The sequence below is a fragment of the Cyphomyrmex costatus genome, unplaced genomic scaffold (assembly GCF_001594065.2).
Source record: "Cyphomyrmex costatus isolate MS0001 unplaced genomic scaffold, Ccosl1.0 scaffold158, whole genome shotgun sequence".
NCBI classification, from domain to species: Eukaryota; Metazoa; Arthropoda; class Insecta; order Hymenoptera; family Formicidae; genus Cyphomyrmex; species Cyphomyrmex costatus.
Window position 1 is genome coordinate 205,941 of NW_017275587.1, and position 72,089 is coordinate 278,029.

Consider the following 72,089-nt stretch of genomic DNA (forward strand, 5'->3'; position numbering starts at 1 on the left):
TAAAATTATTTCTTCAAAGTAATAAAATATTCAAAAAATATGATTCGCTCTTTTATCTTAGAAATAATCTTTTATTATTTTTATGTATAAATACAATAATAGTTACTTAATTTGTGATCAAGATTTATATGTATAATTTTATAATTTACATTTGTTTAATATACTTTTATATCATATTTTTATATTTTTTATTTTACTGAGAAAAATTTCTTTAATTAAATAAAAAATCGAATCAAATACATTTTGTATTGTTCTCGTAAAAATTGGATTGAGACAGCACGTTTCTAAGTATTGATGATGCTTCGAAACATATTTGAAACTAGTTTAGTACTTCCAGTTAATCTACTCAGCAAAAAGAGAGACCGGTTTTCTGGCCTGACCTGTATTTTCACGGTTTCACTATAGTCTCCTTAAAAACGGCAATTTAATACAGGAATTGTCGAATAGTTCAGCAATATATCTACAAATTTTCTAATGTTGATAAACGTAGACTTTCAATTCTTCAATAAAACAAAGTATTATTTTATTAAAATAATTTATTAAAATATATTATTATAATACATTTATTAAGAGAAGAAGAAATTTTTTAATGTTCAATTACTAGCTATTTAATCTTTGAATAAAATACACAACTAGAAGTTTTATGATGATACATGATTTATAATATCATATTCTTTATATTTAACTTCTTAAAAACCTAATTAAGTTATTAAAAAATTTATCTATAAAATTTATTTATTTACAAACAAGGAAGGAATTAAACGTCTATAACGGTCAAAGCTGGATCAAAGTGCTAATAATATAGTATGTGTGAATTTTTATATACCACATATGTAGCCCCCCCATAATTTATTTATTTATTTATTTATAAAAGAATTAGAAAAAATACATCAAATTTCATAAAATTTTGTAAAATAAAAAATCTCTAAAGTAAAAAATAATAACGTCCAATAGCAGTGACGTTATGCTCAACTTTTTCAAATCTCTCACAGGAGATGAGGCTGAGGTCACTAAAGCGATCAATACTCCACGTATACCAACTGCACGTAGATTCTACCACAAACTATAACGTTTCAAAAGAGAGAAGTATCTATTTAAAGTTAAAATAATAAAACTATCGTTGAATAAGATCACCAAAAGTAAAAAAAATCATCCTTGAAACCATCTACAATCGCCAGAAAAAATTGTTTTAAATCTCCCTGCATTTTCTATTCCACAAGATGTCGCCGAACACGTTTTTGTCGAGAGGATGGCCGACCTGACGAAGGTTACCCGTTACAGCAGTCGGCGATGGACTATCGCAGCGAATGCTCGAAATAAGTGCCATGTACTCGCTCACAAATATATTTTTGGACATTATTCGATAATACAAAACAACACACAAGCATAAGCCGCGTTATAACGCAACCTCACGATGTGCGCGCCACACGCTGTTCGTCCGAGGGTCCGATTACGTAAAATCGTCGATAAGATACTTGTCGAATCAGTAAAAAGAAAACGGTAATTCAACGTTCTAAGCGAGCGGACACGCATAGCTGATTTCAGTTTTAATGTAGTAGCGAGTATGTATACATACGTACGTTACTCACGTGGCAAGACATTACGCGTGTACTGTTGGAGTAGCTGTGAACCACGTGTGCGGATAAAACAAAATTAACTGTTGTTTGAACAGCTATTGTATGAGTTTCAAATATCACTGGTTTGTCAATAAATGATTTATCAACAAAAATTTTCGACAAAAGAAAACAGCAGTTGGAATTCAGGTGAAAAAGAATAGTGCAGCATTTCGAATCAATAACGCATTTAATTTTATTTAAAAAAATTCAACCCCTCATATATAAAGTAATTTGGAGCTGATATAAAAATATAAATATTTTATTGTATATTTGAAACAAAATTATCCAGTGCTAATGTTCTAATTAATCGAAAAAAGCTGAATTTATTTTTATCTAAATTATTCGTGTTAGATTAACTAAATATGCAAATATAAATTTTTTACATAACTCGAAAAAAGCAATAACGTTAATATCTTTGCGTTAATTTTTCATTTATCATTCTAAACAATATTAGAGAGAGAGGGAGTTAGTAATATATATTTAATATTAAATTGACTATTACTATTAAATATAAATTCCAATTTCATTTAATGTGTTTTAAAAAATGAAAGATAAGAAATAAATAAGAGACTGCTCAAGTTTATTATCAAATCGATAATATCGGTATTTTTTATTTTATTTGCTTGAAACAATTAAAAAAGTTTTAAAAATTACAAAGTTATCTTGTACTTTTATATACATATACATTATTACTCGATCAATAATTAAAAACGCAATTTCGGGTAACGTTTATATGTGTGAATTTGCAAAAGCGATTAAATAATGTTTAATTTACCATTTTCAGACAGTTTCAGTACATGATAAATAATTTTGAATTATATTATCGAATAAACCGGAGCGAGAGATCATATCACTCTTTCAATATCTCTCGGTAAAAGATCCTGTAATACAACACATGAAATGTTTAACATTCAAGTTGCAACATCCAATTCTCGTAAGTGTGATAGCAATATCTTGCTGCATTTTTCTTACTCATTATATCTACTTAATGTGATTAACTCTCGTTTGACGCGCACGCGCGTGTATACATACCAACAAATCAAACTGTTCAAATATAGAAACAAAAAAGAGAAAGAGAAATAATTAGATAATAACTAGATAATAAACTCGTAAAGATAATAAATTTTAACATAATAACATAAAAAGAACCAATATAATATGATATAGGAAACAATTCGTAACGTTCAAGCTGGATCTTAGGTTCTATAATTGCGTGTAAATTTATATACTACGTATACAGATTTTTAGCTGCGCGCCGAATTTTTTTTGCAGACTTGATATACGTAAGCAAAAATAGCCTCGATGGTCTAAAGGCTTAGGACACTTGCACAGAATACAAAAAATCTGGATTTGATTCCCGGCCGAGGTAATATTTTTCGCAATAATTAATTATTTATAGATTTTAATATGTCATTCAATATTATTAAGATCGGATCTAAGATGCGCAGAAAGCATAAAAAAATTGTTAAATTGTTAGTCAATTTAACTCGTAATATTACTGCGGTAGAGCTTGCTTTTCAAGTTTGGAAAAGTATTCAGCGCGCAGCTAAAAATCTGCGTACCAAATATATAAACAAATAATTGAAGAAATAAAGGACTCTTTTTAAAAACAATAATTAATACGTTGAGAATGGCGAATAAGAGTCAATCTAAATCTGATAATATATTCTAATATTCTATATTGCGAAGAATATCACGTAATGTTTGGCGTTTCGTCCCGGCTTCCACTACTGGACTCATCAGTAAGGTATTGTAGTGGAAGCCTACCTTAGACGCCGGTGTAAGTTATTAAATCGAGATTCTATATAAATTTCTCAATTCTCAACGTATTAATTATTGTTTATAAAAAGAGTCCTTTATTTCTTCAATTATTTGTTTTCAAAAACCGCAGGTTGTAATAACGCGGATAATACATTGCAATTCTGTTTATTAAGTAAAAATTTACAGTTTCTAGATTAATTGCGTTTCAAGACCGAAAATCCATCGGCGCGCAAATATTTAGGAGGGGGGATATTTCAGATTATTAGAGTTGCGTTGCAAGACCGAAAAATCTTTCGGCGCGCAACAATTAAGAAGAGGGGACATTTAAAAATCAGATTATTTGGGGGGACTATATATAATTAGAACGTTATTTCTCACTTTGGATAAATATTGCGAAGAATATTACTACGTCGACCCGCCATCAGAGGTCTATCGATATTCGCAAATTCTCGCAAGTGCTGAGACACGCGTGTGTCTCTTTATATAGAATCTCGATTTAATAACTTACACCGGCGTCTAAGGTAGGCTTCCACTACAATACCTTACTGATGAGTCCAGTAGTGGAAGCCGGGACGAAACGCCAAACATTACGTGATATTCTTCGCAATATAGAATATTAGAATATATTATCAGATTTAGATTGACTCTTATTCGCCATTCTCAAATATATAAATTCACACGCAATTATAGAAGCACCTAAGATCCACCTCGACCGTTACGGATTGTTTCTCATATCATTGATTTTAATTCTCACGGCCCTATAATATTTAAATATCGTAAAAAATCTAAACAAAAAAAAAGAGCTGTCGCATATATTTTCCATAACAGTAACTATAAGACGTACCGTAAGAAAATTAGCCAATCACAGTAAAAATTATAAAAAATGTTTAACTAATTTTTTCTCTGATTGGCTAATTCTTACGATACGTCTTACGGTTGTGTTACAAAAAGTGTTTCTTAAATCTAAAGCACATATTAAAGTATATTTATTTAATGTGATTTACTCTCGTTAAATAATAAACACGTAAGCAAATTGACTATCATATAGTAGAGAACGTAAGGTTATTGCCTTACGTTTTCTACTGTAATCAGCTGATTTGCTTACTATTTACGTCTTATTGCTTCATGTTTTCCTATGTGTTACTGGTTTTAATTTCACAGTTTACTATTTCTTAACTTATCAGTAGGATTCGGACGTTCGGGCTCGGCGCTGAGAACCGCTGCGCACGAGTGAGACGCTTACTGAAATAAACTCTCCCCGCTTTGTTTACATTGAGTCCACCGTGCCGCGCGCCAGCGGTTCTCCGCGCGAAGTCCGTAATCGAGCCCGAACGTCCGCACCCTACTTATCACATATTGTCCGGAATATTTGTATTAAAACAAAAATTATTTTTTGACTGAAGCAAATTTGTAATACTGCAAACTTCTAATAATAAAATCTAAAAGGGTATATTTAGTTTAATTAGCAATTTTTTACTACGCGAAACAGAACGAAAGAATGTATGTTCATTATAACATAAAATTATTATCCAATCGCAAAAAGATATGAAATTTTTAAATGTTTTTTAGTATCCTAACATTTTATAACCCATAATGGATATAATTAAATTGACCTAATACTAGCATACACAAATAAAATATCCTATTAGAACAAGTTAAGAACTCAGCTCAGCCAGCTTCGAAAACCTGTGCATATTTACAGTAAAGTAGCGGATCCAAGAACGATGAATACGTAAGATAATTCAGACGTAAGAAGTTCATTTACATTGAAGTTCTTTAATAAAAAAAAAGAAGGGCAAAGCTATAGCGACTAACAACGATATCCAAACTCAGGTAATTATTTAGTATAACATTATAATTAAAATTATAAAAATATTGTTTGATCCAATTCTGCTTTTTCTCTAAAAATATTTCTATGATAAAGAAAAAAAAATTTAATTCCTTTCTATCTTTATTTTAGTAAAAAAAAAAAAATTTTTTTTATGTCTATTTGTATAATTTGTTGAAAATTTTCAACTTATTTCATCTATAATAATATATTAAATCTATCCCTTACCTTTAAGGGGTAGTTTTCACTGTTTAGAGTGGACCATTGCCAATAAAAAAAACTGTCAAATATTTTTCAAAGTTCTACAAATATGCTAAGTTTCATTAAAATCGGTGAATGACACCTCCGTAGGTTTACTTCTAAGATTTAAACAATAATGGTTCACGTTAATGAATATCTCGAATATACTGTATCTATTTCTACGTCACGAATTTAAAATTAAGAGCACTATTTGTATTTCTTCCTTAGATACGACATTGGTAACAATTCGAAAGATCAAAATTATGTAGATAACGCAAGAGATATTGAAACAGTGATTACATTATAACATTACAAGACTACATTATACAAGACTGTTACACAAGATACTTTGTGATATAGGCTGCATGATGTGTGATATTGAATGCGCTTCAATGTCTGTGAAAAAGAAGAATATGTTTATAAATGACTAATTGAATTTGCCGTGCTATCACAATTATAATTATGTATAATTTTCTTGTTTTTATTAACGTAAATTTTAAAAATCATATTTTTAAATGTATTCGCTACATTAATCCATTAGTACCCAACCATTCTCATTTATGAACGTTTTAGTATGAATCCCGAAGCGACTTATTAATGTAAACAGTCCTCTTCTTCCATTGTAATCTTCTTCTAAGAAGTGATACATATTTTTTATTAATTATTTCTATTAAAACAAAGTTCCTCGAACTATGTACCTATATGTTTCAATGTTCATTTTGCAATTTCTAGGCGACCCAACAGATGGAACTTTCCCATAAAAACAGGATGTATGAAAAATATTTCGGATGGATAAGACATGTATCAGTAGAGCCAACTATGTGGCTGTACATGATGGCGTTTATGTTCACATCGGTCATAGAGCAAGATTTGTTTAGATATAAAGCATGTCGAGTGAATCACAATTATTCTGAAGAAATTTGTAGAAATCTAAGTGATGAAATCAAAACCAAAGTACAGGTAAAACATTATGTACTATATTTATAGTGAAAAAGAGGAGACATAAAAAGAAAAAAAGCACACTTACATTAAATTATTAGAGCATAATTTAATAGCTTGAGATTATTTGAAATAAGTGCTTGCTTATCAAGTGCAAATATTCAACTGACAATATAATACCTATTTGTACGAATCTTATTTGCAACTATAAATTTATTGACGTGTAGATAATCAGTGAAAATGTAATTAAGATGTTATCAAAGCAAACATAGTTGCCAAGCTGAATATTAGCATGAAATACCCACGCAACGAAAATGTGTATCACATGTAGCACGCAAGAGAATATATTCGAACATATATTTACAGTTAGTTTTTATTTGATAAAAACTAATATTAAAAACGGAAGATCAAATAAAATGTTTAAGTACTTAGACAGTTTTTACGAACACATGATATTTCAGCCATCTTTTTATCGCAATTCAAAATAGCACTTCGCTGGGACAATTGAATTTCCACATTCTTTAATTACGTTTCTATTAAGAAAAGACCATCTTGCAGATGACTGTCTCAGAATTCCATCAATGGAACGATATTGCCGGACACGTGGTGCCTATTATCTTAGCAATGTTCTATGGCAACTGGAGTGATCGACGTGGACGTAAATTGCCGCTCATTCTTGGTCTAACGGGCAAATTTATTTACTCCTTTATGATCGTGATCAATTCCATGATAGACACTTGGAATTTAAACATGGTGGTGTACACGGCGACTCTGCCGATGAGCATACTGGGTAGTGATGTCGCAATCTTCGGTAGCAGTTTCGCGTACATATCTGACATAAGCTCCGTACAACAGAGAACTATGAGAATCACGATCCTGGATATCGTTTATCTCAGTACCATGCCTTCGGGTAGGGACAAATACTCTCAAAATAATTTTTCAAGGATATAAATTATTTGAACAATTATTAAAAATAACTTTAACTTAAATAAAGATTATAAATTTTTAAGACGTCCTCTGGACTTTTGTATCACTGAGATAAATATGTTGTCAACATTATCATTGATAATCCATTAATTTTAATGACTCAAAAGTCATTTACAGAAAAAAGAATTTTTATAATAAACATTGAGTATTTGTTGTAAAATTTAATTATCATAAAACGAAATTATATAGTAAATAAATTTTATTTAAAAAAAATATTATAATATAAATTTTCAATATGTTATAAAACTTTATTTTTTTCTATAAACGATTTGTTAACCATTAAAATTAATGGATCGTCGATGATAACATTGATAAGATTGGTTTTTACTACTTTCATTTTACGAATATATCTGTGGTTATATAAAAGTTTTTGCAATCCTGTAACGTTTAAATAATTCTTTTCGTTTGCAGGAGTTGCATTTGGATCGTACGTATTTACACATCTAGTTAACATGTCCTACACGATTATGTTTGCTGTAAACACGACTTTGCTCTTAATAGCGATTATATATTCGCTTGTGTGGCTTAAATGGCAAACGTCACCACGACAGCAACCACTTTCGGGCAATAATTGGCTGCTAGACTTCTTCGACATGAGACATGTCGCTATGACAATGCGAACATTGTTGAAGTCGAGGCTCAATCATGGCAAATTACACCTGTGGTTGCTCCTGCTGGCGATGTGTCTTTATACATTCCAGAGAGATGAAAAGGCTAAGAGTCAGATGTATACCTCACTAATCTTTAACTGGAATGTGATGGATTTTAGCAATTTTAAGACGTTCCAATCGACTCTTTTTGTATTAGGTCAGTTTAACGTAGACTTGATTCAAATTAGTATAGTATATATTTACAAATCTTGACAATATCAATCCGTAATGTGTTTTTAGCGACGCGAGTGAAAGGAGAACTTTCTTCTCGAAATTGCGAAAACTTTCACTTTCATCTAATTGATTTTGATTACTAACGATAATAGAGAAATTATAATTCTATTGTGAAATTGAAATCGATCTTGTAAAAAGGGCAATTTTTTGTTTAATAGAATTCATAAGATAAATTATTATTACGTCGTAATTGGATTTGAAATTTTTTTTAAGTTATTTTTATATATATAAATATTCAAATTTTTTTTAATTAGCGCATTTTTATAATTATAAATATTTCAAATAAATTAATAAATTTAGATCCCAATACTGTCATATAGATTATAAGAATAAAATATAAATATAATAATATCCTTATCCTCATAAAAATATTTTGATTACATAATTATCCTCATAAATATTTTAAATACTATTAAAAATATAAAGTACGAAGAACTTAAAAGAATTTTGTTCTCTCACAGCAATGCTCATTGGAGTGCCTATCATGAGTAAATTAATAAGAATGAAGGACACTTTCATCATAATGGTTGGAGCAGTAGCGCACGCAGCTGGAAGAGTAGTATTTGTTTTAGCAAATCAGCCAAAATTATTTTATGTGGGTAAGTAACACGATCTTTCTCAATTATATCTATATCAATCAAATTTTGAACAATGAATATATTATACTATGTCATTATTATTCAAGTTTTTTAAATAAAATATTATACGCATTTATATTCAGATAATAAAGTAATTAGAAGTTAATTTATAATAATTATTTTGTAGGTGCTACTGTCGCTGCGTTAGGACCAGTAATAGCTCCAGTACTCAGATCTATGACCTCGAAACTTGTATCTGTAGAGGAACGAGGTGCGTTATAATAATGTGTATATACTTTATACTAGAATCAGAATTTTCATGAATAAGGGATATCATTTTCATATTAAATCGAATATCATTGAACACCAGTTTCAATTTTGTTGGTAATTTTTCTTTTTCATTGTAACAACTCTTTAAAATTTTTGAAGTGGAATCTAAAAACTAACAATTGCGTTAATGTTGCAAAAGACTTAATTGTCAATTTTTAAGAATAAGGTTTTATTCTTTAAAGTTAGAAATCATTCCAAAGATTTTTAGAGAGAGAAAAATAGGATAATTGCATTGTCCTGATTTTTCAGGGAAGGTATTCGCGATGCTTTCCGTATGCGATAACGCAGTTCCGCTATTTAGCGGTATTTTATATTCCCAACTTTACAACGCGACGATAAAGACAGCACCAAACTCCTTTTATTGGTTGACATTTGCCACGCAGATTGCTGTGCTTTTAATAATTCTGTAAGTAAATTATAATTTTCCTGGACATTTTTTCATCATTTTTTCTCTTGAATAACAATTTATTAACGAACTGTGATGCTTTTTTTAATTATGTTCGAATAATCCAATTTTAAAGAATATTTTTTTTTAGATTGATTCAGTTTTCATCATGGTCCAAGCATGCAACTGAGCAACAAGATTACATTGATGTTGAGGTTGTGGCTCCATCTCTTTCAAACACTACTAAATCTAGTTCGTCGAGTAATATAGCAAACGAATAGAGAGATCGTACCTGCCTTACATACATAATGCATTGCTCATCACATACATCGTTTTATTCAATGGATAATTTATAGCCGTAATATTACAACTTAGAGTCTGAGCACAAGCACTGCCGTAACATTTTACGACTTACTTAAGTTGTAGACGTAAATAACGCACAAGCTTTGCCGTATCGGCGTATGACGTGTTTATGCACGTTATCGAAAGATATGGCAATAATGTACATAAACGAGTCATACGCCGATACGCCAAAGCTTGTGCGTTATTTACGTCTACAACTTAAGTAAATCGTAAAATGTTACGGCAGTGCTTGTGCTCAGCCCTTAGAATTTGTGAAATTTCATTCCACAATAAGCTCAAACTTATATTGGGGAGACTTTTCAGATTATTAGAGTTGCGTTTCGAGACCGACGATTGTTCGGCGCGCAATTTGGAGGGACTACATATATTGGTTAATGGGGCGTTATTCTTACTTTGAATAAATATTGCGAAGAATATTACTACGTCGACCCGCCATCAGAGGTCGATTGATATTCGCAAATTCTCGTAAGTGTTTTGTGACACGCGTATATCTCTTCATATAGAATCTCGACTGAATAACTCTCCCAGGTGTCTAAGGTAGGCTTCCACTACAATGCCTTACTGATGAGTTCAGTAGTGGAAGCCGGGACGAAACGCCAAAATTACGTGATATTCTTCGCAATATATTAGAATAATTTAAAGATTTTAACGAGTTTATTGGCTCATTGTCCTGTTTCTCTATATTAATTTTAAAAAACTTTATTGAGCCTTATTACAAACAATTCAAATTTATATATTTGTAAGTATCAATTATTGTTATTTATATTGTTATTTAAAGGAGATAACAACATAACACCAGTAATGTTGTTCATTTGCGATAAAATAATTTTTAACGCAAATTAATTTAATTAGACATATTCATTCGTTAAGATTTTAAAAGTATTTGATGGTTAATAACAGAAAAAATAAACCATAATTTGGAAAATAATGTATGTTATAATAAATATGCGTACAAAAAATGTTTATATATTATTGTTAAGTTGTTAGTATATATTTCTGGTACAAAATAATTTTAATAGAATGATGCTATATTAAAAATAATTTTAATTTGGACTCAGACTGCATGATGTTAAATTATTTACATACATTTGTAATACAATATTTACATACCATGGTAGTATTGTATATATATATTTTAAATTTTATTATATACTTCCTCTATATATATAAGATTAGATTATATTTTTATATTATATTGTAAAAACATATGTATGTAAATGTATACAAAACATATAGGATATTTTTATAATTTAATTTAATTATTCTAAATTACTTTTGTAAGAAACATTCCAGTTCTATAATTGTTGTTGACCAAGCATTTATAATTTTTTGTTGTCAATTACTTAATTATTCAAAATGGAAAAAACTTATACTTAGTAAAAAGTTATACGTAGAATTGTTTTGACGTAATTGATCAGCCTAATAATTTGTTTTTTCATTATACGCGTAGTTTTTACTAATAATTAGATGATTACTAATAATTAGATTCACGGAACAATCGTAATTAGAAATCACATAAAAAAATTAATCAACATATCAATGACGTATATAAAATTAATATTAACGTATAATTAATCTCGCATTTATAAATCAAAACACACGTTTTAAAATAATAATAATTATATACATAAGAGACATACAAAATAAAAGAAGGACCAAGAGCTAAATATTGACAATTAACAAAGACACTTTAATTCAAATTAATAAACATTACAAATTCAATAAAGACAATACAAAATAAAAATAAAATAAAAATATCAACAATCTCAACAGACGTTTCGACACCGATCGGGGGTCATTATCAATGTTCACAAAAATTAAATATGAATATGTATACAAAATTTATGAAATTTAACGTAGTCTTTATGCATACAAAATTTATAAAATTTAACATAGTCTTCATTTCAGATATAAAGTAATGCAGTCTTCATTTTGTTAAATATTGTAATTGTCTTGGAATAGTCAAATTAATACATTGGAAGTTCTTATAATAGTCAAATTAAAAAAGTCGAAAGTCCGTATAAGAACAATAGGTAATAATAATATCTGTAAAGTGTCACATTACATGTAAAATAAATTGAAAAAATCCAACCTAAGTGTAAAAATTAGTATAAATAATTTGTGCCTTAATCGCAAATATTTCAAAACTATAATTATATATATAATTATATACATAAGATTTCTTCATATATGATATAATGTGTTATTTTTTACATATATGTTGGATATTATTACTTGGATATTTATTTAAGTTCTAAAAAATTAAAATAAAATAAAATTAATACTTTTCTCAAATAATAATCTAATAAAAATTATATTTTATTGTAAATTTTTACGCATTTGTTAAATATTCTGTTAATCCCATACCTTACTTTCTTCTAAATTAAGATTTATTATTCTAATTAATTTAGAAAATATTTTCCGTCAATTTACAAATAAAAATTTGATTTATTTGAAACTTTTAATTTAAAACCTTATGTCACATTTCACTACACTTTTCTTAAAATTAATTCTCTCTAAAAAAAGTGGCTCCCAATTTCATTAAGAGATTATAGTGCAACACCGGTGAAACTGGTTTTTGAAATTGTGATTTGCATTTAGATAATGTTTAGGATTATTCCAGGAAAACTGCGATACACACATTAGTATTCAATGAGCGCAAGTATGTCAAGGACTGTTGGCTAATTGCCATCGTTTAGAATTTTCGGTGTAAAGAATTGTTTTCTTCGAGAATTGAGTTTTGCGCGGGAACATTATTAAAAAAAAGATATTAAGAAATGTGTTAAACATTGTAATAAACGATTCTTTGATAAGAATATTTTTTATGAATCAGCATTTCACCGTGTAATCAATTATTCAAATCTCTTTATTCTATATAAAAGAATAAAAAATTTAACACTGAAAGATCTACTCACACGATAAAATCATCCATTATGTATAGGTATTGAATATTAAATCAGCATCAGTTCATTTAAATACTTCGAGTGATAAGATTATTTTTCCTTTGAGTCATTCACGAAAATCATCCCTCCCCACCGCACAAATTAATTTATAATTTAATAAATATTATTTTAATATATATAATAAGAGTATCATTAGAAATATTACATTATAGTATTATTTATAAATTTCCAGTTTTTTATATGTATATGTATATTTTTATTGATCTGCTTTTTTCTTTGTTATATGCGCATATTATATCTATCCTTTAATAATTATAATTGTATTCACGATAGCTTGAATCATAGGTATTAATTTTAATCTGTTGACAATTTCTTTTCAAACGTAATATGTAAATTTAACAATAGACAAAAAAAAAAAGTCTTTAATTTCTTATTATATTATATAACAATTGCTCGCACCATTGCGCACAGAAATATATTATAGATTAATTTTCTGCCTTCCTCTTCTGCGATCTATATAATGACGCACATCTATGTGTCTGGTTAAATACTATCACGAATAAAAACGAACTGTTCGGTTTCTTGGATGGAAATTTCTTGGACGCATGACATACGGACAATATCACTTCTCACGTACATATCCTGACCCAAATATCCACCTCTTAAAAGCCACCAGTATAAAAAGTCTGCCAACTCTTTAAAGATTCGCACTGTTCGTTTCGAGTAACAATTCGGCAAAGGACTTTCGGAATCTCCGATATTATGGTAATACAGTGTATAGCAAACAAATATTCGCTTGTAAAATTTTATCAAAAAATAATACAAAAGAAATATAAGTAATATGTACGGAAACTCTATTACGTATATTTCATTGAAAAACAAAAAATTATAATGGTGGCTTAATTTATGTATTTAATATGTTAACGTGGTTCTGCACAAAACAGATTATCGTCACAATCTATCGCATCAACTGAACAAATCGTATAATTTGTTTTTTTTTTTCAATTTTTGATGAATAAGTGGTTGCAAAGAAAAAATATAAATATCTCTATCATTGCTTGCTCAACAATCAGTTTTCACATAAGTTTACTTTCTTCCGGTATTTACTATAGTTAAAATATTAATTTATCTATATTATTTATTCTATATAATTAAATATTACACATACATGAAAGAAAACATTTTTTTAATATAAAAAAAAAATTAGCTAGATACAGATCTGAAAATAAATTTGTTTGACCATCTAAATAATTACATAACAATTTCAAGCAATGCTGTAAACAGTTTTGACATTCAAGCAATCAGCTTGAACGTCTTACATAATTATTTTGACGGTTTAATAAAATTATTTTCAGATTTATCTAAATTTTTAAATACCTCAGGAAATCTTTCTTTCTATAGAAAAATAGAAGACTCAATATTATTAAATCTACGCGTAGCACAAAGTTAATTATTATAATAAATATAAATAAATCAATTGTAACAAAGACTAAAAGGAAAAAAAATTTTACATGCAATCAATTTAAAGTCCAAAGATATGATATCAATGCTTCCATCACAATTATGTCACATGCAGCATAATTTTCATAAATAGTAACTCTTATCAAACTGTATCAATTCTCCATAAATACGAAATTGCGGGTTTTATGCGTAAACATGGAAAATCACACAGTAGCAATCGCAACAAGAACGATAAAGTTGAACGATGCATTATTCATGCTGCTAACTCAATTGTCAGTCGTCAGATTCTATCGAACTTACTTGCAAATTAAATAAGATCGTTTGGTTTTCTCTTTCCGGTTGTACGATTTATTTCAACGTAAGTTGCATTGCGGACGATTTCTGCATTCGAACGACGAGTAGCCATCGCGCATTCCGCGAAGCTTATTTATATTACCGATAACGCACATTAAAGAATACGTAAAGTATGTTCGCTTTTATATTTTAGTCAATCGGCATTCTAAAAGTGTAGTTTACTTGATAACAGTAATAAATAGAATTATAATCGTGTTGATCGTAGTAATTTATGAGTGACGCGTTTCGCTACGAAATCATTTTTTTATTCTCGAATGTATGCGTCTGTTTGCTAGCAAAAAATTAAAAATATTTTCCGGTTATTTTGTAATGATACTCCATTTAAATGGAAAGCGGGAGATCAGTTATTATAACATTTCAGAAGACCTGCAGAGTAACCTTATATTTTATTTTACTTTATTTCAATTTATATATTAAATTTTATTTTTAGCACATAAAATTCTTTAAATTTAAATATTCGTTTTATTATCAAATTGCGCGTGAGATGCTTCGACGAAAACAGGTTTATTGTTTCTATTTGAACAATTATATCGAGTTACGACTAACAATAAAATAATCGTGCTTTAGTAACAATTTATAAATCCATGACAAATCCTCATTCAACTATAATTGCAATACAATCTAACCGAAAGTGAAGATACAGTATAAATATTGCATTATATTACGTGGCTTATTTATTCCTCGAACTGATAGTTTGCATAGTTCAAATAGTCATAGAGAAAGTAACACTCTATCTACGGTGCTTTTTATCTTGCATCCGTGAATAGCAATTTAGACGATCGTTAAGAGTAAAAGTTCACCATCAGGATGCCTGGCGGAAAACAAATTTTTGTCCCGACACTTGCATATGCAACAAAACCAAGTGCGAAAGTGCCTTATTAGGAATTGTCCTAATCGTCTACAAACTAGCAGAAAACAGGTAAAACTAGTTGGTTAGATCATATTTCAGGCTAAATTGTGGCAATGTTACAAAATGTCCAAACGGTTTAAATTGCAAAAATAAAAGAGAATATTCTTCACCACTACCATCATACAGATCGTAAAGATAATAATACGTAAGCAATAATTATTGCTCCATTACGGAAGTTTCCAGCAATAATATTTCCCAATAATAATTGACAATCATTTTGAACAATTTTAAAAACATCATGATGTAAATTGAATTATTACGTACAAGGCACTTGCTTCAATTAATCACCTTCAATTAAAAATAACACTGCGTATTTTTTCAAACGATATATCTTCGCTTTCAGATCTCGCTGAGAAAAGTCGTTATCGTTGTTGCGGCAGCTTTAATAGTCATCGCTGCGTTTGTGCATGCGATACCGACTTCCAGCCCAATTCCATCCGGAGCTATTACGATCTATCCGATACCCCAAAGGCCACCATATGCACCGAATCCGTGGATCTACCCGAAACCCACCACAATGCAACCTACAGGGCGTTAAACGTTGTCACGAATTCCTTTTATTTCAGAATCGGATATTTCACAAAGCTGTCGCTTTGTGACCGTTCTCTTTTGACTCGCAAACTAGCTGGACTATTTTTTATTGAGGAATGATTTGAAAACCTGAATAACGAGCATATCCTACTTTTTTATCTCAAATTACCACTTGCAAACTTGAAATTAAACTCAGTAATTGGACTAATAACTGGTGATTAGGCACTTGCAATTAATAATACAAATAATACAATATAAATGCAATTTTAATTTAATAATTGATTATAGAAAAAAATATATTTTTCAAAGTATGTTTCTTTTTTTCTTTAAATTTTCATTCTTCTTTACAACTAAAATAACAATTATACATTTTTTTAGGAATCCAAATAAATAAGCAATATGATACATACACCCGTTAAATATTTCAAATAAAATCATATTGTTGTTTTGATTAATATTACCAGTAAATAAGTGTTATGTATTAAAATTAATAATTTTTAACTCTTATAAGTAAAAAGATTAATGTACAAAGATATTTAAAGATATGAACTAGATCAAGATGTATATAAATTCACACACAGAATATTTATTATCCAAATTAATGTAATTTTTTATGTACCAATAAACACAGTCTTTAAATTTTTGTCATACGTTTCTTTTATATTACTTCTTTATTAAATTTGTAATTAATATTTTTTTCAACATTTTATTCTAAATTAAAAATTCTACAGGTTGTCAACGGTATATTTTTCTTAGAAAGTTCTTACAGTTGCCAATAAAAAAGAATTTACTTTGTCAACAAAAACGATTCTTAACTTATTTAGAAGTACACACATTTTTCTTCCTAAGATAATAGCTTTTGGACCGTTCTTGTTAGGAAACTATAGAGATATTTATTTAAGATGGAGAGGTCGCTGTGATGATAACAATGCACATCACGTAGGCGTCTCGCGCACGTAAAGTCTCCTAACGAGTAAAGTACTTTTGCACCCGTCCGTTCCCTTTTTTCCGACATCTCCGTGACGTCTATTGTAGTAATTTACCTTGCGCGCCGTACTTTACACCGTACCATCGACCGAGTGCACGCAATCGTTTCTATACACTTCCGCGTTCGCGTGACCCGGTTAATAGAAGATCCCTCGTGAACGAGTGAAATGGTCGCGCGATTTAAAATTCTCGATCATAAATAATTTGATTTTTGTATCAGTAACCCACTGATTATTTAAATTGCCAATTCATTGAAGATGACCACATTAAAGATCAAAACGTTTGAAAATATTTTATATTATTAACGTTATTATTTTATTAGCGAATGACATTTAACTTGGCTCGAATAACCTGTTACGGTGATTTATTTGAATTTTATATTCATTAGAGCCTTGCATTAAATTTCACTATCTATTAATTTGTTAAATTGCTAAGATTATACATTAAAATTTAATATAATTTTAATATAATTTCTATACTTCGCTTCATTCGCAGAATTGCATGATGTAATTCACGTCAATTTGTAATTAATTCAAAGAGAAGAATATTAAAGCTGTGTCTCGATTTATTCATCAATCACTAATTGCAAAATTAAATATAAATGATGGCTCAAATTAAATATCGAATAAACGTTTTCTTTGTGCTATCAGAAGTAATTTTCACTAAACATGAAAAATAAAATTGTTATATTGTTCCCGACTAGAACACGTGTTATACACAGTTATATCACATTTACTCTGACATATTTTCGTGAGACCGAGAGTGACAATCGTTGCATTCATGGAGGAGCGAATTAAAACTCGCTACAGCTCGTTAATCCAGTTACACGCCGTAATAGTGTACGCGGAAGCAGCGAACAAAAACGTTATTCAATACCGGTCTAAAAAGAGAAAATATAATCATAGTTTGAGCTCGCACCGTGACGGTCGATGATTCCTTCGCACAAACATTTTCACGGCGAAGTTGCTATAAAATGTCAATATTCGTGCAAGTGCAAGGTCGACCGTAAAATATCTGCACAATTTTTAAGTATTAAAAAAATATATAATGATCTGTATTTATATTCTTTACATTTTTCTATTAATAACGTTTAGGCAATAAAAAATGTTTGCATTAGGCGTTTATTTCTATTCGTATTCTACAATTCGATAATAATAATTAGCTCGTATTAACACTTCCGTATTAACACTTCTAATAATAACTAATCTTCATCATCATCGGACTATTTTGCGTGATAGATCATAGCATGTTAAACCGTAACACTACATCACTCCGCACGTTAAACCGTATACTACACATAAGATTATATATAGACCTTCACTTTCGCTAGATGAGTTGTATACAGAGTATCCAATAATTAAACGCAATATTTTAGCAACGTATTCTAAAGATCAATAGAATCGAAAAAATCATAATATAAAAATATCACAATAGTTTCCAAGTTACAAATAATAAAGGATTTGTTAATGGTATAAAAAAAATATAAATTATTTTTTATTATTATTTCCAATTATTAGAAATAAAAAGCATTTTTTATGTTATGCAATGGTCTCCTAAATTAATATTTTTCATTCAGTACTATTTTATTATATAAATCACAAATATGTGTCAGTAAGAATTAATTAAAGCTATGACCTCAATTCTATAAGCTCTGGTGCATTCTCGAACACACAATAAATTGATAAACAAAGATATTTCGATATAGGTATATATACTGCCAGAACATCTATAGGTAACGATAGTACAGATTTTCAGTACTAACAGTGTCAGTATATTGGAACAAAATATAAAATATTTTAAAACTAAGTATTTATTCCAATTTTTTGTCCATACATTCATTTAATTTCAAAGTAACAGAGCTATAAAATGTCCGATATTTATCTATATATTTTTGTCTTGTGAATCTTAATACATATCCCTGGCTAAAAAGTGGCACATATACGTTGTTCAGCAATATACAAATGTAGAATTTTCAAATTATATAACAGCGCCCTAAATAGTTAATAATTTTAATTTTAAAGAATAATTACGTCAACTATTATATTTAGAAATATCATGAATTGCTTTTCTATCATCAAATACCTTTCCAAAATACCTATCTTTTCCAAATGCCTTTCCCGAATACGTTTTCCAAATACCTTTTTCTTCTATCATCAAATACCTTTCAAGTCGTCAGATTCATTGCACTCACATTACTTGTAAAAATGCGGTTGTTGCAATTGCTAATTATTCAATATAATAAGGAATACAATAATTCGCGCACAATTTCCAATGTTAATTAACACGCAACTAACGTTTGATTACGTAACGATGAAAAACTAATGTGAGAAAAGTACAATAAAAGTTACAACCCGTTCCAAATCTACAATATCTTGCATATTTACACACTGAATGAATCACCGGAGTGTTTTAACAAATCAGCGATATACGCAGAAATGGCAACTTAAATTCAATCTGCGCGATAAATAAAGTCGAGTTGATAGCCAATTAAACAATGTTCGAAAATGTGTAATCAAAATTTAATATTGCGATACATTTTGCCTGCAAAAATATACAGGTTATTATTAACAAACGGGATCGATACATCACGATTTTCCCTTACTTCAATCGTTCGATTTATAACCGCTTCCGTATCACTCTGCACTCCCAATTTAAAAAATAGTGGATAAATTACATTTGAATTGACAGAAAAATTGGAATCGGTGGAAACATTCGCGAGTATATACAGACAATAACACTATCGTGTAACAATAATTCCTATCCGTTCCACCGTTTAGATCTCTATTTCAAAAGGACAAATCGCACGGATTACCTGCCTCGACAAGTCGCTTTCGTACGTTTGCAAATTACGAATTGTAGAAGCTAATTGCGTGAATTAGTAATTGAAGATAATTGTTTACGCGGAAGATAATCGTGTTCTCTCATGGTATATTTGTGGGATAATTTGTCGATGTAGCGTACCAAAGGACGATATCACAACGCATGAAATCAGCTGCTCGAGTCTGCGAATGACAACATGATTGCATTCAGATGACCTACACGCTTAAGCTCGCCGCGAGTTACACGACACAAGAAAACACAATACTTTTGCAACTTACAACGTTTGCCGTACATTAAAACTCAATTATATCATTACTACAAAATATTTAACGTACTACGAATTAAACATACGTAGAATATCCAGTTTGTTTACGTTACAGATTAATTTCGATAAATGGCATTATGTATTAGAGTATATTTCGTGATAGAGTATATCACGCGTCGTTTCATCCTCGCCTAATATAAGTAATGATTAATTCCGCTCGAATATTTTAAAAGCTTAATCAGAGATACATAGTATTTAAAAAAATTCTTATTCGCAACAAATATACTACAAATAGTAATGCATATCTATAATTGTAAAATTTTATTCTGAAATATGACAAATTATATCGTCAAAAGTGAACTTTACATACAAATTATTTAATCCTTTCTTTTCAATAAACGCGAAAATAATTAACTAATTATTATATATATATGTATATATTAAAAAAATTATTAATTATACTCTTTTATATATAAAAATACAATATATTAAAAAATTATATTAAATAATTAGAATATAAACATGAAAAAAACCAACTCCGCATTAGTTGATTGGCAGGCACAATATTTTTGTAGAAAAAAATAAAAGATAAAATCAACAAGGTAAATTGCGCAGCAAATACCAATAATTGTGTAAAAATTGATAGTAGCTTGTAAATAGCCAGGCAAATATGCATAAATTATAGGTTTAAGCTACATTGAGGTCGCTATCAGTCAATTAACTGAAAAACTAGGGTGACCTCAGTATTTTCATACCAATTAATTTTAATTCATCTTCATAATTTGCCATTATAATTATAAATAAGGTAGTACGGTAATTGCGGGACACCCTGTAGGTACACATGCATGCATACACAACAAGAATCGAATTGGCGTGATCCTTGGCATCCGTAACACGTGAACGCGCTAATAATAGATTCCTATTCACTTATGTCGCAGGATAATTCAACATCGCGTGGAAACGTATTCATGCACTTGTGAGAGCAGGAAAAGCATTTTACTCAGATAAGTATACGTTAAGTGGTGATCATAAGAAAATCACGTGTGTGATACGCGGCTGATTTCACCAGCATCGGTCAACTTTAGTCCCAGTTTAACTGTGATCTCCCATCTCTTTTTAATTCTATCTCTCACCGAAACCGGTCATCAATTTTGTAATAATACGTACGAAGCCAAAAGTTGCGTCATTCGGTCGTGTTTTTTGTGCATTCATGGCCGCCTAATCGATGAACCAAATCGGTTCATAAAAGAATCATGCAGCTCTTCGTAAATAATGATAAAATAATAATGAAACAATAGCCGCCACGAACAAAACTACCTTAATTAATTAAAAGGTAAACTAATAGTAATATTATATATAATATAATATATGAATATTATGATTACTCACACTCAACAATATAAACATAATATAAAACGTGATGTACACAATAGTTACATTATCGGGTAGGAAATTATATTATATAATATTGATGTGTGTAATATTAACTGTTCAGCAAGTATCGACATATGTATTCGTCCTTTTTTTTTTAAATGTCACATATATGTATGTAAATCATGCTTCGTTCGTTGATCAAAAATTTTATAAACCGTTGTAAAAGATTTGCGCATATATAAATATTTTAAAATATATTACATTTTACAGCAAATACCACGGTTTAATAAAAATAAATTGCAAGTAAAGAATTCAAAGAATTCTGCTGATATTCACGCAAAATTCATGGAAATATTCTAAAGGCGTCTACGATTCTCCAACACAGAGACCTGTCCTGCTTGGAGCAATCATCCGAGCTCAATTCGGCGCGAGAAGCTGAACCGAGCGTTTAAAGCGCGATGCGAACGGCATACTCGCGTGCGTGCACAAGCGCTCACTTTCGCTGGACACGCTCGTACTTCTACATACGCACGTGCACGCGCGTGCAAAGCAGGAGCGGCGGAGAGTCGTGTAGCAGTAAACGCTACCAACGCTACGACGCTTTTTCATCTTGTCAGTCAGCCGTCCTGTTCTCACAAGAGCGGATCGATCGATCCTCTTTTTCCGCTTTTTCCGCTTTTTCCGCTTTTTCCGCGGCGATCTTATCTACGAAGCTGTCGCACGTGAACGATGAAGTGCCGCGTAACGAGACAAGTCCCGACGATGATGCGTATCGCCCTTGTCGTAGCGGTGGTGCATGCATCGCCGGCCGAGCCCTTGCCCTCCAGCCTGCTCGGTGGAATTGGTAACGTCGCAAATACCGCAACCAATTTCCGTAAGTCAACCTCGCGGTGTCAATTTCCTAACATCGCCAAGTTTTATTTGTTTTTAGAATATTTTATATACCCTTACATAGAAATATTAACAAGTTTAGAAGGTAAAGATTTTAAAAATTAATAATCGGTATTTTAATTTTTATACCTTTAGGCATATAGCAAAGATTTATAAATAAGTTATAACAATTGAGATAGAATCAATATTATAAAAATTAATTATATTATATATAAGCTGCTTCCGATAACGAGGGAAGATTGTACTTTAAACTTATAATTTATTCTAAACTTCTGCTTGTAATAGATTAACTCATTTCTGCACGATCGTATACTTTGTAAAGTATTTAAATAAAATTTAACATTAATTAATGTATACCTTAATTAATATGAGTATGATTTATAATACTATTAATAATTAATGTTAGTGTAATAAATATAATTATTTTAACTATATACTAAGCGATTTTATATAACTATGAAATAACATAGAAGTTATTTATATGATGGATTTGATGTAACAACTAGAAAATTTTGTAGCGTTTAATTTCGAATTTCATCAAGTTTCGTCAAGTAATTGAACATCTTTGTGATTTTATGTCGCGCGTAAGTTAAATTGATTAGGCTAACGTAAGATGTAATAGGGATTACTTATTTACTTTGATGATGAGAGAAATCGTTTTGATGGTTTCGTAAGTATCAAAGCGATGTCGATTCGCTTTACTTAATCATACCAATCGAAAACCAATTAGTTCGAAATTGAATTTATTCAAAGGAATTTAAATATTATGACTTAGTGACTGAAATTACGAACGTTAGACAAGTAGAGCAATAAATAATTTTGGGGAATTAGGAATCTAGATGTCATAATAAATAACGGTACTTGAATAGAAAAGCACTGTATCGTCAGCGTTCAATGAAAGTGAAACGTAAATATTGTACAATGATACAACGGTATCAATTAAGGATGAAGCGATGGATGGAAAGTTTAAGTAGGCAGATGTTAGATAACGATATTAGAGAGCTTTGAAAAGGCCTTTTCTCGCCAATGCAACGGTTGAAAGTATTTGATTGATGGAAGTAAAACATGAAGTCCTTAAATCGTTATATCGTTTAAATAATTCTTGAATCGGAGTCACGTAAGCCGCAAAAGTTTTCTAAACATCGCGGTTGATTTACCACTAACTTGCATAAATAACTCATTAATGCGAATAAATTTATTTGTAGTGTGCACTGACCTAAATTTTTAATCGGATGTAAAATAGGTTATACAAATAGATTGCAGCTTTACATTATCCCACTTCGATAGACCTCTTAGATAACAATTTATGCACATCGTCTAATATGAAATGATAAATGTGGTTGTACTGGCGTGTTTTTCTTTTTTTTTTTTACAAAAATGCAAATTGCATTAATAAATGTTTGAAAGAAGAACGATATGACAAAGGCATTCGCGATAACTGTATATTATTTTAATGTAAATGTCCGAGATGACATTACGATATTATATAATTACTTGGAAATATAGCCGTAGTTCAAACGTATATAAACTGTTTCTTTTCAAACTGTCGTCGTGTCGGATTCATGACAGAGAGCATAACTTATAATAATTAAAATACGTTATTAATACGTTATAAATTATTTTTATAAATGTGTGCAAATATATCTAACAGAAGCACACTGTCTCGTGTGAGAAATCTATCATTCTCCAACATTCCAGTTTCAAGTAAAAGAAATTCTATTGATTAATTCAAAATAAAAAAGAATTTTTTTTTCTTTTCAAGAACTCAATTATTATTTCGCGAAAGATATAAATAAAATTCTGATTGAATTGGCAATAAAGACTATCAAAGAATTAAAAAATCGTTGTTTTGTCACGAACTACTAGCGTTAAAAAACGCATTAGCATGCTTATACGCAGAAACAATGATGATTCAGATTTGTTAAACAGAATGTTTCACACGCATACGGAATAAAAATATCCGCTAATAACGTGAGATTGCTACGTATAAGACAGATGAAAGATGCTTTTTATTCATTAGCATCAGCATTAGTCACATCCGTATTTACCATTTTGCACACCATACTGAATTCACAACGACATAGAAATTACGCGAGCACGTTGTTAAAAAACAAGTTTTTGTTATGTATATGATTTTTTTGACATTTTCACAAAACTTACATTAATCTGCATTAATTTTCATGAAAATGTTAAAAAAACATCATATAATGGCATAAAATAATAATAATAATAATAACAAACTTGTATTTTTTTTAATACTTAATTAAAAGTAATTTTTGATTATTAAAAGTAATAATTATTTAATATAAGCGACGTATTATTTAATGTTTGTTGAAGGTATATAAAGTAGGAAAACTGTGTATGTTGCGTGTTTCAATTTGATCTTGAGTTAAATTGATCACGAAGTGTCTGACGTCAATTAAAATATTTTATTTTACCATCAACATGTATTATTTACATAATAATGTTTTGCGTGATAAAAAAATAATAACTATAAAATTATTATCGCTATAGCAACGTTCTATTGCGTCATTACTATAAAAAGTGAAACTGAAACGCGAGATTTTTATACGCAGTGCTAATACGATGACCGAAGCTCATCTGAGCATAGCAAATCAAACAAATTGTAACTGGTGTTAAATTGCTAAAAAAAAACCATAAAACTCTTTACGTTTCACCAGACCAGACGAATGCGATCCAGAACGGCGAAAGCGCAATCATTTTTTTTATTTATTTCGATGACTACTTTTTATCCAACCTTTTTCACGTAATTCACTAATGTAAGTTACAGTAAATGCATGTAAGAGCCCCTTTGATGTTACAATAGAACGAAACACTGTCTGAAATTCGATTAATTATTTAATTATCATACCAGAACCGAGATACGAGCATTGAACATTCTCGATCAGCACGCCGATTGCCGCGCTAAAATTCCTTTGCTGTTATACCTATAGTAAAACAAAATCCTTGTTTAAAATTCCTTTAATCATTTAATTACTATATCACAACCGCCGGATACATTTAACTGATTTCAGTCAGAAGGCCCGATTCTCGGATTCGTGATAATCGATCTTCCCATCCACAATCAGCGCGCCGCCAATAAACGGTTTAATTAACGTGAGAATAAAGGCGCCTTGAAGGTTGATTACCAAACGTGCACAAAACTGGCGAACATCCTTTATGTTGCATGATATGCATTAATATCAAAGTATAAAAGCATTCATGTGGTCTAGAATATGTAATCTATTTTTGGATGAATGAAATGAATATAAAAAAAAAGTGTGATCACGAGAAATATGGAACGTGTAAAACATATTTTACATGATATCATTTCAAAGTATAAAAGCATTCATGTGGTCTAGAATATGTAATCTATTTTTGGATGATTGAAATTAATATTAAAAAAAAGTGTGATCACGAGAAATATGGAACGTGTAAAACATATTTTACATGATATCATTTATATATTAGAAAATATAATTTATATTTACATAACGCATCGATAATTTAAAAGAAAATTATATAAATCGCGTATCTTACTCTCTAATTTAATTTTGAAAATATTATTTGGGGCATCCTTAGCACAAATATGTCACACGGAAATCGATTTTTGTTCTTTATTTATTGTTCTTAAAAAAACATAAAGATTTAGATATTGTGCAGAATAATTAATTATTACATAATTATAAAAATTATTAGATTCATTATTTAGATATTAGTGATAATTATTGCAGAAAGTTTTAATTATATTTTCAAGCATTAATTAATCGGTTGTGTCTTGTTAGGATGCCTCGGTGACTTGTAATCATTTGTTACAGTAACGGGAGTCGTGCAACGGCAAAAAGAACTATTGCATCGCGTTACGGACACTGCCGCGGACTACAGTATGTGTTCGCACAAATCGTAATGTTTATTCAAAGGCTTATGCATTCTCTTTACGCTTAGTACGGCTTCAGCGCAGCTTTCAGAAAGAAAAGCAAAAAAAGACAGGGCTTTTCGAAATTTGCAAATGCTTATAGCAAATAATGTTGGGATAGTTGCGCTTTTATTATATTTCAAGACCTCATAGGATCCTACAAGCGTTGTTTATTTGTTTAATATGTTACTATTGACAATTATTAATTTATTACATTATTATTTATGTAAGTACATAATGGGCTTAATTAGAAAGAAATAATTCTTTTAATGTATATTGTCAAATACTTAAACTTTTCCAAAATTTGCAAATGTTTATGCGTACAGTTGTTGATAAGATGAACAATGTTGATCGATATGTTTTTTTATAAGACTCTACAAAAGTCCTACAATCCTCCATCCTTTCTTTTTTCAATATATTGCTACTGAAAATTATTAATTTATTATTTATGTAAATTGTATTACGTTTAATTAGGATCAAATACACTTTTATTGTATTAACAAATATTGAATTTAATTGAAATGCTTAGAATTAAAATTAGAGAATTTTTAATTTCTACACCATTAATAAGAAATATTATGAATAATAATTTATATCATTTTTTGTTAAAGTAATTGAAAATTACTTTCATATTATTTATTATTTTGTGAAATTTATATAATGAATGATGTGAGAATGTCGAGAGAGAGAGATCGTAATGTGAACGAGAACATGTTAAAAGGTTAGCGACTAATATCACTTCCGCAGAACGTCGAAGAAACGTTGAAGAACGTAATTCGCGTTAACGTAAACTCCCGAGCGCGCATGGAGTCGACAAGCTCAGAGATGCAAATATACAAACGTCTAGCAGAGTAATACTGTAATACAGTAATTCGATCCGTAATAACGTGATGTGACGCGACGCTTCCGATTGAGAAGGGATTCCATTTCTCTTTATTATGGAGCGATACGCTTGTAATTGCATTACAGAAGCTCGTGACCCAAATCGCTTCTTAATTCCTCTTTGAGTAAGTGGTATCGAAAGTCATGTTTCGTTTTTTTTTTATGACGTTCTCAGATAATTAAATTAAATGCTATGAGCTGTACTTATCAATTTTGAAGAGATAGTATTAATGAGAAAAACTAATTGTAGGAGAGAGATTATCTTGGCAATCTAAATGATACACGCTTTGATAATTCAATTTGCATAATTATAATTAGAATAACTAGCATTTATCATTTAAGTCTGAAAAATTGTGCAAGAAAATATATACATGACACTCGGAATAATTAACGGACATTCTTTCCTCGATGGAAAACAACTGCATGCATCTTAATCTGCGACGAGAGAATTGCCAACTACAAGATTAATTAAAAGAGTTACAACCTAATTCGAACAATTAATGGTACGATATATCACTCGTAATACATATTTTAAATCTTCTCAATAATATATCATCGAAATATAGAGTGTTAAAAGCAAACGACGAAATAATAAATGTTTCATTGAACTCGCAACATTAAATTTAAAGTCTCCCAACGTATTCTATTTAAATGCAAATGACAAATGTCAAAGACCGAGACGATTACATTGAGAAATCACCACAATGCTGATTAATTAACGATTCCATTATGTTGCGCTTGAAATTTCCATGCTTCTATCTTTGACCTTTTAATGCTAAGAAACCTGTGTGTTTTGATTGATTTCTCGGCAATTCTTTTTCGAAACTTTAATATATACATATTGTAGTATATTATTAAATTTTAATAACAATAAATTTGATTGTTTGTCTTAATAATAATTTTAAAATTTATATTTTGTGTATTTTTTTTAATTTATAATAAATTTAACATTGATTAATCTTAAAATGCAATTTTCTATTGCATTTATATATATTGCATTCAGAAATAAACAAGTCTTTTTTGCACCTCTACAATAAATAAATTCTCAATAAATATTGATTTGCAAAAAATATTTTATTAATTTTTTTCTTCTTATTCTTTAAAAATCAATTATTTAATTAATTTCTTATTTTAAAAAGTAATAATTCGTTTTTACACAAAATTAAGAAAATTAATTTAGTAATTTAGTTTATGCAATATATTCACGCATGATTTATATTGCTAAATCTAAATTCTATATAATGTGTAATTTGTATTGTATTATTTTCCACATAAGATTAAATAAAACTCGCTGTTTCACGGAACAGATGTGATTTTGCGTAATATAATAAATCGGAGATGACATAACAACACACAGGAAGCTCGGTTCTTGTAGCATTGAAAGAGTTAGATGTCTGAGCAATAGCAATAACAAGCATTAATATAAACAAGATAAACGGGATTGCAAATAAAGGGAGATACTTTCATCTTCTGATTATAGTTACCAGCGCAGTAGAAAAGCCGAGAAATTTATTACTCAACGCTACCAGGGTGACGACTGGTTATAGTAAGTATACCACGCACAGCCAATATTGTACACTTAACAAAAATGTACTAAATCTTAATATTATATTTTTTAACAATACTGTGTGTAAATATTTACTTAATAAAAAAAAATAATATAATAGTTGAATTAATGGTTCTTGTACCAAATAAATGTATGTTTATATTTAATAAACATCTATTTATATTCAAACGATATTCGATAAATTTAGTGTATTTTTCAGTGTATTTATAGCTATTTGCGTTTATACTTATTCTTGAATCGGACAGTTGACAATGCAGCCTCAAGGGGTCTCGAGTTCAAACTGAAAAGATTTCTAGAGAAATTCCGTACTAGGATGCGCAACGGCATCACAGAGCTGGGTATTCCTCCGCTGGAGCCATTCACTCTCGACGAGATCGACATCGACACGGATAACCCAGAAATCGGAAAGTGAGTCGTTGGATGAATACACGATCGTGTGTACTGCACTGTCAAATCTATAGCATCAAATTTAACCTAATGTGAGTTGCCACTGTTCCTGCTAAATACATATATCGTTATTTTGTACTAAAATGATAATTAAATATTTGACACTACATCGTGTCAATTTGGCATGATATAGTATCAAATTGACTGTATAATTTTTGTCAAATTTAATAATTGTTTTAGTATAAAATAACAATATAATTGAGTAGGAGCAGTGATTGAGCAGTAATTGAGACCTCACATTAGGTCGACATTATAGATTTAACAGTGCGGATTCCAGAGGTTTGGAATAAAGAAAACTTCGCCTTAGCATACAATTTTAGAGAGCATGCTACAGAAATCATGAATAACTTTGCTAATAATTAATTAATCGCTAATAATTTCGATAATATATTGTTACAACTTTATTAAATGATAACCGAAAAGTGCGAGTTGGCATCTTGCTCGATCTTGTTTAATTTTACAATAGCATCAAAAAATGCAATTATATCAGTTTCGATTATTGATTTCATTTATCTATATTCATGTATATTTTTATTTTATCGCCAATATATATATATATATATTGTCCGTAAAAATAGATCTTCTAAGAAATATTTTCTATCTATAAATATTCAAATTATTCTATGCTTCCAATTAAACGTGAAAGACACTGACTGTTGCGATCGCACGTGTTATACTTCCGTAAACAAGATGTATAAAATGTCATTGTAAATCTGCTTTACAGGATATCCTTAGTCATTGAGAACCTGGAAATGAGAAACCTATCGACTTTCTTAATTGACCGAGCTAAGTTATCGCTAATCGGCCCTACTATCACCATCAATATCTCCATACCCGAGATTTATGCTTCGGGCCATTACAACATTTCCGGCATCCTGGGCAATACGTACCCGCTACGCGGTGCGGGTTCTTTTCAGACAACTGTACGCGACTTCCGCGTTTACGTGAACACTGTGCTGGGCTACGCCAGAGGAATGTACATGAAGAGATTCGACCTCGACTTCTCGTTGCGTGCCATCAAAATGCACTTAGAGAACTTTATGGGCGGTGAAGAAATCGGACAAATTATGAGCAAGGTGAGACTAACGAGCATGTTTTGTTCTTTAAACGAAGTTTCATCTATTTAAGCAGTGAATAATTTGTTAAGGAATTCTATTTAACTTTTAATGAAAAAAGAATGAAAGTATACATACCTATGAAATTTTAATATTAGGATATCGTTGTTTTTGCTTTATTTATTATTTAACTATCTATTATTTAAAATTTATGATGAAAATAAAATGTTAAACATATCAGATTACTCGCGAATAAGTTTTTATTTATTTAAAAATCTGTTTTTAAATTTTAGCTACCTAATAATGAATAATATTTTAGTCTTGAAAAAATCGATAAGACTTTGGATAAAATTTACGTAAACTTTGCACAAAGAAACATAATAAAATTTATATAATTACAAAATAAAAAGATAACGTAATAATGATTTACTAATATACATATAATCATTTGCTAATACATTCTAATTATCGAAATATTTTATTAAAATATTTTTTTTATATAAAAATGCTAATTTTATTGCAAATTGACAGTTGTGTAATATAAAGGACTAATAAGAGTCAAATAAATAATTTGTCAAACTTCAAATAAAGAGATGAGCTACATTCTAATTATAAATTCTACTTTAATATGTCGACAAATTTACATTATATAACGCGCGCATTACATATTTCAGCTGTATGCTTCAGCCCTCTTCGGACGCTCAAAAAACAAAAATCTATTTTATTATATTATAAACCGCACTATCGATATAAAATTAAAATGGTTGCGATGGACATTTTGTACCAGATAAAATCGTGTAGATGAACAAACGATTGAACGACCGATTGATACTGTGTTTTACCATGTTCAAATTGTCCATAACAAATAGATCGTCAAAGGTCATCATCTCGCAAATGCTATCGAAGTCAAGAAAGATAGTCACATAATTATACAATGTCAAAAATTAAAAGAAAATCGATTTATTATCATAGAGCGATAGAGAGAAAAAGTGACTATTTAAAACATATTTTAATAATTAGAACTTCTCAAAAACATCTTCAAAAAAATTACATGAAACCAGACGTAGGTACGATTATTGCTTTTAAAATGAAAGGAAATAAAATTTATTTTACGATATCCCCTTTGTAATATCTGTCCGTCATAAAAATGAGTGCAATTGTACATGATAATCTACAGAGATTTATGGGATTTTTACAAATCATAGCGTTTCACAGAATAGTTCATTTTACGATCAGTTACGATTCTGCGGTTGTAATATAAAATAATACATTATAAATAATACATTATATAATAATGCATTATAAAGAACTTTTTATAACCATTTCAATATCTAATTTTATTCGCGATGCGCGCAAACTTCAATGGGACGAGGTCGCGTTTATCCGGCCATTGAAACCGAAATTCCATGTTGCTTGTCGAATATTAATGGCTTACTCGATTCGTTCGTGTTTCACCTCGACAGCAACGCAAATCTTGACTGCGCAACTGTCGATTTGAACACGTGTCACTAATTGATTACCTCTAAATGACTGCATTTAATCAGAGATTATTCAGGATTATCACAAATTCCTCGCCCTAAAATTCCATAACTTTTCCTAATTTTCACGCAAATTTTCATGACTTTCCTTTATGCTTCCAATAATATTAAAAAAATGTTTGTATTTTCGTTCTCTATTGTTCTCATTTGGAAATCGCTAATTTTGTTGAGAGAGCCATTTAACATAGCAATATAGATTGCTATTAATGTTCCTGATACTACATTTGCATTTACATAATTATTAAGTTGGCAGTATTCCAAAACTGAGTAGATGTGCGCATATTAAATTTCTTTAAAGTCAAGAATTTTGATTTTTCAGAAAATTTTGTAAAATTTCTTGATATTTTTCTCTGATTTCCTATTTTGTGGCAATCTTTTTATTATTGATATGCATTTGAAAATATAAAACATTTTATATTCACTCTGATATAGTCTAATAGTAAAAAATTACAACAATTTTTTTACTGTATAACATAACTATATATGCCATACATTTTGTGTGTATATTCTCAATATACTCAAATTTCAAATTAAATAACACTCGAGATCGATGCTCTGACGCAAAATTCAAGCGAAATAAAATCACTACAGAGTAAATTTTATCTGGCGCGTCGCTGAGTTAAATTCAATGTAGTTCAATAATAAAATCGACGTATCGGTTTTCAGGTATTTGAAGATTTAACACCGGAAGCACTGGATGTTATTAAACCGGACATATTGCCTCCGATTCAGGATTATGTAGCGAGCCATGTGAACGAGACGATTCATCATTTGACTATGAGAGATCTGTTTCACGTCCTCCTAGGGGAATACGAGTTTGGAGATATTACGCACCTATTGATACCCTGAGGAGATATTCGTGAAAACATAATCGAAATGCATCGCCGAATTATCGGACCGCGCAACTACGAGCGCAATAACACGAGCTCAGTGTGTGTCTGAAAGTGCCTTCATTTAAGGCGTAAGGGACCGCGATTGCAACCGAAGTATAATGTACTCCGTTGCGATGCGATGGAACGAACAATACCCGCGACGGCAATAAAACACAACAAGTTAAGTTGATTTCAAAGTCAGCTTTGTCTTACGTAATATATGTTGACCACTCGAAGGTCTTTGACTACCTTGCCTGATGTTCACCTTTGATTACCTATTGTCTTGCCGAAGAAGGATTGTTTTATACGCGACGGGTGCGAATTATTGACTTCCTTTCGTTCATTTCTTTCTTTTACATTACGTTAAATTATTTCCTAAAATTTTTTTTCGAAATAATCAATTTGCTCAAGTATATAAAAAATTTAATTATTATGGATACGCACTGATCGTTAAAGAAATTAAGAACTATAGTTCACGCCATAGATCGTATGCATACGATTTACATGATTCAACCATACGATAACGCATCTCGTTAGCATCTGCTTGGAAACTTGACGTAATTTTGAACGAAGACACGTGAGAACCTTCTCATCGCCCGCCCGCCGCGAGCAACTGCGGCGAGTGCATCTGCGAAAGAGGCAGAATGTTTAATTCATCAAATCGTTCAGCACTTCGAACCTGGCGCATCTTTAATCCCCTGATAAAGACGAGCGAAAGTTTTTACAACCTTGAATGGTGATGTCAAATCTTCAGCATTGCAAAATCGACACCAGCCATTCATCCACCTAGATGTCAGTGAATAATGACAAACGAGGCGAGACTGTGAGAGGTAACTTTACAGTGATGAAAACTATCAGCAAAATGGCTCGCCATTTTTTTTTTAAACTGTTGTACAGAGTAAGACATTTAAATCTTTTAGTGTGTGCCATACATCGCGCATTAATTTTCTTTAATCGCCGTATACTACACAAAATTTCGTAAACACTTTGAAAGTTAGACAAGTCAAAATTAATAAAGAAACTGATTGAGATTTTACGCTTAATTATACTTTCATTTCTTTTTATATAGGTAAATAGTAATAATTTGATTTGGAATTTCGTAATAAAAAAGTAATTAATTGTTAATGAATATGTATATAAATATTTATAATGATTTGTGGATACTTTTAAGACTATAAAAAGTAGTCTTTTAAAGAGTTCTCAAATACTTTCATAAAAAAAATTCTAAATATAGAATTATTATATTCAAAATTTATCATTATTATATAAAAGCGTTTAATTGAACAAAATTTTATGGAAGCGATATAACAATTTCTATTTAATATTATTCTCTGCTTTCAATTTATTATAACCAAAGAAGATAATCTTCCATAATCTAGCGATAAAAAAATTTGCAAATTTGCATGTATATTGTTTTAATTCAAAAAATTAAAACAAACGTTACATCTGAAATGATTGCAAAAACATCAAAATCTTCAGAATAATTAAATCTTTTCTTTTTTCTTAAAATTATTCCGATTATCAAAAATGTGAATCATTTACAATAATTAACAAGTGCGAGCTATTTTCACTTTAACTTTCGAATTTCTGTTTATAAAGTACATTGTACAAACAGTTTACAAAGTAATACGTACTGGCATGTATATAGTTTACCGGAACATCGTATACTATTAAGTTAATTGTTGTATCATACATAATTATGCTAAACGCTAAATGCGCCATAAACGTCGGTTAGGATTATAATCAGAGAGGAAAGTGCATAATAGTAGAATTAATGTTAATGTTTTGTTAAAATAATTTGTAATAATAATTTATTATAAGATAATTTAGTGATAATGTGTATACCGTAAATGGAACCACATCGTTTAATAATTATTGCAATTTGTAACGGTCATAAAATTTATTAAATATTTATGATGTTATATGATTTTGTGTGTATATATATATATATATATCGGTAACGTTATTACAATTAATCGTGTCTACGTGAACAAGAATAAAAGAAAAAACTTATTGTTCTTAATATTTGCTTAAATTTCTTTTATTCATTGATATAATACATAATAATTTATTTTATCGATAAATGTACGCATTTATTTTTAAGATTCTATAATATCTGTAAATATGTAACGTAAAAAAACTACATGCCAAATGTGCGCAGTTATCGATATATAAAAGTAAGATGTAAATATCAATTTAAATTATATTGCTCCAACTTTTTTCAATGACAAAATAAATCAATTTTATCTTATCCTTCACTAATCTTCTTAAAAATTTTGTGATAAATTTTCATTTGATAAAATTTTTTGCATATCTTTAGATAATATCTTTTATACTATATTCTAACGTTCTTAAGAACGACCTGGTGTTCAATGTACGCTTGTCTATAATAATCAATCATCCTCCATCACACTTGTGTCTATCAGATGCTTTTAAAAAGATTAAAGGAGATTCCTAATTTCAAGAGTCGCTAATTTTATTATCTGTACACTTTCATTTACAATCTTACGATCATTTACGATCATTTATTATCACAGTTATATTCAAAATGTGTATTGAATATATTATAATTACATAAATATCTTTTTAAATCAACGACAAATGAAAGGTTAAAGTTACATTACACTGACGTATTGATATCGCAACTGCGTAATCATTTTTTACGAAACGATTAATTAAACGAGATTCATCCCGGATTAAAGACACGTGACAACTATTTGTTTCAGCTTCGCAATAAACTGACACACAAAATAGATAAAAATGTATGGTTAAAATCGAATAAAAAAATAATTAAAAGAAATAAATTTTAAAACGAAATTTATAGATTTTTTATCTCCCTTTTTGTATAAAAAATTATTTAATCATTTAATTTTCAATCGAGTGTAAAATAGGGAAAAACGCTTTAACATAGTTTTCCAATTCTAATTATTATTTTGTTTCGATTTTCAATATATTACTGTAATAAATTATTCAAACCATCGTAAAACTGTATACAACTGAATATACGCATCTTAACTCCTTTAGATGTTTCAATGCATACATGCAAGTTTGTCACAAAGCGTATACATAGGTATGTAGTTATATATGTTACGCAGTACAATGTAATATTTATTAAGCTATAAAATAAATTTATTTGTGCTGATTGTTTATGAGAAAATTTTATATCAACGTACTTCATACAAACGTCGGTCTAACCTGCCATCTGTACCGATATAATTTCAATCCCCTAGAAAGGCTAATAACTATCGTGATACAAATACATGATTGGTAAGTAAGGATAAAGACTCCGTCTCTACGTTGCTTCTATCGAGATGCTCATCGGTTATCGATAACGGCTTATCTCGGGTTGCTGACTACTGTTTGTTTAACCAAAGCGAAGATAAACAATTGTCTTTAAACATCCGTGAATCAGCGGATTTGTAGAGCATTGTTTACAGATTCTATAGAATTATAGGTGTAAGATGTTCTTAATTTTTTTATATTGGTTGAGTTACATAAGGTTTAAAAAAACAATTCAATAGATTTTGTAATTTGTCAATTATTTAATGTTTTGAAGATTCATGTATTTGTTTGGTAACGAATTTCAAAATTTTTTAATTTAGAAATATATTGTATATATATAGATTTGACACCTCCAGAATTTCAGTTTAATATTAACAATTTTAATAATTACGGAGACATATACGTAATAACTTAAGTTTTTAAATACAAAAATATACTAATTATTTGTAACTTAATCATTCGCTATATCTACATTAATTCAATGCTTTCTTCAATGCGATAATCAATAGAAAAATATATATCCTATAGATCAAAGATACAGATCTTTGATCTATAGGAATATGACAAATACTAAAAATAGCTTGATAAAATGAATATGTTTCTACGGGATTAAATCAGTGTGTTATCATACAGCTAATAGCATAAGTCTTCATTCGCTTGATGCTATCATCAATCTGTGATCACGCACGTGCGTGAACTCTTCCATCCAATCTCGCAAAGTGCCCTGACAAGATACTTTTTTGCATCAATTCTGATCCATTTGATATACAAATGCAAAAATTAGTGATCTTTAATTATATGTTTTAAGATAAACTTCAGCCATAAAAATACATTTTCGAACTACAGACATCCAGAAAAACTGCATGTTCAATATAATACATAAATATATTATAAGATATATAATTTTAATTAACTTAAGTCCCAATAAAAAAATAAAAAATCTTTAAAAGAAATTTTAAAAAATTACATTCATTTTATTGCACGTTCGTTTAATCTGCAGAAGTCCACATGATACTCGTACGAGCTTTTATTAATAAGCATATTTATGCTCTTTCAAAAGTTAATAGTCCACACATGTGAGAGAGCTTTTTCCATTTAAAATTCTTCGCGTTACTGATATACGACAGAGGATATATTACATTCAATTCTAGAATACGGAGACTTTTTTATACGATCTATTGAAATGTTTTCTTTTCACAGAATTTTATTGGGGATGATAAAGTTCAAAAATCTCAAAAGATCGTGCGACATTTGAAACATGCAATGATAACGAGAGAAGTATGATACAAACAGGAAGCGTGGGAAGTTATATTAAATATTTGAAAAAATATTACAATCAATCATTTGATTGCAGAATGCGTAGGTAGACAAAACCAATTACTAAAACCATGGGAAATGTTCAGGTAGCGAATGTTCAACAGTATGTAAATCGAGACAACGTTGTGATCAAAGTTTCAACAATAGATCACGTGCATAACATACGTATTGGCAAGGATTGCATTGCAAGCTCAGAATATAAACGACATTTGTCGTTGGTTTCCACGTAAGCTTGTTAATTATTCTTGTTTACAATATCGACCATTTAATGAAAGTGAAAAGCCGTTGTCGGTATTGTTTCTTTGGCGTTTGTTCTCGTTCCGCTGTTAGGTATATGTTGGGTATAAAATGAACGTTTCCCTTTATACGAGCCTTACACGAGGCGCAATATTTACGAAGACGTAGAATCGCTATTTCGTCAGTAATTGATTTTTACGACTCCGTAGTCGTTCACCTTGGGACAAAAAAGCGTTTGGATAGCCATCTCCTGTTTTTTTTACAGTAAAATACAAAGCTGAAGACAAAACACGTGTTTTGGAAATTCTGTCTGACATTATCCCTTTAACAAACAGTGCAAAATAAATTTTACAAGTCGAACATTCAAAATTGGAACGCAAAAAAAACGTCAAAACGCTTCGTATTGATGGAAGTCTACCAATTGCGATTACAAAGTTGCATAGATTTTTTTACCCTTTTCAGTTTCCAACTTGATAAACCTTAGCAAGAAAATTTAGAATTACATTATGATAAAATATCTTAAAATTCAAGAACTTCTAAATAAGCTTTCTAAACATGTCACAATTATTTAAAAGTTTAAAAAAATATTGTCTACAAGTGAAAGACATTAAAAAGAAAGGATATAAATGAATTGTCTTGTTTACAATATCGGTTGTAAATTAAAATAAAAAATAATTATTATTATTATAGCCTTTTATCATGGTCATTATATAAATATATATATATTTTAGATTGTCAATAAATTTGAAAAAAAATTAAATAGAATTAAATGGAATTAAAATCCTGTTAAAAAGAAGCTTTAAAATAAGAAAAAACAAAATGGTATCTATTTTCAATCTTTAAATAGGTACTTTATTTGCCAACAGCTCTGTATTTTTAGCTCTGTATCATTTATAATTCAAATGTCTTTTTTCATGAAATTCTCCAATTTAAATTAAGATAAAACAACTCACTTTTGATATTTTATATACTAATTTGATCGGAAATAAAATTCTTCTTATTTCGTACTTCAAGGGCTACTAAAAAATGTATTGTAAAACTCTTCGAAGAATACATCCCTTATATACCTTTCTCTTTTACTTCAAGAAAATTGGGGTGAAATACAGTTTACGGCTGGCTTCTGGCCACCTTATATACCCTCAAAAGCAACAGTTGGTGGGGAGTCACATGAGTCGACAGGCGCACGAAATGTATATGCGGGTGCAACGAGGAAAGCTCGAAACGAACATCGGCAACGGGGGTACGTGTGAGAGAAAGAGCGAGAGAAATAGCGATGAGGGGTGGAGGGAATCGGAAATCGGACGGACATGCGTAAGATCCGACAATATACAGACGTATATCTGAGGAAGGCAGTCGCGTTGAAACGGCGCCCGACGTCGGACGTGCGGACATGCATGAACATTTTCGGACAGTCTACAAACACCGAGACTTTACGCGTGTAATGAGACGTACAGAACTGGAGCAAGCGCGGCATAAATTCTAACATGGGAATAAATTTTAAAATTTACGGTATGCAGCCGGAAATTCATTGATAACATCGAGAGTTAGTTTGTGTAAATTGTGCAACGGTAACGATCGAAAAAATAAAATAAATGATAAGAATTTCATATCATCGTGATAGATATTGATTCCAACATAAGATATAAAAATGATAATATTTACGTGACGTAATGTGTATAAGTGCCCAGTTACATCACGCAATATAAAATTGCTGAAGGGATGCCCGGAATGTTTCAAACAGCGAGACATGCATAACCTACTTGTAAGCGTTACTGATCTCGCGCAATGTTGTAATTAATGTACTTTTATCATGCAAGAGCTATCAAAAAGTAAAGTTAAAAAGTAATAACATTTAACATTTAACGCTATCTGTATTGACGGGATATAAAGAGCTCATCGGAGCTCGTCGGAGTTTATATAATGGAAAAGATTTATTCCAAAACGTTGAAGAAACCATAACTGAAAAATTCTTGTGAACGGTCTACCGAAATATACAAATGATTTGTTCATATGATTTATTCATATACTGAAAAATATATGAAATTATTATATAGATCAATATTTGACAAGATTATTTTTTGAAGATATGTTTCTCTTAACTGTTTTTCTTATAGCTTTATCTTTTATTATTTAAAATTAAATAAGATACTAGAAAAAATGTTTTATTCTATGAACCAAAGGTTTGCTATTAACAACAAAAATTTAGGTAACTTTTACAGGACGGGAAAGAATCATTAAAGTGAAACAGTGTCATATTTGAAGACAAGAAACACAATGAAATATAATGAATTATAATAAATTTCTTATTCAAAGAAAAGTTGTAAGATTTAAAAAAAAATAAACCTCTCGTTCTCTATATATATAAAGATTAAAACGTACAAAATAAAATTGTAATTCTATAGGAACTAAATTGTTTCGCGCGCGCGCGTTGGCAAAAACAATTTTTGTTTTTTACAATGCAGAAAAATGTATTTTATAAAACTAAACTTCTTGTCAGCTAAACAAAATATTTAGTTGGTGTCAAAAAATATACTGGAACTAAATTTTCTTCCTATTTTCAGAAAAGAATAAAAAAGGATTATAGAAAAATTATAAAATTTCTATAAGGCTTCTAACACGATGTTTTCCAGTTATAATGCAAACAAATGATACAAATACGCGGGATGCTTCAAGTTGATATCATATTACATCTCAATTAAGAACAAAGAGAAGATTGCATAAATGATCTCAATAAACTAAAATCCTATAAGACGCCACAAAAGACAGATGACAGATATTACATAATTAAATTCCTATTATCCTTAACGCGTTATGGAGAGATTGTCGCTTATCATTGCGATATAAACAGGTGTATTATCGGCGCGCGCGACACATTAAACATCTCGACGTTTTTCATGACAGACAACACACGACGTGGTGCTTTTTCGCGAGCTGGCCGTTGTTTTTGCCATGAGTAAAGAGACGTCAGCTGACAATTGACAAATCTTTACACAAATTAGCTGCGAGAATCTCGTCGGATCCGTGCGAATTGGGCGAGTCAACGTGACGACGTGAAGTGGACGGACGACGAGAAGATCAATCAAATATAAAACGAGATACGCACGCGGTAGTGACTCTCTTCCAAAAATGCCTGCTTTTGCGGTGAGTACTTTTTACATTCAGCATTTCTCGCGAGTAAACACGTAGATTAAGTTAGCGCTTTTAAGCAATTAGCTTTAAAACACGTATCCGAAAAAAACGAAAAAGTGTATTCTACAGGTCTAATTTTGTTGATGCAAAATATAAAGTAAAATGTGAATACTCTTTAAAACTTTTAGAGTAAATTTCCCTCATTATTAAAGAATGAAAATTGACTCTTTTTTCAAGATTAACTCAATTTTCACTCTTGAGAGTGAAATTTCACTCCAAAGAATTTGGAGATACCTAATATACGAGCACACCCTTCATCTCGTTTGATAGAGTGAGAATAATCTTGTACATTATTACTTGCGGAAAGATAAACATGGTTGTCGTGGTGTCACATTACTCTCAAGATGTCTCGACCATATATATAAAACTATACGCAAGTAATTAAGTTGCACAAGACTCAATTCTATGAGATTCTTTTATAATTATTTTTAATACCTACTTTGATTCTTATCAATTTTAATCTTAGATAATGGCTTTCGCATCTTTATATAAATTGATATCAGTGATATAAAAAAATTGCTTCCCAAACACTCGTTGCTATGGTTTTGTCACGTGCTAAGTTCTCCATATTCTCAATTTTGTACGAAATTCGTTTCATACAGGTGTACCGAAAGTTTTAACGAAACAAGTTCTATTTCTAGTCATATTCAGATGAATTTTTTATCGCTTTCAATGTAACACGGCAATTACCACTTTACTATACTGACATTCGATTAATATGTCACGATACGGTAAACAATATTTCTAGTTTTTCAACTTTTTGCTTACGGTTGAATGCGATCGTTACTCTGAAGCGATAAATAAAATACGAAAACGATTTATTTCGGAAAAAATAAATTTAAATAAACAAATCTGTATTAATTAGTATGTTATATTAATTAATACTAAAACGATTCTCTAATAAGCTGAAAAAAGTTTTTATAACGTGTAAATCCGAATATCTTGGATTTGCATACTCTCGCCTCCGTTTCCAGAAATTCATCGAGCAAAGTTGTAAAGTAATTAACATAAAGACTTTATGAATAAACAGGAGACTGACTCTCATTTTATACTATGGCGATAATCCGAGAATTAAAAGAACATTTTAAACGACAGTTATGTTTATCTTTCAGCGTGCAATAAACTTGTGTCTCAGTATTCCATGTGTAAATGTACTTATGTGATCACTGAAATAACGTGAGTGCACTTAAAGGTACAAATTTCGATTGCAAATTCGTACGCTTTTCACGTCTCAACGGAAACAGTATATTCAGGTACACTCAGATATAGGGAAAAGGGAAGGGAAACAAGTACAAAGGATAACGCTGTCGAATAACTAGGACTAAAATGGAAGGCTCGATATACATATACATATAGCGCGGGATTGTTCTTAGGTCTTAACTATGTCAGCGTGGCAAATGCGAACGTGATAAACAATAGCAGCTATGAGCAGCTTACGAGAAACAACAGAGATTTGACGAATTGCTCATCTGATAAACTGCACACACGTAGGATACTTCGAATGATTATGTCATCGTTCACGATATCGATATATATAAATGAAAAAAAGTACTGAATATCCAGCTTATTTCGGTATTACTTTCTAATTCCTTCCACGTAACGTTAGCTTTACATCGCCGACATTGTTATCCGCTGACACTGGAGAAAATCGATGAGAAGTCTACGAGAAAATTTAAATTATCACGAGAATATTAATTACGCGATAGAAAGAGTATAGAACTGCATATAAATAATTTTTATCATGCTGTACTATTATATTATTTTTCAGAACTACTATTTACTGAATGTTATTAACCTAATTTCGTATCATGTCTGATCTTAATAAGCATACATTTTACAATTTTCTTTTTGTCTTTTATCAAACTTAGAATCAATAGTCTGAAACAAAAGATAATGCCGTACTAATTATATGGAAAATTGGATCTCGGTGAAATGAGTTTTTACATGTAATAGTAGCTTATAACATAATGAACAAAAGACGTCACGAGACTCAATAATGGATAATTCTTCAACTATGGTATATTAGAGATGCTTTGTGAGCATAAGATGCATCACAGCTAAAAAAAACTATCCATTACTAAGCCTTGTGACATTTTCTGTCTATTATAAGCTACATCGTATATGAAAACTAACTTACTTCACCGAGACTTAATTTATCATTCAATTAATGGACCCTGTACTAATTATATGGAAAAATTGTGTGTAAAAACTAACTCATTTCGCCGGGACTCAATTTTTCATACAATCCTAACTTTCATCCCATATGCCTAAATTTCTAACAGGTTTATTGAAGAGTTGAAGTTGTGAAAGAGTATAAGATAAATAAGTAATCCTTTAAAAAAATAATAATAATAAAATAAAATGATACAATTAATAAAAAAAAAAACAAACAAAGAGTGAATTTTTTATGAATGCAGCACATTTTTCCTATTCTGATAAAACAACTTTGACATGTCATACACGTACGCGATTTACTTTTACCTTCAGCAAACTATTGTCCCCTGGGTAAGAATATCATTGTATGTTGCGTTTTGCTCCAAATTGAAAATTGAAAAAGAAATCTGTCAAAACTATCCGATAAGTAAAAACCTTGATATAAATAATACTCTGACGTAATCGACTATGTTTTGTTTTAAAGATCGTGATATCTTATCGGAAGTAAGAGTACTTCCATATAAAGATGAGAGAAAAGAGATAGACACTCAGAATCTCAGCTTTACAATCGCACTCTCATAAAAAAAACGGTTCTGAGAACACACAATTATCTTGTAACAAGTGATCTATTTGCCACATGTTATCTTAACTATTTCCGTAAAAAGATAAAAAGGAAGATATAAACAGATCCGGTAAATATTGACATTTCAACCTCTGGAATAAGCTTACATAAATGTAACGGTAATTGAAATGAAACTAATCGTAATGAATCAAAATAACCGATCTTTGCTTTAAATTTTACGAGAAATTTGCAAATTGAGAGTTCTTATTCGAGTAAATAACAAATGTAATATAAAATAATTGTGCTTGCGGAATATCGTAAAAGGCATTTAAAAAGTCAACTAACTTATTCCGTAGTAACCACGAATTAATCAGCTAAGACTTAAAAATGTTCTATCAATAAATTGCATTTACTTACAGCAATAAAAACCATTAATTTATAAACGTGCTTCAAATTAATGGATTGTTTCGATTAGATTTTACTATCAACCGTCGAAGCTTTCGGCTTTAAAAACTCGTGAAAGGCGAACAGATCAAGTAGATATAAATCAATCGTATCTGATCATTTCAGAGTATTATCAACAATGATTTTCGCGTTTTACAGTGGTATTCGATTTAACCTTTATGTCAGTACAACCGTATCATAACTCGATACAATTTTACTCGTTCACTCATGCAATACTATAGATAATGAAACAGAGAGAAAGAGAGAGAGAGAGAGAGAAAGAGAGAGAGAGAGAGAGAGAGAGAGAGAGAGACTTAAAAAAATAACATTTAACCATCTTTCCTTAGCAACGATACAACGTTAATGCAATCGAGTTTGACGACGATAAAATAAAAGCGACAGCATCATGATTATTCTTCGAACGTGCATAATTAATTCCATGAACGATAATTAAAGCTACGCTAGGATGGATAAACCGTGAAAGGTTTTCTTTTAAAATATGTAATAAGAGGGATAAAGCTCATCATGTACAGGAAAATATTTTTCTCTGTCGCTATTGCTTTACAAATTTTTATGCAATAAATTTTGCATATTTAATCATTATACAACAATTTTTATTATGCAATTATTAGTATTTACTTTTTGTGTTTTACTCATGAAAATTAAATAGAAATACCACGCTTACTCTTATACTTTTTAAGTTTTTTACTACGGTGATATTATATATATCTGATTTATAATACATATAGATTATAGATAAAATTGAACGATAAAGTGCTCACGAAGGAAAAAAAATTTCATTCATACGACGAATTCGCCACGCTCGAGATCCGAAGGATTCAATCAGAATGATTCAATTAAATTGTCTCGCGGAAAAAAATCAATACGCCAATTAAGAGTCTTAGTGACACTTCGTTTATTTGTTCGCACAAAAGAAAAGCCAATTAAACAAATAACTGGGAGGAGAAGTTTGAGCAGGAGCACTCGAGACTTTTCTCAATGGCAAATTGCATTTCGCGACAAATGAAGCTGAACGTACAAAATAAATATATATAATTACTATTCTATTATTATTCCATTCCGCATGTATCTCGAAAAAAATATCCACGATACTAATTAACGAACACGATAATTTCCACCGAAGGAATATGCAATTCGGGAACATTACGCAGGTAGCAAGGTTAAATTCAATAAAGTGACGCACACCATCCCGTCATACATACACGTCGCGTTCCGTCTGCCAATCGCAAACGCGTGATTAAATTACGCGGGTACGCGCATTCGTGTGACGCTTTGAATTTTTCACGGCACCGCACGAATCGATCCGCGACACGAGTGCACGGAAAATATTGACGCACTTCTGCCGCCCGACAAGCCTTCAATCCCAATGTCGATTTTAAGAGACGAGAGACACAGATGGACCGAGGAATTACGTGAATCGGTATTCTCAAATAACAGTGTTTAAAATATTGACCCAAAAGGATGGCACTTTACTTGTTGCAATACAATCTTTCTCGATATCAGATTAAAAAGAAAAGAGAGAAAGATAGAAATATAGGGAAAAAAGGAAAAAATGCACAACGCTCTTCATTATATAATTTTGCAATTAATAAAAAAAGCTATTTTTGTCCAAAAAATTAAGTTTTTAATTGCAAAATATTCAAAAATAAAAGATTTTTGATAAATCAATTTACAAATAAAGATATTATGATTACCATAATTATATTATAAACAAACGTTTTAATTGCAAAATATTTAAAGATATTTATATTAAAAATGTGAAATGTTTCATTTAGGTAAAAATCACCACAAATTCGCTAAATTTATAAGGTAGAAAAATAGGATTATTTCACAAACTGTAAAATGTGTATATACTGAATTGTTTTGTTAATATGGTTCGCAATTTTCTGGTAAAAATACATATCCAGCAAACTTACGTGAAATCCGACAACGTAAAAGAATGTCATCATGTCATGTGACATTAAGATACATATATACAGAAATAAATAAAAGCTTGAAAAAGCTCCAACTATAAACATCACGCGAGCACACGTCAGCGTGCATTTTTGCAATAATTTACGACTACATCTGCGTTTTCTCTTTGGGAAAATAACCTGTATGCGTAAGTATTGTATAAGCAATATTTATGTACAGTACCTATATTAATAAGAACAATTACAGACTACGATAAACAGGAAAAGCGAATAAAAAGTTAATATGAACGTCAAAGTAAGTGAGATGCATAAGAAACATTGTACAATATGAAATGAAAATACGGACCTAATAATGCAGTGGTATAAAAAATTATAACAATTTATGTATCAAAATTGATGTATCAAATTTATGTATCAAAATTTATCATTATTTTTATTTAAAAGTAATAAATTAATATTATTTTTAATCAATTTAATTAAATAAATAACTCCCAAAAGTATTGCGTTAGCAATGAAAATATAAAATTATTTTATAATATATTTGTCATGTCTACATGTACATACACATGTAAATATATTCTTTCTCATATTTCTCTTCATATTTCTTATTGCAGTATTTAAAATTTATTATTTTTTTGCAAAATTTGAAATTAAACTCACAGATTTAGGATATAAATTATAGTTTCTTTAAATATAAATATATGGCTCTGTAATATACGGCATAAACAGTCATAATTATGATTTATCTTATCTTTCTTGATCATGACCTCGACATGAGCCGTGTAGCAGTCTGATTATTTTTATTTTATTCTTCCGATTTCTATGTGTGCTTTTTATCTTGGCAATCATACATCACATGGTTTTGTAAAGTATACAATTGACAATACACAAGTAAGAATAAACGTAAACATCCTGCATCTATTTTGTTGTTAACCACGTATTTACATCTTTACACTATAATAGCTATGTATAGAAAGCATGTTGCAAGATAGAAAGCAACTGTAGAATAATGCATGCAGAATCCACGTGTTTTATTGAATAATGCCATAACATTTTACTAAGCAAAACTTCCAAGAACAGGTATGACAGGTAATTTATTTTCATTTTTATGTATAGATATACATGTTATGTTCATTTAAATGGGGGTTCTGATGACATAAAAATATGGAATATAATCTAAATAATGCAAACAATCAATACTTTTCAATATTAATAAATCAATACCGTTCATACTTTAATATTAAAAGATAACTAATATCTTTTAATATTAAAGAGAATATAAAATTAAAATTCTGCAGGATATTTTTATCGTCTTAAAATTCATATATAAAAATGATTTAATTATTTACATAAAAACTAAATATTTTTTCTCAATTTTCATTTTGTTTGTAAACTTTTATAAACGGCATATTAATTAATTTCATTCTTTTTAATCGTTTGTTTAACATTGCCTTCCGTAATCCAAATTAAATCATCTCAACTACAGATTGCACGCAGCTATTTCCGTTGCAATTTTGATATCATCTCTCTACAGTATTTATGAAATATTTCTATGTATTACTGTTTCATTTGTACATACATTCAAGGGATTGTGAGTATTGCGTTAAAGAAGTAAAATAATTAAATTATAATGCTTATACGTTTAAAACAGGATCACAATTGACAGATTTTTAATATAAAAAATATTTCCTCGTAAAATGTTCTTTTTTTAACTATTTTGCAGCATATATTTACTATGGACATCTATTATCGATATATAAATAATTAAGTATGATTAACGACTGTCCTTCAATTAGCTTTTAAAATAACCAACCTACTAATAATTCAAAGCAAAATAAAATCGAGAAAGTCATTTCTGCAAATTATCTTTGTTCTAATTTACCAATTCTAATTTTCCATCAATTAATTTATTCCATTAGATTGTGTTCCCAGAATAATACATTTTATTAATAGCACAAATAAGATAATTAATTTCTTGTTGATTACGCATATTAGTTTAGATTATTTTATTTTAGAGAATTATTTTTCGTATTATACTTTTGCCGACATTCTTCTCAAATGTAAGTTTTATTATCGCAAATTTTTAATAAGTAAAGTGGTAACAATCTGTTGTTTTTCAAACAGTCTAATAGAGCTCAGTGTACAACGGAAGGACTACAGTTTCTTCTATTATTCGTTTTCTCAAGTTGCCTTCTATTTCTGTTATTTCTCTTACGGTTTCTCACTGAGTGTGTAGTCTACCATGTAGTTTTTCCCATTTCAAGCACAAAAAGTGTCAAGAAATGCAACTGAAAAGAACGAAACTTAATATCTAGCACTCAATGTTCGCAACTGTAACCGGATATACCACAGCGTCCAACGATATCAGGAATTGGAATTTACTGCTTTCTCTTCAGCAGGCTGCGGTCACGGCACGCATCCTCGAGTCCTCGACCCTTGTTCCAAGTAAATACCCCAAGTTTCTTCGCATCGCGCACACACGCGCACACGTGACCGATGCGATGTCGATTGCGAAAACGTAATCACATTTCTACCGTAAATCTTTCGCACGATTATTTTCATTCTTGAACGTGACATTTAATTTACTGAAATACAGTGGGAAATATACGGTGGTTGAACGTTAAAAATTCATAAGGAGTGAATTTTACATCAGGTGCACACCTAGGATTTAATCAAATTACATTTGAAAGCTTCTAAATATGAAAACTCGATACTAAATGATATCACCACATAGATCATATGATATTTTTCTTGATAATATACGTTTATTTTCTGCAACTTAAAGGAAATTAAGTAATAATTTAAATATAATAAAAATATAAAAAATTTTTATAACAATTGCAACCAGAGCGATTTCTTATGTACAAATAATCAAAGTAAATGTGGCTAATGTAAAAAATTATTATAAAACAATGCCGATCATTATTCTATATTTCAATTCATGCACGTATATAATTTTATAAACACTACAATCACAACATTAATACAATTTTGTATTTTTCTCTATGAAAGAGTTATATTACTGCTAATTTTACATTATATCTATAATATGGTGCATCTACAAATACTGTCAAATAAATTATATATGTATGTAAGTACTTTTAATAATTAATATTGATTTATGCATATGTAAATAATTATATTATATAGTCGCAATGTATTTATTTAATAAAATTTTCGTATTCAATCAAAGTGATATATTACATCTAGTAATATTACGATCGTGTGAAGTTTATTTGACAAAATTATGGCATGTTTGCTTTTTATGAATATAAGCAGCAGTGACTTTTTTATTTTAAAGCGCGCACCTGAGTTTCAGTGTATTAGAAAAATTTTAAATCAAATTGTGTCTAGATGTACTAAAATTTGCTATTATACAACGATATTGAAAATATAGCTACAAATTTGACATAAATTTTATTCACAATTATACGAGCACCGGTTTCGTTTTGAAATATGTCACTCCGAATTTACGAAATTTCACAAATTATGTTACGATAATTCCCAATTTCTTCATACCGAAATAAAAAATGGAAAATTGATTAATCGTTATTATCAAATGTCGAAATTTCCAATAATTTTCAATCGGGGGTATCTATTCCCGTATATGTCAATGAATTTCAGTCGAGATTTCCATCAAAAAGTCTTATCGATTCCTACGTTATAAATTATATTATTTTCGTACCAGATATACGTCTATTACCGAGAATCATCCAGTAAATTCATCGAATTTTGAAAAAGACTTTGCATCGCACACGACTGTCAGCGATCAGTTTGCGTCATTTAACTTTCAAAATGACGAGCCATTTTACGCGCAATCAACATGACAACTGATGGCGATTACTAATTACGTTTGAGCGACATATCAATCGAAATGAATTTCTGTCGTTATGCTCTCTTTCTCTCTCTCTCTCTCTCTCTCTCTCTCTCTCTCTCTCTCTCTCCGAAATGTTTTTCACTCCACAGAGTTTCGCGCGACCACACGATCTCGCTACGCTTGTTCTTACATGCTACGTACTCCTGAACTCCTGTATACTTACGAATGTTATGTATTCCGATTAAAGAACTCGCTATTACATATCGTTCAAGCACTTATTCAAATCAAGCGTTAAGATGGCGATCGACTTGGCGCGCAATCGACACGACTGGCAGAGATCGTCGAAGGCGTCCGAGCGTGCCCCGGATAGTTTTCAATCGCGGCGAATTTCGGTTGTCGCATCCCACGTATTTCAAATTTCAACTCGCGAACTTCCACCATGATCGTATCCGCGACGCATTTCAAGTATTATCGACTGCACTATAGAATTCCCTTTCTCACTTTTATAACAAACATCAAAAATATAATTATTTCTTAAGTTTCAAAAGCGTACACTAGTTCAGCCACAGAAAACCTGACCTGAAATAACGACTGAAAGATCGTCGAGGTCATCGAAAGAAAATAATTTTTCGCGATCGCGGCAAACTATTTCGCGTCTAATATTTTTCATCTCGCAATATTCTGCGCTGTCGCATCCACAACGTACTTATCTTTTAGGCACTATATATATGTTCCTGAACGTGTACTTACGAATGTTATATGTTGTAGTTCCCGCTGGGGCAAAAATCAACCAAGATACGGAAAAGATTTTGTGACGTTCCCAGTCACCGGCAATCAGTACACTTTGTTCAAATATCTAAGATGGCGATCCGCGACTTCGTGCCGCGATCGACATGACGAGTGCGGAGATTGTCGAGAGCGCCCGAGCGTTATTTTTCGAGCGCGGCAAACGGTTATCTCCCCCCCCCTCTCTCTCTCTCTCTCTCTCTCTCTCTCTCATTCGCGTTCAAAACAATTTTCATCTTGCAATGTTTCGCGCTCTCGCATCCGCAACATATTCAATCTCGCTACATGCTCTCGGATGCGTATACTTTACGAATGCTACGTATTCTCTGTTCTGGTTACCGCCGCGTCATAAATGCTATTTCGCGAAGTTTGCAGCCATCGGCAATCAGCGTCGTTCAAGTCTCTTTTAAGATGACGAACTACTTTGGCGCGCTATTTAGACGACAACTGGCGAAGATTGTCGTGGGCGCCCGAGAAATATTTTCCGATCGCGGTGAATTTCAAGTTCAATATTTGTACGTTATACATAAGCCTACTGCTAGTTTTTCAGTTTGATTGCTTACGTTTTGGCAAATTACTCCAAATTCTGTAATCAGTAAAATGTGTTTCGTGTAATAAAATTCTAACATAATTTACTGAAACACAAGTAATCTATCAAGAAAATACTCTATAAAACTTTTATAAAATGAATTGTTACTTTGAAGAGTGAAATCATCAAACACTTTAAAGATTGAAATTGAGCTACTCTTTACCAAGACTGATTCAATTTTCACTCTTTAGAGTGAGATTTCACTCCGAAGAATTTAGAGAATTTAGAGAACGAGCATGGTGTGCTGCATGCTCTCAAAAGAATTAGGGTTGATTTATACTGGCCTTAATCTGTAAAAATTGACCAATCACAGTCGAATGAGAGGAGAATAATCGATTACAATTGCAATTATAATCGATTATTCTCCTCTCATTCGACTGTGATTGGTCAATTTTTACAGATTACGGCATAAGTTAACAGATTTATATACTCAGAAGTTCTCAGAATTATATACAAATATTACATGGTCTGATTATCGCTGCGTTATAAATCAACCGAAATACGATCGAAATTTTGCTACATTCGCAGTCACCGGCAATTAATTGTGCATCATTCAAGCGCTGATCTGACGAGAGTGATGATTGACGAGTGGCTGACTTCGCGCGCAATCGAGACGACTACTGGCGGGAATTGTCGAGGACGCCCGAGTGGTATTTTCCGATCGCAGTTAGTAACGCATCCAGTACTTTTCACCTCGCAATGTTTTACGCTCTCGCTTCCGCGACGCATTTATTCTCCCTACGTGCTCTCGGAAGTGTGTATTCACGAATATCAAGAACATGTTGGTTACCGTTTCATCGTAATTCCGCCAAAATACGGAAAGGAAAGACGACGACATTACCTCGGCGCGAGAATGAGACTTAATAAACGTATTCAAGTAAAGAAAACTACTCAGACAACACAAAGTCGAAAATTATGACGTAAGGTGTATTGAGGACGTCTTTTAGAAAGTTTTAAGATTCCTTTTACAAAAATATTTTTATAAGACATTTTTTAAATTTCTTTAAGATGTCTTATTTCTCTTTTTTTCCTGATATTAATATTGTCTGAATAGTTTACTAAGTGTGATTAAACATGATTGGTTCTTACTTTTGGACCAAATATACCAACCAATCACATTCGACTTCCCGGCAAGATGATTAACTCCTTTGTCCAGCTTAAACGCGTTTAATTTAACATGTCGATCAATGTATTAAATCGGACGGTAACCAGAAGCAAAATTGTGTGAAGAATAAAGGTACGTAAAGATTTCGAATATGATATTAAATTTCAGCGGATGTATAGTTTTAATTTCGAAATTTTCAACGCGTTCGCAGTGATTAGATATACACGAGATTCGCGGTTGATTCGTCAAGAAACGAGAAAGCTGCGATATTCATGTAAGAAATTTCGGTGTGTAAAAAATCTCCCTGAGAAACAACAATCAGCAAACGCCAAAGAAGATGATAAACAGTTATTTTAAGTTATAAAATGTATTCTTAACACCTGAAACATTACCACAGGCGTGTTCTTTTTAGTTGAGCTTTTTGCACGGTTCATCTTTTCTCTTTTATTCTCGAAAAAGAAAAAGGAAAAAAGGAAGAAAGATAAACTATGCAAGAATTTTAGCTAAAAAAAAGAGACCTCGCGTCTCTCGATGATTACGAAGTATCACACGTCATAGGTTTTTTTAATTCCAAGAATTTTATTCACAACGAGTTTATGGTCGTCAACAAATATCGAGACAATGGATACGTTTGCGCGCTTAGTCCGCAACCTACACAATAGATGTCTTTATTTAACTTATATAGGTAATACGTAATAATCTATAGGTAATGTACACGGTGTAAACGTGGCCATTAATGTAATATTATATACAGTGGGTTGCCAAAATATTAGGGACAGTGCGATTTTTCTATTAATTTTGATTTTGCAAGTGCCTCTTAATGAAATTCCGTGAAGTATTTTTATTTTTAATGCCTGTTCTGGTTATTCTATCTTATTTGTAAGGTGTCTACGTAAAGCCTGGCAATATTTTGATATAAAAATAACAGAAAAATTGCACTGTCCCTAATATTTTGGCAACCCGCTGTATAGTGAATGAATCGAAGTTTTTGGTCGCGAATTAAAAATTCTGTTCATAACTTTATATATCGTGTAAGGTAAATGTACTAGTTATTGGAAAGTTAATGGACATGACCCAATTAGTGAACGAAACGGCAAAAATTTTAAATATTGAGCTTTTAATGATATATATAACGATTTTAAATAAATTCGTTGTGTATAAAAATTTAATAAGACAAATTTATTTAGAAACGTACATTATAAGTTTATTATTATATAATATTAAAAAATTTTTTAATTAAATAACAGATTTTATCTTTGTAAGTTTAAATTTACATAAAGATATTTAAACACTAAGGTCTGCTTTGACCGAGAAATAAAATATCTTTTATTTAATCGAATTTATTCTCTTATCGCTTTATTTCAAATTGTAATTGCAATTATTTAAAGATTTTATCACTTTATCCAGTAATTGAGTTCACTAACTAGTATATTTACTTTAATGAGAGAAGATATTTAAGGAATCAAATATCATACACGCGTATAATATTTATTAAAATACATACATGAACACATAAAACCACAAACACATACACAGCATAAGTATGAAATTATACATCAAATTCTATTTTAAAAACTTTATGTAAATTATAGAACGTCAAAAGTGAAGAATGGAGCTCAACGATATTAAATAGCAAGGGATCCATAAATTTAGTAAATTATCTTTCTCGAAACTGCGTTTAAATCTGTGCCTATTGCGCGATAGCGCGAATTTTAGAATTTTCACTGGGCGTATACGCGACTAAAAGTTAATAACACCGCAGCAAGTTTCTACCGCGAAATTACATCGCTGTAATGCAAACAGCGGTTATCTAACGAGAAGACTAGTTAAATATATGAAAACGCGTTGCGTTTTTAGCTAAAGAAGATACTTGTAAGCATGTTGATATTAATAAAAAAACGCGCGAGAGTTTATTGCTTCAGGAAGCACGATTGAATAGCGTGGTCGCAAATTTTTGTTCTCATTGGCAGAATATTCTCAGAATATTCAAAGGACGCGATACAAAAGAGCAAATATTTTATAGCTAGAACACAGTCTCAGTCTTTCTTTTGCTCGATTATGCATCATTGGATACCGCTTTGGTCTCTAAAGTCCACTTCAGATCTCGCAAAAAATTCAGGACAGAATTCTTATGACTTTACATGCCATGTGTAATATTTGCTTTAATATCGTTACGCTCCATCTTTTGCAAAGCTCACTTTTGACGTTCTATAACTCACATCATTTTTAAGATAAAATTCCATGTATAATCTCGTATGTGTATGTGCTACGTATTTTAATAAATATTGTATAAACATATACATGCAACTTTTTAAACAGTTTTGATTTCTAAAGTTTATTTTAGATTTCGCAAAAAATTCAGAATAGAAAAAAAAATTCTTTTTATGATTTTTCACATGCTATGTATTTTAATGTATAAATATTTTTATAAATATATAATTATAATACTTTCAAGTGTTTCGTATTATACGGTTTGTAAAATTATACATAAAATTTATCTCAATTTCCGACATGAGTAGATCATTTAGAACGAACTTTAATTGCGAATAAACGTTTCAACAATGTCTGCAATAAACGTTGGTAATTATTATCGATTTTCAAACGCACATATTTAATGAAGGCGATGAATTTCCGTGAAAACAGAACAAAACAGAAAGAAAAATGGAATTTTTTATTTCCGACACGGACAAGAAACAGTGTAGCAAATGCAATAAAGCCATATGGCATTAAAGGACTTTATCGGTAATAAGAAGTTCTCGTCGCATTATATACCTATATATATTTCATTTTTAATTAGATCTTTTGCAAAACTTATGAGATTCGATATCTTTTACGATGAAAAGTGAATTAAAATTAAATTAGAATTATATCTAGAGGAGAAGATTAAAATTTAATTAAAATATGATTATTTAAAACTATAAATTAAAATTAAATCAAAGAACTACTTTTAATCCTATTATCTACAAATATTACTGTTATTTATTACGATTGAATAAAATACGATCTGAATATTTTTCACTATATTTCCGAGTCTGTGTGGTGCTATACGTTTTAAGAAAGAAAGAATTAATTTTTCTATAATGCATTCGTGTGTATGTATGTAAAAAGGTTGAATCGCATCTTTTACGTCAGTCTGCAAGGATCGATTCGAAGTACGATGTGCAAGGCATACTTATTTCCTTGTGAAACCAACTACATTCGCAAGAAACACACAGTCGCAAACACGTGCCGTTGAAAGTTTTGGTTCAATCACATAAAGATCGATTCGACGATCGTGCGAATGTTCTCACGATGATTGATAATAATAATTGACTTTCGTGTAATTAAAAATTTTCTAACAGATAGAGGAAACGTATCTTTTTTAAGCACATATAAACATTTTGAAAAAAAGTCTAGGTTTATTTAAAAATATAATTCTAATAATTTCAATTTTTACATTTCTTAATATTATGTATGCGTTTACTTTTTTTTGTATTATATATTGTAAAGAGTGTCAGGATATTTTCTAAAACAGTAAAGAAAATTTTAAAAGCTGTTTATTAATTTTTCAATAATTTTCCGATAAAAGTACAAGCAAAAGAGCAAGCAATAATGTTTAAATAGGCAAATACGAACATATTTGCCGTGAATAAAGTATGCGCCAGCGTCGCGACGCTTCTTTGCATAAAACAACATCATATTAAGTGATAAGTGAGAAATACGTCGGTTTTTCTCGTGCTCGAGGGACCCATTTATGAAGCTTTAGTGAGAGAAAACTCGTTTTGCTGTCACTTGAAAACATGAGGAATTTAAAAACTAACAAGCCTCTACACCAAGATACAATAACCAAAGAAGATTAATTAGATAAAAGGTAAAAAAGATCGAGAAAGAAGTGATTATTCTTTTATTAAATTGCATCAATTGCGCAATATTTAATTATTATCGTATAATATCTGTACGTAGTTTAAGATATTAAAATTGCCAACAAATTCATCGAGCCTTAATTTTACAATATATATTATTCATGACCTGAAATTTTAAATTATTCTTTGAATCTTTTAAACATATCCGTTTACATTTTTTAAGATAAATTGTTTTTATTATATCTCTGTAAAAAATTAATTAATTAGTCATAATTCCGATGTACTGCATGTGTCATATGTGTCATCTTATAAAACATCGGCACACCTTTATTGATGTCGGCGTATATTAATTGCGAGACGACATTTGATGAAGTAAACCAATTAGCAATGACCGATAGTGTTACGTCAAGGCCATGGTTTGCTCTTTTGTTTTAAAATATTGATTGACAGAATATTCCTATAATTTGACTAATAATCTTTTAGAATCGTTTTTTTTATTGAAATGCAAAATTATATTTCAAAATTCCGCAAAGCTAAATTACTCAAAATTTCATAAAAATTGTTAAAGATATATTGATTATGTGTTGAAAAAAATTAATTTTTATAATTTTTATCCGCATTATTGTAAAAAGATCTCCGAATATTTAAATCAGAAGTTAAACGTTTATTGCGCGGAAAGATTTTCAAGAAATGTTTTGAAAAGCATAGAAAGAGTGTGCAAACGCGATTCACATTAAACCCACGGAATTTGATATCAACGTATATAACTTTACATAATCTGATCAAAATGTCAAAGTAATAAATGCTAATATCAGAAAGAGTATCAATTGTAAAACGAAGGTCAGTTGTAACTTTTTTATTTTAACGTAATAGATAAACAGGATTTCCATTAATTAAAAAAGAATGATAACAATTCGACTTTAAGGAATCGACGTAGTGCATAATTATTAGATTACAAATATATTAATTGCACATATTTACAAAAGACGAACGTTCTTTTAACTAATATTTTAGCCATCTTCAGCGTAACATGTTTAAATGTAGATCGATAATATACTCTGTATAGCATCAAATTGTAACCCTTGGTAACTAATTTGCATCATGTTTTCAATTAATCTGCACTGAAAATAATTACTAAATCTTAACACATATTTCTTTAATTAGGACTAAGTAAATTTATTTACAAATATTTACCTAACAAAAAAAATGATAGTTAAATTATAATGAATGGTTTTTGGTTTATACAAACATATGTTTACATTTAGTAAATATTTTACTTAGGACTATTTAAACAAATATCTATTAAAAATTTAGTATTTTTTTAGTGTGCGTAGCCTTTTTATTTTGTCACAATCAAATGTAATCTTCGTTTACCGTGATGCAAAATCATTTTAAAAGAGAATCGCAACTTTAACTAATGGTTACCTTTACAATAAGTTACTATGACGGGATATCGGTTTTACGATGGTTCGTTTAATACTAATTGAGCAAAGTGGGACTCGCGTGAGTATAAAAGGTTTCGTGATGACAACGATAAACTTTTACTACGTTTGCCAACATGTTGCATGACATTCTGTTTCCGTTGTCACACGCTACGAATCAGTATCTCTGTAATCTTTAACTGCGATACGACTTTCACGTTAAACATGAAGAAGGCTGGGAGGGTTAGTGTTAATTTAATTCCGTAATTGTGAGGCAATGTGTACTTGTGACGTCTTGCGTCTCCAATCGTTTATACTTCCTGTATAGGACAAAATTTGACCTTGCAGAAAAAAAATTATATGACCTTCTCACTAAATAATTATACAAATAAGAGTAATTTGTAGAATTCACGATTTCACGAAAGGTATCATTCTTTCGAGAAATTATTTCTTTTTATAATAATGTCCATGAAATACACTTTCTATATTTCGAGAAAATATATTTCCTCTTTATTTCCAGAAGATATATTTGTATAAGACACGAGAGTTGGAGATATTTTATTGGACATGTTCTGTATAAGACAAGTTGGAAATATTTTTTAATAAGATGCGATTTATCGCGTTGAAAAACAAGACACATTTATCGTGATAATAATTCATATTTTAACGCTATTATTACATTTAAGACATTTTCAGTAATTATGACGTATTCGCGTGCGATAAAGTGTTCTCAAAGTACCATAAAACTGCTTTTAATGTTCCTGTCAGTTATGAACTCACGTTATTTTCTAAATTTATCGTGAATACAATCATGATTTATAACTTTATTTTATTCATTATTAGTTGATTATGTTACACTCGACCTATGCACTCCTGAATAGAAACTACTATAGAAATCCAATTACATTTATGAAGGACACAGTATAAACGTTATTTCTCTGGGACTGTGTCAGCGTAAGTTGTGTGCAAAGGATAAGCATCTCGATTCAATGTATCTATATAACAAGGACAATTGAATTTCGCTCATATAATTGATAATTAATTCTCGCGCGAAACATTAGACGGAACAATAATGCAAACATTAAATCGTATATAATCATAGAAGACGGACGCGATCTAATAGGTACAGATAACTAAGTGAGACTTAATGCTCCAACAATATCAATTAGCAACTAACACGATTCCTTGCAGATACATGTCATCTGTTAATTAACGATGGACCCATCGACTGATACCACCCGCCAGCTCGCAATGGGAATTATACAACTTCCTCTTATTCGATGAATTGTGTTACAATTGATTTCGGTAATATTTTATATTCATTAATAATGTAGTACCACTTTTAGCAATAGCAAAAAATATGTTTGCAATTAATAATGATAGATCTCTCCAAGATCTCTTATTTTATAAATTTTTAAATATATTTTTATGGATTATTAAATATAATGTGTTAGTTGCTTTTTATTGTTTAAAAAAAGTTAAAAAAGAATATTCTTTTACATATCGAAATTTTGATTATTTATTTGTGTACGATCAAAAGCTGAAAATAATTCCAACTCCAAGATCTGAGAGACCAATAACTAATAATTCGTTTTCATTTTAAGAATATATAGTCTTAAGTAATTTCTTATGACGCTAATACGATGATTGGCTTATGACATTTTAAGCCTGTATCTCTTGTTCTTAAAATTTAATATTAAGATTATTTAATTAATTAACATAAAGAGACAACTAACATAGAAATATTATATAAGAAATACAAATAATTCTATATAATAAAAATATTTAATTTATTCTGCAATAAACTTTTTTATTCAATAAATCACGTTTAGTATTTTTATTCAATGAGAATCATTTAGTACTCAAAGCTCTTAAGTTAAATTCTCCAATTTGAGGATCTCACGTGCGATTGACGTGCTATTATTCGGATTATTAGGTTTAATTATGCTTGATCTCCATCATAATATGAACACACAAATGTTACATGTCCAATAAAATGATGAAACTAGACGTTTTGTCGAGTGGTAATATTATGAATAACTGTATTCCAGAGCTATTTGCAAGATTGAAATGCCAGTAGGTATTAACGGATATATTGAATGAGATATTACTAAATTTATTGTATTGATTCCTGTCTGGCTCGTTTGACCACATTTTTAAACTACTTTATTTAAAAACAATAACGATCGTATACCATCATATATCATTATACGTAATAATTCATTATATATAATAATTTAACAAATTTTGCATTAATAACAGAAATGGGAACCATTAGTCAATAATTATACCACAATTTTAAACAATTGCGTTCCAAATTTATATATCTCATATTTGTAAACGTGGCATACCTGTGTGGTAAACCAACCTACCATGATGAAATTTATTCAGTCATAGAGAATGATATACTTCTATCTTCTCAGCTCTCGAGGGATCTACTCAACTCGACCAACCTATGGGGAGCTTTCAGCAGAAAAGCGGTGGAGCTCCTAAACCTTTGCATAAAGTTTCCTCAGTAAATTATGACATTATATCGAGGTTTAATAAATAATAAATAAGTAACTGCGGTTAAGGACTCACTTGCCGAGAAAATTTAGGTCATTTCGTATATCTTCATTTCGTCCAGTAATTTCAGCAATGTAATAGCAATTGAAATAGGATTCGAGCTATCATTTTCCAAATAACAGAACATGTTACATAAATGGCAAAGGTCACGACCGGAATTGTCGAATAAGATTATACTTCATCCAATAACTGAAATTGATTTTTTTTAATGGGTTCAACTTTCATCGGTCCTTGTTGTTCTCATTGGCGAAGCGAACATTGAAACTACGAGCAATTAATATGCCGGTCGAAAACTTGTTTGTTCTGAGTACTCGGTTGGTCAAATAGTACCTTAAATCACTGATGGTAATTGTTATCACTTAGTCTGAGATTGCTAGTTGCCAATTAACTCGCAACTTTATATCTTGAACGCGCCCTGTCGTTTCACTTTCTCATTTTAACATTGACATTATTCAACTAGCAAAACGTCGTGTTTATCTTTTGTCTGAAAGTTTGTTTCCTCGTAGTTTGCTGTAAAGATTTCCGTTGTTGATTCTGCTAAGCTAGATTAAATAATTGTTTTCGCGAATCATGGACAATCATGAATATTCTATAAGGATTTCACGAGAATCTTCTTCTTTCCACAATAAACGATTAAAAGCGGGCTAACATATATGTATTTGTATATATGGCTTATTTATTATAAATATTAATATTCAGATAAAATAAAAACCGTCATATAATAATTATTTTTTAAATTATTATACAAAGTTGAAATTATTTATTATCAATACATTGAACTAAATTATTTATTCTCAATCATTAATGAAATATTAAAAAAGTATTTTCGATATTACGAATTAAAATTAAATATGTGGGGAGAAATTCAGGAAATGATTTCCGAGTTCTGTAAATAACCACTCGCGGCATCACGACAACCATCCGCATAATTACGATTGCATTACAGCTGGTGACCTAGTGATTCTTAAAATAACTATGCTTAACGAGCTTACTCTATGAAAAGGCATCTGAAAGGGTGGTTTGTCATTAACAAATCTAGCATCTCATGGGCGTTAAAATTGGCGAAGACTTGAAAGTTTAAACTAGGTGTGTCTTGACCCGAAATCAAATTATCCTTCGTTACGAAACGAGGGTAGCGTATAGGGTAGGTGTGCCAACGACGAGTATTATATTTGTATCTGCTTTCCACTGACAAACGAAACGACGTAATTACAGACAACATGCATTATCACGTCTTTAAGAAAAGACAGCCTTAAATGGTGTCGCATGCCACGTAGTTATCGTCTATCATTTGTTGTGCTGAGCTTCTCGTTGAATTTAGGATCGCAAGTAATTTACTCGATATTGAAACACAAGTAAAGCACAAGCTTATTAATTTAACAAAATATCTTTTTAAATTATGAAAAAAGATCGAGAAGAATTATAATATGCGCGTTTAATTGAAAAAATGTAATAAGCAACGTGCTTTTGAAGTTTTTCAATTATTCATAGTTATTAAAATGCCGCATTAACCTTTTCAATTAAAAGCTAATTGCAGTCATTGATATATTAAGATCAACGTAGTGGATTATATAATATTCGTTTACATCATTCAACGCCTTTGAGGCAACCCATATATTCTGTAGCTTTCTGCAGTTTCAAACGGAATTGAAATTCTGCAAGACCCCTGAGAAATAGGCAGAGAAAAAGTCAACAGAGCCATATATGAATCGTATTATCTTGGACAAGGTTTATAATCTCACCAGCTACTACAATATCCCAATTGGGCGTTTATTTGTCGCACATTTGACCGCCTCTATAGGATTCTTTTATTATTCTTACAATCGGCGATTTTTCTGCCGTCCAACCCATTTATACACGCTAATTTCAGATTCTTATTTCCGAGGTACGTTCTCGCAAATGTGTACGATACCAATTCTCAAAGAAACGTCGCATATTTCACAGGCATCCTGAATATCCGCAAGATATTCAAGAAATATGATGCGAAAGCGATTTCCGAAGATTGGAAATGTCTGATACACATTCTTTGTCTGACGAAGAAAAGATCGGAACTGTCGATCCTTGATTTTTATAACTCAGATATATTTCGTATAAAACAATTCAAGAAAAGAACATACTTTTTTATGCTAGATACATTGAATTTTTATGAAAATTATTTCCGATTTGCAAAATAACTTACTTTTAATAAAAAAATTAGGGAAGAATTGATATCCTGCATTTATTTGTATTTTTTTTTGTAATTTTTACGAAGTAATTATACTCTGACTGAACGTACCACATTATTATAAATATATCTATACATTTATTTCTCCGATTTTATAACTTAGCTTTCTCAAATCTGAATTTTTCATATTTCATTATATATGATGCATGCGTAACATTATGTATAATAAAAAAGGAAAATCATAGTTATCTTGAGATGTAGAAATATGTACCATGTAGGTAAAGAATGAAATTTTCTTAAGGAATACGAAATACAAAGAAAACGTCGATTTTATTTTGCTATGTTTGAATATAACATCTATATGAAAATCGGAAAATCAATGCTAAAGACATTTTGAAATATATTCGAAAATATGCATTATACAAGTTATCTGACTGATAACAGCATCTTATAGAAAATATGGAAGATTCTATTGCTTCGTCCCCCTTCAGGGACAATCTAATATTTTTTATACATATATATATATATATATATATATATGAGCGAGGTTGTAGGCTGTAAACAACATTGCCATAAGAAAAATATTTCAAGCTGCGTCAAAAAAACAGTCTAATTATATATATAAAATAAATGTTCTCTGTAAATATCGTCTCTATACACAGGTGCAACAATTTTTAATGAACGAGAAATTAGTTGAGTTGATTACAAAAATAATGTCAGAAAATCCAAATAATTTTTAAGATTTTTGCACTGTTTAATTAATATCAATATAGCTTTCTTTTCTTTATTACAATACATATAACGTATCACATATAATAAATATAAAGAATACAAATAATTATAAAAGCTAAATTATAAAATCGATGAAATAAATATGTACATGATTATAATTTCTACATGCATTGCTCAATTAGAAATAAATAAGGATTATATTTATAACAGTACGACATAATATAATATACATTAAGCACGAATAAAAGTTTTATCTATAATCTTATTATTGCAAAAGATAGCATAATATCTAGATACATATCTCTTTTCTCTATATATTGTTCATTACAAATCTATTAAATACAAAATCCATTAAAAATCTATTAAAGTTTAATTCAGAACATATTCATAAGTATAGTAACAACGGTATCGATTCATCAGAACTATACATTTGCATATTACGATTGAAAAAGCATTTCAATAGCGAACAGCAGCCAGCAAGGGAAACAACTTGTTGGACATTAGCTCAGTCATGTAACGCGGATTCATTTGTAACAATATACCCTTCGATACCAATCAATCGATACGAGCGCTACGCAAGCAGCGCAAGAGCACAGCGTAAAATCGCAAATAAATATCCACTTATCCAGTGGATTTGTAACGGATGGATTCACGAAGCCGCGAACGCAACACACTTCTGGGCTTTCGTCGCGTGACACGTACGATCCAAAATAGGCCATCGAGTATGTGGATCAACGAACAGGGACAAGTTGAAAAGATCCCACGGGGTGTCCTTAATGATCTTTCCTACTATTGTAATACCATCACAAGGGACACGTTTTCCTTTGATATTTTTCTTCCCAATAAATTGGTACACCAATAATTGGCTAGTAGAAACTTCTTGTTTACGTCACGTTTTTTGAAATTAAACGAGAAAAATTCGTTTAACGAACGATATTATGCGAAACCTTGTACCTTATGTAAATTGCGCAAAAAGCAAGTAAAAAAGTTCAGTAATCAAAGAAACTTCAGGAGAAATAAGGTTAACGTTTTACTAGAGCGTTTGTGTTAGTAAATTCGTAATTAAACTCCTGATCTTAGACGGACTAATGCAAATTTAAGAACTCTATAGCGATTTCCTCGCTCCTTCAGTGATCCCCCTATTCAACGCGTTGCGCTGATGCATAATGCCAGAGTCATATGTAAGTTATACGGAAACTTATGTATAAAATATCTTCGTGTCTTAAGTGGGATTGACTTAAACCTCATTAAACTCACGAAATCTTGTTTTGCATCGTTGTTGCAAACGTGACGTCAATACTTGTGAGGCAAAGATTACCGCAACAAGAATACGAAAGCTCAGGATTGTTTCATGTAACACAAATAAGCTGTTCTTCGTTTCAAATAGAACATTGGTCTACTGAATTAACATGAAACTTTCACGATAAGAAAATATATATATATATATATGAAGTTATTTGAACGATAAATACTTATGGAACGGTTTTTTATTTTATACATGACACACATACGTACTTCCATGAATTTATATACGATTAATTTCACATTTTTCCTCGTATTTCTCATATTTCTTATCAGTAATTAATAACAAGTTTTTAACAGTATGGAAGATATCATTTCAGAATAGAATTGTGATTTGTCCAAATCTTCTTAATTTTACCAATCGATAAAAATATGTTTTTAAATTGGAATTTCAGTTCATCGACGCAAAAAGAAGATAGCTTTATTTCCAAACTAGTGCAAGTTCTTTATTTGCATTATTATTTTTTCTCTTGTGTTAAAATTTTAATAAAATTTCTACGTAACTTTTATTCTGAATATTCGAGCCTTTCGATATTGCAATGCGTCCTCTTATTACTCCTATATCAGTTGACAGCGATATTTTCCCTATATTGCGTCCGAACTAGCGAACCACAAAAGCAGATTACAATGGAATACGTTCGTCTCGTTTTCTGATAAGCTGAATCTCTCAACTAATGTGAATATATGTATACATTGTTGTTATATGTATACAACGTTATCTGGAAACTCTTATGTTACATGTATCTGTAACGTAATCTAGAAATTCTTCTTTATAATTGCTTTTTTCATCTTGCATAATTTTTGAAAGTACATTTTTTATTATCTTTGTGTAATATATCTTTATATTAATGATCATGTATCAATATTAAATTTTTGAATTGTTTTATATAAAATATTTTTCCAATTACAAGAATATCGGTAATAGACATTCATTATCCAGTATCAAATTGACACGTATGTTTGAGAACTAAAAAGATTATGTTAAACTGCGGCTTCTTGTCTTTGTCGTCAAAGGAAGGGAATTTTATCACGGGAGGAACTGACATTTTCACGCAAATTAAATAAAGTACAGGGCGGCGAAATACTAAGTATTTCGTTTGAAATAGGACAGAAGAATACGAGATGTGATTGAGATGAGCTAAAGGTATCTTTAACCTATTGCCTAATCTTTAAATCGGAATTTCGGCTCAGAAACTTGTAACCCAAAGTGACGCGAAAAATATTATGATACCATAAAGTTAATATCTCCTTTATATTTATTTAAACGTGTAAGTATCTTCAATGTGCCGACAGAGAGATTTCCATATATTTTGTACATTCTAATATATCTCTCTCAAACTGCAATATTTAATTATGCAGATGCTATTTCGCTTATACCTACCATTTCTTCCACTCCTTTATATTTACTTCGCGAAATTACTCAGTAACAAATTTATGACATTCATTATAGAAAGCGACATTCCCGAGAATTCAATACACACCTGTAAAGTTTCTCGTAAAGAAAATTGACATCTTTCGTTAAGAACTTGGCGTTATAAATAAAGATAACATACTTCGATACTCGTAATTAAAAAAAATAATAATCTTTTGTGTTTTTATTCTAAATAATATAATAAGCATTTTTCATTATATATAAAAAACCATTGCAATGTTACGTAAAAGCATATGTAAAATAAGGAAAGTATATAAATGTAATTTTATCTAACTTTTTTTACTTTTGCTTGATATATGTTTGTGAGAAAACGCGAGATCTCAATTTAAGCTCATTAGGAGACTATATGAATAATTCTCGTGATGATATAATTGTCTTTCTAAGCGTCGTCTCGGCGGAAGAGCCTTTTTCTTAATTGTTTGAAATTGATCATTCACACTGTTGACTTTATCATTGTTCTGTATTTACAAATTACGTTTATTTTAATTTAACCGAATACATGCGCCATTGTTCAATATCGCGGGATATTTTTGTTACCGCGGGTAACTGGGAGTTCTCGCAGAATATCACTCGAATGCATCCGACACTCGAACACTTCTCAAGACTCTCGAAATTGCAATGCTGATCTATTTCAATGGTAATCGTGCATTATATCGCGTTGAAATGCGCATCGATCGATTAAACAGTGAGAAGCACGTAATATGTCTATTTGAATTTTTAACAGACAATGCAACTTTTAATTTAATTATATTATATATATTATTTATGTGTATACAAAAAATTTTGATAGTTTTTAAAAATTCATGAAAAAAACATTAATATACTGTTATAGACTTCATATATGATCCTCATAAAAATTTATATTCTGCACAATATGCATAGTATATGTATATGTATGCACAATACAAATTTTTATAAAATTAAATTCTATGATTTAACATGCGTCATAATTTTATAGAATTAATTTGCAACTGCTAGAATTTATTTCAAGGAAAAACAAAAAATAAAATAAGAACATTAAATATATAATTTTTATGTTTTATATATAGCGGCCGTAATCAAGAAAACGTAAATTAGATCTAATGCGATTTAAGCTTTATGTATGAACTCCGTGATTTATTGCTGAAGTTACATTCTCGGCCTGCCGATAAATTTGATCCTGTCGAGCTTGACAAATTTGACGTAACGGTTAACAATGTATCACAGAGATAACCATTTGGAGGGCATATGTAATCGATAATGCAACGTATAGCCGACGCTGCATGACATATCCTTGATATTTAAATTCACTAACCCGTTCATATGACATGTAATAAGTCCACAATCCGTTGTTCGTGAATGGATTATTATTTTTAGTCTGCTTTTAATCAACTATTGATGACTCTTTTGATAACCTTGTGTTAATGTATGTAAAGTTAGTATGCATACAAATAGTTAAAGACGCAATATGCGAACAATGTCAAATAATCCGTATCACAAATAAATTTGCGAATCTGGCTGTGATCTCGATCGTTAGTTGGCAAACTATTTGCATTTAATTTAGTTATTCTAAAATTTGTGTTATGGCGTCTTCTAACTTCATTCCATCAAGTACTGCTAATACATATTTTATAATTAAATTTAGCAATAAATTAATACTGAAACTATCTCCTAATAGACGATTATCTATGACGTAAAATTTATTTTTTTTTTTAATTTATCCATTTTCATCAACTTACACGAACGATACCTTGTGTCTATTATCTACAAAGGCTGAATTGATACGTCAGTAGATACTACTATCCTGTAATAGTGTAATGGATACTTCGATATCCTTGATGACTCGAACAAGTTGCGAAATTCCGTGGCTGTTGTCAGCTTCGGTTCTCCGATCGATCGATTAATGATTATCGTATATGGATAATAGACTGAAGGGCGCAGTATTATAAAAGGAAAAAGAGGTGTTGGTTGTCTGACCTACTAATACATAATTAATTAAAAAACAAACAAAGGCGTGTTAGGCCATTTCAGATATCGTCAATACGAGATTTCGTTGATTAGCTTTCATTTGATTGTTCATCAACTTAAACGACTATTACTTTCGTAATGAACTTTTGTATAACTTATGTTTTACTCGTAGAACAACAAAATCTATAATTATTAGCCCTATAAATTTTACTTTTATTTTTATAATAAGTTTCTACAATAAATCTATTTTAATAACATAAGATTAAACATCGATGATATATTTTATGGATATTTTCAGTGTACCAATTTATAAGAAATATTTATATTATTGTTATTGTTCAATTGCATCTCTATTAATTTTTGTTAATAAGAATATTACTTTTGTATAATGTGTAAATTTTTATTAATTAAATCGGTTGGGTACCATTAATTTCATGTAAAATGCTTTTATCAAAATATTGTTAAAGTCCGCTGTTGTAGATATCAAATTCGATAGTAAATGCCGATCCCTGTTTTTGCGTAGAAGACTAAAGTTACGTCAAAGCATTCCTTTATACATATAATAAAAGCACGCACGATCTATCACATGTGCTTCCTATCATATAAGCTTATTAACTACATAATGTAATAATTAATTACATTCTATGTAGTAATTAATTACATTCTATTCTAACAAAACTGATAGTTTAAAAATTATCGTCTCAAAATGGTTAAAAATCTTGACACAATGTTAATCAACAGTGGCAACAATTAACGATAACCAGCTATATAAAAGGAAAACGGTAATTTCCCTTTGCACGATACTGGAAAATACTGGAAAATACTGGATAATATCAACAATTAATTAATACGTAATATATTTTCAGAACGGACTATTCTGAGGGTCAGAAGTAGCATAGCTGTAAGAAGAAAACTCATTTGACGGACAATAATCCGAAAAACCGCCATGGAAACACATGTAAGTAATATGACAAGTTACGCAGTAATTGCATGTTCCAATTATAATATTCACACTTTATAGAATAATTATGGCTTTATTAATTTTTTCATCACCTATAATAACATTCATCTTTTCTAATTAGAAACAAGAAAAAGTATGATATTATTTTGTCGCTTTATTAAATTATGTGAATATTTAAGGCGCGTTAGAAGTTTTTTAGAATTGCAATTTCGAGAATTCATTTCAAAAAAATACAAAAAGAAGATACAAAATAAAAATGTTGAATATATAATTTTTTATGTCTTATATACACATACTGTCTATAATATATTTAACTTTATATTCAAACTTTTTCTATATATTATTCTTTAAATATTTTATTAAATAATAAATCTATAAAATCGTCCTGTTCATTATTAGTATTAATTAAACAATAATAATTAAATTCCAAAGACTCATTCTTTCTTATTGTTAAAAAAAGGAACAATCGCGAATTTCACACACACACACACACACACACACACACACACACACACACATAAAATTGAAGAATAAATCGAAGAATTAAATAACAGAAAATTGATTTCGTCATTATTTTATAATCAAAGAACAGAACCCTCGTAGTGCTACGTTTTTCCGTAACAAGAGAATTACGTATAATTCTTCTGATAAGAAACATTTCAAAGATTCTGACAAAAGAATTAAAGAAAAACGAATAAAAATTGGAAAATCTAAAAGAGATGGTTCTTAATATCTTATTTAGTAACAAACTTATTTAGCAACAGTCTTTTTGTTTGATGGTAGGAATCTTGTATATGAAGTATCTGATGCGATCTTTTCATTTGTTGATATAAAATTTTATGATGTACATGAAATGGAGCAGACGGGAACATTTACTGAATATTTTTACTGATATCTTTAAATCTTCGCAGAGAGATAATCCGCTAAATATACATACGATGGAGGCTTTATCGCAAGCTAAATATCGGCGAACGTTTCTCTTGAAGTATGCAGTAGAAAATGCCAGAAGGGCCAGGCGGTTTTATTTGTAGGCGAATTCTCGGATGGTCTTTCGCGTGGCGCAACTATTAATTACGTTTTCTGAAAAACTCTTTGCCGCAAGAATTCTAAAAACTTTTAACTTGGTATAACTTGGATTATCGAGACATAAAAAAACTTAAGAGAAGTATAGTCCAAAAATTCTGTTCTCCGTTTTGTCTCTTTTAAGTTTAGCTCTTTCAAAATAATGTATATAATTTTCTATTGAGTAATATTTTATATTAGTGTATTACAATCTCATCTAATTTATTTAATTTCGAATATCTACCGATTTTTATTTGATTTTTGTCTTTTATTTTTTAACAAACATTACATTTTAAATTTATTGAAAAATTTATTTAACAGATTTATTATTTAATAAATTTACCAGCTTTTATTATACACTAAAATGACCAAATTATTGACAGTTGTATAAAAATCTCTGAATTAACTAAACAAAATAAAAAGGTTTTTACAGGAAATAAATACAAAATTAGGAGGTTTTTCAGTGGATTTTATTTTATACTAAAATCGAAAAAAATTTGAGTAAATTTTTAACTTTTTTCAATTCTCTAAAATTGGAAGTTTGAAACTCACTAATAATAAGAGTGCTACAAGGAATTTAATTTTTTTTATCTGTTATTTTAATTATTGTTCAAAAGCAAACCCACTTTACACAGAATTGTTATATAAAAAGTATATATATATTTTTATACATATTATATATATATATATGCATAAAATAATATCTAAAATATAATATTAAGTTTAACAATACAACTCATGATTAATTCTTAAAACCGAGATTCAACTTATTCCTTATTTCTTTCTAATTCCAAAATTTTGGAAAGAGATAAGATATATGTAAATTTAACCTCGATTAAGAGTTAACCGTAAGATGTAAAAGTTATAAAAATTGCATCCTGTTAAACATAATGCATCGTCTCGTTTGCAATGTAAATATTGTTAATATTATATCAGATTCAGCCTATCGATCCAGCAATTCTAAATTATTATATAATATACATCAATGGTCAAAATAGTTATGAATTTAATATCGGTATATAGATTTATTTTATTCTGACATACACATTTAAAAGTTGAGAAAAATCACTGTATTCCTATAACGCAAATAATACATATTAATTTTTTTAACTTGTTAAAATATTATATTTGCATCTTTTTTTGCGGCTATTTTAAATTCTCATTTTACACGAAAGAGGGGAAAAAATTGAAGAGTTGTTCAGAAATTCCTTTCAAGCGTCTTTATAAAATTCATTGAGTACATATAGTAATAAGCTTGCTAAGTAAATTCCCCAGACAAATTAAAAACTTACATGAAAATCTTACAGAAGCTAAATAGAAACAATAGTTTTGATTGCATTAATATCATTGATATCATTGCAGCATGCTTTCGACATTAATGCAACTCCTGCAAATTACTTCCGAGCTTGTCGATGTCTTGCATACGTAATGAATGTAACTTCTGCTTCATGAATGCTTATAGGTGCTTATGTAAAAGCTCGGGGCGAATCATAAAATACTATCATTTAGATAACGATTACGATAGAACGCAAACCTCATATTTTCCCGCATGCGGTTTCCTGTATGGAAATTCGTTCGCTCCAGGCGCGCTTTTAAATATCCTTTGCTGTCCCGCAAAACTTAACGCTTTTCAGCGAGGTCAAAGTGTAACTTTGTAGCAAAGGTTCGGCGATTTCGTAACAACAAAATTTTCTCGTGACATTTTGTGACGGAGAAACTTCTCTCTAGTTGAACCGTGCGCTGATTTCGTATCGGACTGCAGCTCTCGGCACACATTCCAAGTATTCCAATATGGTAAATGCAACGATGCGGAGATTTAGAGTTACCGAGCGACCTACCTTTTCCAACTTTTATGGGGTTGTCTTAAAACTAAAAATAACAGGAAAGTGTCAGAAAAATTTAAAATGGTCAAGAATATTATATAGGGGAAAATCAAAGAAAATTCTTGGCTTTAAATAAGCTTAAATTAATATGCGTACATCACACCTACGCAATTTTAAAATACCCAACTTTATAATCAAATGCAAGCAACGTCAGCAACATTAATAATATAATTCACATTCTCATGTTAAATTGTTCCTTCAACAAAATATATTTTACGATTTTCAAATTAGAGGACCAAAATATTATACAAAAAAATTTCTAAATATAATATTATTGAAAATATCAAGGAAAGTCATGAAATTTTGTCTAAAAATTAAGGAAACTTGTGGAATTTTAAGATGAGAAATTTGTGGTAATCCCTTATTTTAATACATCGATACAATCAATCGATTAATCAATATCTTTTTCTCTTCTCTCTCTCTCTCTCTCTCTCTCTCTCTCTCTCTCTCTCTCTTTCTCTCTCTCTCTCTCTCTCTTCTTTTTCTCTTTTCTCGGAAAGCTTTTATTCGGATAAAGATATCACTAACATTTCTCCTTTTGTCTCTCTCTCTCTCTTTGTTCTTTTAGCAGTTTAGTCTCATAACTAGTTTGTAAGTTGGAATGAAAGTATAATAGTAGACTGTAATTCAAAATCATCAAATGCATTTGCTGTTTTAAAAGACTAAAGGTAAACGCGA

General features: G+C 30.1%; 3 protein-coding genes across 4 annotated transcripts in view; all 3 read left to right on the forward strand.

Moving 5' to 3' along the window:
• Window positions 1-2,449: 2,449 nt before the first annotated feature.
• LOC108771396 (proton-coupled folate transporter) lies at window positions 2,450-9,902 on the forward strand. Of its 2 annotated transcripts, none has more exons than XM_018536669.1 (9): window positions 2,450-2,550; window positions 5,080-5,210; window positions 6,178-6,405; window positions 6,943-7,294; window positions 7,783-8,178; window positions 8,717-8,854; window positions 9,021-9,104; window positions 9,413-9,569; window positions 9,700-9,902. In XM_018536669.1, the coding sequence occupies exons 3-9, from the start codon at window positions 6,190-6,192 to the stop codon at window positions 9,827-9,829; spliced, it is 1,473 nt and encodes a 490-aa protein (XP_018392171.1). In that variant the 5' UTR covers window positions 2,450-2,550; window positions 5,080-5,210; window positions 6,178-6,189; the 3' UTR covers window positions 9,830-9,902. The 2 variants fall into 2 exon arrangements, with proteins under 2 accessions (XP_018392171.1, XP_018392172.1); XM_018536670.1 differs by lacking the exon at window positions 2,450-2,550 and adding an exon at window positions 2,895-2,982.
• A 12,343-nt stretch (window positions 9,903-22,245) lies between these two features.
• Window positions 22,246-32,853, forward strand: LOC108771389 (uncharacterized). The gene is made up of 6 exons (XM_018536661.1): window positions 22,246-22,390; window positions 26,226-26,291; window positions 28,686-28,751; window positions 29,018-29,180; window positions 29,944-30,295; window positions 32,479-32,853. Exons 1-6 carry the CDS (start codon window positions 22,246-22,248, stop codon window positions 32,659-32,661), a joined length of 975 nt encoding a protein of 324 aa, XP_018392163.1. The 3' UTR covers window positions 32,662-32,853.
• Window positions 32,854-68,451: 35,598 nt separating this feature from the next.
• Window positions 68,452-72,089, forward strand: part of LOC108771420 (secretin receptor) — a 21,944-nt gene continuing 18,306 nt past the window's right edge. The window contains exon 1 of the mRNA XM_018536700.1: window positions 68,452-68,463. Within this exon, the coding sequence (XP_018392202.1) occupies window positions 68,452-68,463 (12 nt within the window). The remainder of the gene's footprint in view (window positions 68,464-72,089) is intronic.

Coding starts and splice junctions, on each gene's coding strand:
- LOC108771396 (XM_018536669.1), top strand. CDS start 6,190: ATGGAACTTTCCCATAAAAACAGGATGTATGAAAAATATTTCGGATGG. Junction 8,179..8,716: donor ATCGACTCTTTTTGTATTAG/GTCAGTTTAACG, acceptor GTTCTCTCACAG/CAATGCTCATTGGAGTGCCT. Junction 9,570..9,699: donor GCTGTGCTTTTAATAATTCT/GTAAGTAAATTA, acceptor ATTTTTTTTTAG/ATTGATTCAGTTTTCATCAT.
- LOC108771389 (XM_018536661.1), top strand. CDS start 22,246: ATGAAGTGCCGCGTAACGAGACAAGTCCCGACGATGATGCGTATCGCC. Junction 28,752..29,017: donor CAGGGTGACGACTGGTTATA/GTAAGTATACCA, acceptor TGAATCGGACAG/TTGACAATGCAGCCTCAAGG. Junction 30,296..32,478: donor TCGGACAAATTATGAGCAAG/GTGAGACTAACG, acceptor ATCGGTTTTCAG/GTATTTGAAGATTTAACACC.